At 40.4% G+C, this 72,089-nt stretch overlaps 1 protein-coding gene, 3 long non-coding RNA genes and 3 pseudogenes across 8 annotated transcripts; 5 read left to right on the top strand and 2 right to left on the bottom strand.

Annotated features, from left to right (window-relative positions):
* Positions 1-1,955: 1,955 nt before the first annotated feature.
* On the top strand, positions 1,956-7,602 carry LOC115661978 (uncharacterized; annotated as a pseudogene).
* A 14,705-nt stretch (positions 7,603-22,307) lies between these two features.
* LOC115663796 (uncharacterized) lies at positions 22,308-23,501 on the top strand (annotated as a pseudogene).
* A 1,661-nt stretch (positions 23,502-25,162) lies between these two features.
* LOC130138895 (uncharacterized) lies at positions 25,163-27,232 on the bottom strand. 2 transcript variants are annotated; one of them, XR_008817182.1, is made up of 3 exons: positions 26,253-27,232; positions 25,963-26,065; positions 25,163-25,742 (listed from the first exon to the last, which is right to left on the bottom strand). It is a non-coding gene; the product is annotated as an uncharacterized LOC130138895 (long non-coding RNA). The 2 variants fall into 2 exon arrangements; XR_008817181.1 differs by having other exon boundaries at positions 25,163-26,065.
* A 40-nt stretch (positions 27,233-27,272) lies between these two features.
* On the top strand, positions 27,273-29,055 carry LOC130138896 (uncharacterized). Its single transcript, XR_008817183.1, has 3 exons — positions 27,273-28,421; positions 28,751-28,877; positions 28,965-29,055. It is a non-coding gene; the product is annotated as an uncharacterized LOC130138896 (long non-coding RNA).
* Positions 29,056-29,243: 188 nt separating this feature from the next.
* Positions 29,244-38,770, top strand: LOC115663795 (kinesin-like protein KIN-7O). 4 transcript variants are annotated; one of them, XM_056314386.1, is made up of 20 exons: positions 29,244-29,357; positions 30,325-30,438; positions 30,528-30,609; positions 30,822-30,889; positions 31,009-31,068; positions 31,149-31,294; positions 31,390-31,492; positions 32,525-32,605; positions 32,795-32,863; positions 32,964-33,020; positions 33,109-33,270; positions 34,301-34,357; positions 35,779-35,848; positions 36,360-36,457; positions 36,566-36,622; positions 36,719-36,765; positions 36,845-36,866; positions 36,940-37,008; positions 37,090-37,128; positions 37,222-38,770. In XM_056314386.1, the coding sequence occupies exons 1-20, from the start codon at positions 29,286-29,288 to the stop codon at positions 37,246-37,248; spliced, it is 1,500 nt and encodes a 499-aa protein (XP_056170361.1). In that variant the 5' UTR covers positions 29,244-29,285; the 3' UTR covers positions 37,249-38,770. The 4 variants fall into 4 exon arrangements, with proteins under 4 accessions (XP_056170361.1, XP_056170360.1, XP_056170359.1 ...); XM_056314385.1 differs by lacking the exon at positions 37,090-37,128 and having other exon boundaries at positions 38,073-38,178; positions 38,343-38,770; XM_056314384.1 differs by having other exon boundaries at positions 29,244-29,371; positions 37,090-38,770.
* An 8,183-nt stretch (positions 38,771-46,953) lies between these two features.
* LOC115661643 (myosin-12-like) lies at positions 46,954-50,443 on the bottom strand (annotated as a pseudogene).
* Positions 50,444-52,110: 1,667 nt separating this feature from the next.
* LOC130138875 (uncharacterized) lies at positions 52,111-53,647 on the top strand. The gene is made up of 4 exons (XR_008817147.1): positions 52,111-52,246; positions 53,080-53,238; positions 53,362-53,431; positions 53,548-53,647. It is a non-coding gene; the product is annotated as an uncharacterized LOC130138875 (long non-coding RNA).
* Positions 53,648-72,089: the final 18,442 nt, after the last annotated feature.

The raw sequence follows: 72,089 nt of genomic DNA on the forward strand, positions 1-72,089 counted from the left end.
AAAAGATCACTTCAGTATCACTCGAATTGTGCGATATTGTTTTGGATGTCCACGTGAACTAAATTTTTTAATAAATATGCCCAAGTCATATTAATATTTTTCATTTCAAATGCCACGAAATCAATTTGGTTGGAATTGGCACTTAAATAATCATTTTTTCTCCGATTTTGGTACCTAAGTTATTTGGAAAAAAAATTTGGCACTAAAGTAAACACCGTACATAACATTTGACACTTCTAATGTTCTTTTCCCGAATCCAAAGATTCAGGTTCATCGCACGATAAAATTTTGGCACTAAAGTATGCGCCGTACGTAACTTTTGACACTTATAGTGTTTTTCTCCTGAATCCAAAGATTCAGATTCATTGCGCGATATTTGGAAACACTTTGGGGGAAAGTCTTTGAGAAAATGCAAAGGAGTTTAAGTTAAAGGAGTTTTTCAAAATGCAAATTGTGTTTGGTAAGTTGTAACTTAAAAGCCTCTTGCAAAGTAACTTTGGGTAAAATAGTGTACTTGCAAAGCAAATTTTTCATTTTTTATTAAAGGAAAGTTGAAACCCTTTGCCGGCCGGCAACGGATGGGCGGCTGCTGGCGACCTAGATCTGGCGCTGATGGCCGTCGTCTAAGGCCGAACGGCCTCGAGCAACCCCCGGCGACCGCCTACGAGGGCTGCACGGCGTTAGATCTGGGTCGCCGGTGGCCTCGCCTGGGTTTCGCGACCCTCGTCGGGGGTCGCTCGACTCCAGGCGGCCCTCGTTGGCGGTCGCCGGGGGTTGCCCGAGGCCATTCGGCCTCAGACGATGGCCGTGCGGCGTCAGATTTGGGTCGCCGATGGCCTCGCCTGGGTTTCGCGACCCTCATGGGGGGTCGCTTGACCCCAGGCGGCCCTCGTCGGTGGTCGCCGGAGGCTGCCTGAGGTCGTTCGGCCTCAGACGACCGCCGCGCGACGCCAGATCTAGGTCGCCGGTGGCCCTTGAGGGTCGTCTAGGTCGCGCGACCTCAGGTGGCCCTCGCCTGGGTCGCGTGGCCCCTCGTGGCGGTCGTACGAGCCCAAACGACGGTCGCCGAGTTGCGCGACCACGCTGGCCCCCCTCCGGCCGGTCGCCATCGCCTCACAGCCACGCTGCTGAGGTCTCAGTGAAGAAGAAGATGAACAGTACATACGAGGTCAAAACCGGAAAATCAAAAAAAAGATAAGGGTAGTTTCGGAAGAAATTTTTTTCACTTATTCCTGGGACTTGTATGCCGAGAAAGCTGAAAGCCCAAGGCAGCCTAGGACCTGCCTTAGGCTTTCAGCCATCTGAAGGCTCTCTTTTCCTCAAGGTGGGTTGTAAAATTTTTACCAAACACCCAATACTTGGCTCAATGAGCTTTGGACGGCCAAAGGCCCTTGGGAAAGCCATTCCCAAACGCAGCCGAAGTGTTCTTGCCACTGGCATTCACATAATTTCTCCACGTTGTTAGCCACATCGAGGGCAACAAGTAATACTCATGATAGGGAAGAAGTGGAATGCTTTTACCAGCGGCTAGCTTCTCATGAATTTCACGCTGCTTGTTCTTCACCACCGTGCAACCCATGATTAAAAAACTCGCCAAACATGCAAGTAATCAGCTCATATCTTCCAGACAGACGGATGCACACAAAGTGAAGATACAAGGTGAAGATATTGTTCATGGGTGTACGTGCTAGCGCTTGTATCAAACATATAAAAAAATAATGAAAGGATTGCATTGAACAAATTGCAGTGGCCAAAATTTAGATGATATTAGCGTCAATTTCCGTAAAAGAGTAATTCAAAGTTACCGCAACTTTGTATTTATGTGGGAAAAAGAAAAACAGAGTGAAGAAATATAAAATAGATTGATCAATGGTCCCAGGTGGGTCGACCCAAGGCCCTTTAACTCCCGGATGCAGGGTAAGGACCACAATCTGTCTGGCGTTGACCGGTGGACATGATCGAAATTGGACAGAGGAGGGGAGAAATTGCACCCATCATCCCAGTGACAACGTTGTACGAGAATGGCGACGCTTCTCCTTCGAGGCAAGTGTCCCGGCGTGACGGCGCTGGTGCTGCCACGCGTTGGTCTCTGTCTCTCCCTATTCTTGTGTTGCGGCGGTGCTGTCTCGGCCGTTCCCCACGATCACGACCTGTTTCAGAACCCCATGACTCCTCCCTGTCTCACCTGCTCAACTCCATCGCCATCCCTCCGACTTTTAGCTGCCCTGACGTCCTTGGACATGATATGCTACCCCCTTTTTCATTTGGAGGATTGATTGTTGATTTGCAAGCAACGATAAGGATGGTGGTACTGGACCTCTCTTTTATTAGCAAACTGATTCGCTTCTTGTCCGTTATGTTATGCCTTGTCTTGTCTATATGCATGTACCTGGGGTTGGTCAATCTTCTGAAGTCCTCACAACTTCCAAGTTGAATTACTTGCACCCTTTAATCTCGATTCTTTTATGCTTTCTTTCCACCCTGCAAGTACCCTCAAGTTCTTTGTCGTGAGTGCTTCTGTGTGCATTTTACACGCGTGAAATGAGAATGCCAGATAATAATACCTGTCTCAATGCCTTTTGACTATAGTTGCTCATTCATCAATCACACTTCACAATATGTATGGGTTTTGCACTTCAGACACATTGTTATTTACTAGCTATCCAGAACAGCGTACACTGATATCTTTAAAGCAGGTGAGAACCTATAAATTAATCTGGAAAATGTTTTGTCAGAAAGTTCGGATTCCTGTAACATTTTGCTTTCAGGTAACTCTCATTAAGGACCATGTATAAGCAGTTCATTCTATCGAATCCACTCAATTCTCGACTACAATGAGCTCCTTCTTATTTCCTTGATCAGGAGAGTAAAATAAGTCAACGTCCTCAACAGAACAGTGAAGTTTCATCGCTTAGGCATGCATTTAAATTATTGGATGCAGATTTCTTCACAGACAATAAGGTACTTCTTTATGGTAATTAGATTAATGCCTCTTCTTTGACTTTGAGGATTAACAATCTCTGGCCAAGCCACATTTGCATTCTACTTACCATACTCTCCATAAGATTCTGGAGCTCGCAAATGGTGCAGAAGAGTTCAATATTCCCATAATCAGGGTCAACAGAAAATTTGTGGCTTCTGTTGATGGAGGTTTGCAGAATCCCTCTTGTTTCATTTTTTATCCCAACTGGGGCTCTGAACAGCCGGATGGCATAAATAGAAGATTTACACATCCTGTGCCATCTGATATACAAAGACCAGGAAGCGACGAATATATTGCCTTCATGAGTGTAGGTTTTGTTGAGCAAACTCAATATTACGAATCAAGACAAAGTGTGTGATCGAATTTGGTGATAGCTTTCTTGGGTGCTATGCAGGTTCTTGAACTTGGGGAACTTATTAGGACAAAGACAAATTACTTCTGAGGAGCTTACTCGACTTTTCCTTGAGAGATTGAGAAGGTAATCCAGTATATATTATCTTGAGGATGCCCGCTGGAGTTATGTGATGTTTTCTTTTTAAAAATGACATCAGGTATAATGGCATTCTTGAAGCTGTGGTGTCTTACACTGAAGAATTAGCATATGCACAAGCAAAAAGGGCTGATGAGTTGCTTGCTCAGGGAGTATATCTGGGTATTTTTCTTGATGGGGTACCTACCATAACCTAACACTAACAATTTTCAAAATGCATTTGGTAGTTTATATTTGCTTCTCTACTTCAATATCTGAGAGATGGGACACAGTAGAACCTATTATTAACGATCAAAATCGTTCTTCTGTCACAGCATCAACTTCTATGTGATCATGTGCATTGTAGGTCCTCTCCATGGGATTCCTTATGGTTTGAAGGACATAATCGCCTTACCTAGATACCACACCACTTGGGGTTCAACGAGTTTTAAGGATCAGGTTCTTAACATCGATGCATGGGTCTATCAGAGGTACGTAAGCTGCTCTAGTTATTCGGTGCTGTTGTATGGTAAATCGTAATAGATGTTATGGGGTGAATCTGCTGAATATAGGTTGAAGTCAGCTGGGGCAGTTCTAGTTGCAAAGCTTGTTTCTGGCTCTCTGGCATATGATGATATTTGGTTTGGCGGAAGGACAAGAAATCCATGGAACATTGAAGAGTTTACAACTGGCTCATCAGCTGGTCCTGCTGCTTGCACTTCAGCAGGTTCATTTTTACTTCTCTCTTAGTTGTTCCTGTTCAGCAAGGATTTCCCATTTCCTTTTCTGCCACGGTACGACTATGTAGATCCCTGCACGTTATGTTCACTTGATTGTGTGCTAGTGGGCAAAAGCTAAATTTAACAAAGCTATAAAAAGTTTGGATGACATAAATGAAGATTCTTTTGACATTGACTGTCTTTTCTTCAACAGGTATGGTCCCTTTTGCTATTGGTTCCGAGACAGCTGGATCCATGACCTATCCAGCTGCCCGTTGTGGTGTGACGGCATTACGCCCAACATTTGGTACTATTGGACGAAGCGGTGTCATGAGCATATCTGAGAGCTTGGTAACTTCTTATTGTCCTCCTGGATTGTTCCTATGTGAGGTTAACAATGATGACAATCTAATTCATGGCAGGATAAGCTCGGTTCATTCTGTAGGAGTGCGGCAGACTGCACTATTATTCTTGATGCTATTCGAAGAAGGGATCCAGATGATCCCTCATCCAGAGACATTTTCCTTGATAATCCATTCACAGTAGATATAACAAAGCTTACTGTTGGATACCTAGATGATGCTGAGATGGAGGTAATTTTTTTCTTGGTTTCTTTAGGGACATGAACATGGAACTTGATATTTCTCAGTTAAAATGATGCCTGAGCTATAATCCACCCCACCAAACCACCCCCCCCCCCACCCTCCCACCCCCCCACCCCCCTTCCTTCTTCCCTCCTCATTTCTCTCTCATTTCAGGTCGTTCATGTTCTTTCCTCAAAGGGAGTTACTATGGTTCCCTTCAGATTAAATTACACTGCTGATTCTGTTCAAGGCAGCTTGAACTTCACAATGGACGTGGATATGTTGGCTCACTTTGATGAGTGGCAACGTTTGGGAAAGGATGATCAATATGAAGCTCAAGAACAATGGCCCGTTGAACTGCGCCGTGCACGCGTGGTTCCCGCTGTGGACTATGTGCAGGTTTGCCGCTTGTTTTTATTGCTGATTGTATTACTAATCTAAGCTCAAGCGTTTACTTTGTTCAAGAGTTTGGTTCCAAATAGAGCAAATACATACCCGAGTGAATAAACCGATTACTGTAATTAGTCTGATGATGGAATTTTTCAAGCTGAACTGTTCTAATTTCTGATTTGGTAGTTATTTTAAATCGTAATGATGCCTTGTCAGAGGTCCCAGTGGCCTATAGAGCAGGCTTTGTTTTGGAAAAATAGGTTATAACTGATGATCTTTTTGTGTGATATATTGGATAATGATCATGAAATGATCGGGTCAAGTATCCATGCTTGATTACTTGCATAATGCTCTACGATGCCAAGCATTTTTTCAATGGAAGATGATGTAGTGGGTTTTTTCTGTGGGATAAGCTTTAGGCAGACAAATGTAGAACACTTGAAAGCAGATAATTTATGTTTTCGGTCATATCAAGCACCATGCTTGAAGTATAATTGGGAGTCTTATTTTGCTAGACTTCAAATTGTGTTGGTTGGGTGGGGTTTGGTGGGTAATTTCCATTGGGTAAAGATATCTTGATCTATACACAATCAAAGCAAACCAGATTTACCCTTTCTGACTTGTTTTCTTGGACAAGTGAATGCTTAAAATATAACCATTTTTTGCTAGAAAATTAGATTCTGTATGTTTGATAGGATGGTTGGGAGTGTTCCTAGACACTGCCAAGATTCAGGCACGATACCACCAAATGTTTTGGTATCATGAGTGCAGCTCCCTTGAGTGTAGCCTGTGTAGGTGCAAATTATAAGCTGCATTATTAACTTGATCCAACTCAGAGCAAGAAACAACCCACTCACAGCAAATGAAAATGCCATACAATGAAGCCTCAATTTTTAGTGAGCAATATGTGGTTGTTCTATTCAATGTAAGGATTTACACGAACTACTTATGGTAAGGTAGCATCTCATGTCCTGTGTGGAATCATGTGCTTTTAGTGCCGTTTGACAAATTAAATTGATTATGCAGGCTTATGCCAGTTAAATAGCTTCCTACACGCTTAATATTTTTTGGTTTCAGGGTGAATGATGTTTGAACAAGGAAGTATATACAACCACGACAAAGTTAATGCACGGAGTATCATCCTCTTTCTTGAGTAGATGTTGCTGTAGTGTTCTTCATCTAGGACTCAGCGAACAACAGATAGTGCAGATGTTTTTCATTGTCCAGTATTGATTGATTGGGTGGTTGTCATGTTAGAATGAACTAAGCATTATGCTATGTTACCAAATTGAAATGACCCACTTTAATCACAGTAAATCTAAATTCATATTGTCCAATTCCTTCGTGGTTAAAAGTGAGCCAATCTCTCCCCAGGCACAAAGAGCTAGAGGAAAGTTGATTAGGGAAGTAAGAGAAAGCTTCAATGTTGATGCTTTCATTGGAAATGCAACGGACTGGGAAAAAGCTTGTCTGGGAAATCTGGTGGGAATGCCTGTAATTGTTGTTCCAACTGGGTATGCTAGCATATCTGCTTCACCTCCTAGTGGCATGAGACGACGAAAGACCGTCACGACTGGCATATATGCTCCTCCTCAAAAGGATCATATTGTAAGCTTTCTTTGGCTTGATTTTTCATTGGGGGTCATGAGAATGCTGCAGGTGGATATTCAGTTTTTTTTTTTTCCTCGATTTAGTGAGCTAGTAAAATTATCTCCTCAATGATGGTTTTGGTGCTCCTACGAGGACCATTTGAGGTGAAAGTTGCAAATCTCGTCAAGTATTTGATATGTTTATTTTTAAAAAAAAATTACTGTGCATCTATTCATGAGAATTAAAACTGGATGGCACTGAATTCAGTTTTATCAAGATACTGTTGAACATTCAGAGAAGTCGAGGATCATTGGCACAAAAACTAGAGTTGCATTGTTGCTGCCAGGTACTCACAATATGTTGAATTCTTTTGTAGGCTTTAGCATTGGCAATAGCTTATCAGGCAGTCACTGATCATCACAAGCAGCGACCACCTATAAACGATTTGGGACCAAATGATTGGACTCCGAATGCACAATCAAAAAGATACCCTCCAAGGCAGCTGCATTTGTGAGTTTCCTCATGCCTGCGAATTGAACATCTGTGTACATATGCCTGTCGTGACCATGGAGAAATGTGTTGTGTTCTTTCTCAGCTATTTCAATAAGAAAACTGATGGCGTCTCCTATGGGAAATGATTGTCTGGTAAATCTTTGGGGTGCGGGAACCTCTCCATTTGACTGAACATCATAAAGTTAAGTTTGTACGTTCTCAGGAATTGTGGTTCTCAAAGTATCTTGATCTCTTTCCTTTGTATAATATAGTTTTGTTATTCACGAGTGAACTACCAACTAGCCAAATTTAGTATGATTTTCCCCTGTTTAGACACTGTATAACAAGATTCAGCGCATGTCAAGTTGAGAGGACGGTAGTCTGGTCACTCTCTTTCTTTAAGATTGTGTTAGTAGTGTGGAATTTGCACTCTGTTTTCCTTCCTAAGTTTTTCTTTCATTATTTGCCCACTGGGGAGATTAGCCCCAGGCTTTGATTGAGGATAATATTTTATCCATCTCGAATCTTTGTATGTTGTTGGGATCTAGTTGAATGAGCATGGTCTATTTATGGTTAAAGTTCCACCTGTAATGGCTTGCACGCATGACTGAATGTCAGTGACTCGACACACTTCCTCCACAGTTTACTTCATGAGATGTAATCAAACTTCAGACGTGTTGTTTTGCAATATATAGAAGTGTGCAGACATTGTCAATTTGTTATGCAAAAATATGACCAATCACTACGCTGTCACCTCACCGTTGTGACACGGTCATCTTTCTCCCTTTGATCTCACGATTACACCATCATTTCCGATTTCACGGATCTCATCGGATTTAGATATCATTACTGTCCACCGTGTAAAAACCAGATCTGTCAATTGAGAGCCAGAACTAGGCAAAGGCAGAGAGAATCCACAGTATTTGGCCAATAGTAACCTTTTTTTCAGGAATAGGCAAAGGCAGAGAGAATTCTCAGCTCGCTTCGACGGTCCAGCTGTAGCTCATTGCACCTTCCTTCAGTATTTGGCCAATAGTAACCTTTTTTCAGGACCTCACCAGCCGTGATAACCAGCCCACAAGGCACACGAGTATTACCAACACTTCATCTATAAGTAATTTTCCTTCATATTTTGAAATATCAAGCGCAAGTTCTTCTCATGGTCGCCTATATACCACGATACCATCTAAGATGAACAACCACAAGGTAGTCATGAAAGACATCATTGACCAACGTGCAAAATGTGATTGGTGCATCGGCTAGACAAATTGGCATGAACTAGAACTTGAAGCCTTCGTAGGACGTCATGCACGCCGTCCTGGGCTCATTTACCTTAGCATATCGGATTCATAATAGTAAGCTAGCTAATTGAACAGGTAACTAATCAACGGAATTAGATAGTGATTCTTTACCATGAGCTTGTTAAGAGCATTGTAATCAATGCAAAACTCCCATGTCGCTTCCTCTTCCACTGATCAACGAGGCGAGAGCTCTTTGGAAGTTTTTGCAACATGCCAAATTTATATTCGAATAGCAAGTCCTTTATCTCTTTCGAAACGGTCCTAAGCACGTCCTCCTTTACAGCGAGGAAGGCAAAAGTGTCGACAGCATCAAGGGTTGTAACTCTTGCTTGGGCCGCTGTCATCTTTTGGCCTAGGCGCTTAGTCCAAAGAATTGATCCAAGAATCAATCAATCGCTCGCTCACCTGAATCGTCATCTTTTGGCCTATGCGCTTAATCCCAAGAATCGGCTTACTCACCTGAATCGTAGAGAGAAAAAAGGTGTTTAGAAAGAGAGGCTCTCTCGATGCAATAGAACGCATTCTCTCGAGATTCGAGAGAATGCGTTCTATTGCTTAAGCATTTGGATGGATTTAGGGGGATGACACCCCTATTTATATGAGAGTCCCTCTTATTAAAACCGTTAATTGTCTTCCAATCTAACGGAAAAGATTTTATCTCTCCATCTACAAACTATCAGCATTTATGCCAAGGTTGCTCTAGAACTCGGTACTTTTAACGTATCGCATGTTCCCGAAAATGTTCTAGAGGATTCCGGAAACCCTAGGCGACTTGGTCAATCTTCTTGGATCAAACACGGTCCTTTGTTCATGGAAAACCTTAAGACGGTGAAACTTACATGGCAGATCCCCATGGATATGAAGGGGCTTAAGAATGGCAAAGAATATCACCACATCAATCCTAAATTTATAATATTGATACAAACTTCCAATATAATCTTTCTAGCTAACTGACGTAACACGTGACACCGTTGGCATTTGTTGTAAAACTGTTCACATACTTTCTCGAAGTTTTTTGAACTTTTTTTCTTTTTTTTTCTTTATTCTTTTCTTTCTTTCTTTTTCTCCTTTGGTGGTTAATCTTGCTTTCGGGCCCTCATATTATACATCAAATGTCCAATTCGTATGATCTTCAATTCGTTGAAAACTCGTGTCGAGAACCTTCTTCTTTTTCTTTTTTTTTTTTATCGAGTGTCGAGAGACATCTTACAAGCACAGTTTTTATAGGGGAAAAGTGCCAAAAAAGTCCTAAACTTTTTGCATTAGTGCCAATTTAGTCCTAAATCTTTTTTTGATGCCAATTTAGTCCTAAACCTTTTGCATTGGTGCCAATTTAGTCCTAAACCTTTTTTTAGTGCCAATTAAGTCCTAAACCTTTTAAATTGGTGCCAATTCAGTCCTAAACCTTTTGTTTTTGTGCCAATTTAGTCATTTCGGTCAATTTTGACCGGAATTTGCCGACGTGGACACCTGCCGGCCGGCGGCCGGTCATCGGCGCCGACGTGGCGCTGACGTGGACAACTTTAATAATATTTTTTTGAATTTTTATTTTTTTTCCTTTTTTTCTTTTTTTTTGCACTTTTTTTTTTGGTCCCCCCCTCCTTACTCTGGTCGGTCGCTGGTCTGGCGACCGGCCAGAGGCCGGAGGCCGGCGAGCTCAACCTCGCCGGCCACTGGCGAGGGCGGCGGCCTCGCCCGGCGAGGGTTCGAGGCCAGACCTCGCCAGATCTGGCGAGGTCGAGCCTCGCCCGGCCCGACCTTGCCGAGATCCGGCGAGGTCGGGCCTCGCCCGACCATGGCGAGGCTCGCCCTCGCCGCGGCCTCTGGCGAGGGCTCGAGCCTCGCCGTGGTTTGGCGAGGCTCGACCTCGCCAGATCTGGGAAGGTCGGGCCTTGCCCGACCATGGCGAGGCTCGAGCCCTCGCCGGAGGCCGCGGCGAGGCCCGACCTCGCCGGATCTGGCGAGGTCGAACCTCGCCCGACCAAGGCGAGGCTCGCCCTCGCCAGTGGCCGGCGAGGTTGAGCTCGCCGGCCTCTGGCCTCTGGCCGGTCGCCGGTCCAGCAACCGGCCAGAGGAAGAGGGTGGACCAAAAAAAAAAGTGGAAAAAAAAATAAAAAAAGGAAAAAAAAATAAAAATTCAAAAAGAATATTAGAATATTATTAAAGTTGTCCACGTCGGCGCCGGTGACCGGCCGCCGGCCGGCAGGCGTCCACGTCGGCAAATTCCGGTCAAAATTGACCGGAATGACTAAATTGGTACAAAAACAAAAGGTTTAGGACTTAATTGGCACCAAAAAAGGTTTAGGACTAAATTGGCACAAATGCAAAATGTTTAGGACTGAATTGGCACCAAAAAAAAGTTTATGACTAAATTGGCACTAATGCAAAAGGTTTAGGACTTTTTTGGCACTTTTCCCGTTTTTATAGGGTTATTCAAACAAATTACAGACCCAAGATTTCGGCCGAAATTGGGCAATATACTTGGTGCTATAAATAGGTAAATTGGCGTTTCGACCAACAAAAATCATTATTTATCATAATTAAGAAATTTGTGAAGTTTCGTTGGATTGATTCTTGGGTTGCCAAGTACGTTTTTCAGATATTGGCTGATTAATTGGGTCTCGGGAAATTATAACACGATTTCTTCTCCCTGTTCAATCGACTTTGATTTGGGTTGCCTCTAATTTCGTTGGAACACGACCAGGACGTAGACGAAAGGATCTGAAGAGTAGAGGAGGAGACCATTCTTTAAGTCCAAGTTGTGTTTCGAGATCAATTGATCATATCATCGGTCAGCTCGTATCGGATTTATCGAAATTTTGTTGAAAATTCGAGAGTGGTGTCGACGTGCAAAGACAAGACAAGTGGAATGAATATCAGATTCGGAGGAAATAAGGACAATGGCAGTGGGATTGAGTTTAAATACGTGTCGAACGTTATTTATTGTGTCCGTAACGAGGGGGGAGGGGTTGTGCTTGATTGAGCATGCGATCTAAATCCGGAACTGAAGCTGGGGGTGGCACATTTTAGAATTTTTGTCGGAAAATGTGGGCATGTTATATCCGCGCCCACAGCACACACACATATAAATATGGAAGGTTGCTCCCATGTATATCTTCCTTATTTAAAGAGACCGTATTGCTCTCTCTCTCGCCTCTCTCGCTCTTCATTAGGTCTCTCTATCATTTTGCATCGCCATCGTCCCCGCCGTCCGAGTGGGAAGCAGCAGGAGGAGGATCATCCCGAGGGAGAGCCCTCTCCTCCTCCAGTTGTGTGGATCTACGAGCAGTAGGTATTCACCAGGAACACTTAGTTTCGCTTGATCTCTTTGCTTTGAATTGCGGATCTGATTTTAATTGCTTGCGAGCCGGCTTCATCGAGCACTTCTCTGAATTGTCTACCTCGATCCATAGACAGATCGCGGTGCGATTCGGTCTTGAATTGTTTATCTGGATCCAAAAGACAGATCTTCGCGCAATCTCCTGGTTGCATGTGATCGATTGGGATACAAGTCGTTTGTAGTTGAGTCACTATCGCCGATCTAGAGAATTCTTCGTCTGTGGGTTCATTAGATCCTCGGATTCCCCTCTTCCTTGATGTTGTTTGAATTAATAGAATGACAATATTGAACATTTTCATGCAGTTCAATGACTAAATTGAATATGTATCAAAAGTCCATGAATCAAATTGAACAAATCAAAGTTCAAGGACTGCATTACACGTTGGGTTAAAGTTTATGGACCACATTACACGTGGAGCTAAAGTTCAGGGACTAAATTGCACATTGAACCAAAGTTCAGGGATCATTTGTGTCATTATCCCATTAGGATTGTTGTTTTACATAATCATGTGATTTTTATATCATGCTATCTTGTACCCACATCATATTTTAATTACCACTTCGCACAAGTCTCTTTTGATAAGCACTTATCGTAATAACAAATGATCTCGTTAAAATTTGGTGTCATAATAAATCGTAAATACATAAGTTACAATGAAAACTAGGCAGCTCAGTTGATAGACCCTATGTATACCCGTAATATTGCTATTGACAAGTACATGAGATTCTATGTTATTAATAATAGACATTATTGTTCTTCAACTTAATGTAGTATTATTGCTAACTATCTTAAAGAGGTTTAACTATGAGAGGCGAGCCTCTGGAAGGTCAAAGAGAGTGCAAAATCGACAGTGTGGCAATAGCTCTGTGAAACAGAAAAGGAGAAGTTGGAGGAATTAGGTTAAAGACAATCTTGTACTCATCATATGTTCAAGTTCCGACCAACGCACATTCTCCCTCCGAAGCCAAATGGCAAAAATCCAATCTTGTGCTTGCACCTGCCAAAGACTACATCCTCCTTGAGCCGGTCTGGCTTGAATTGGTTCATGTAGTCCCCCCAAAAAGTGAGGGCATGGTTCATCTACACCACATCAATCCACACATTTGTTCTCTTAAGAATCACCACGTCGTATACTGTAGCATCCTCTAGTGCCTATCTTAGCACATCCGTTCCCAGACTATATAGTCACAAATTTCATTTATCACCCATCCCATCTACTATTAATCACAAGTCAAAATATAACATTACTAATCGAAAATACGTAAGTAGGTATAGAAAGATCTTTATTTGTTTGGAAAAATTTACACTCACTTGCATGCAATCAACTAGCATTGAGCATAATGTGAGAAATTCGAAAGCGGATTATCAGTGGGGTATGATGCACGAGTCTAACCATCGAGGGTTATGGCAAGTGTCCGAAAATGCTTGTGCAATTTTGGGTCATGCAAGGACCTATCAAGATCGACACCAATTGCTTCACTTGGCAATACCATGAAGTTCTGTTGTATGGTGGTCACACGCTATAATTCTAGATTCATGGAGGTTTGTTTTGGAGTGAGGAAAGACGGTGATTAAACAATTTATGTGGCAAGCTACACGTATAGACAAGAATAAACTGGCCATGTATATCTTTCCATGGGTTGTTTTAAGCAGAAAAATCTCGTCGGCGACTTAGTATGGGTTGCTTACGGGCAAATGGAGCCCAACTTCAGACTCCATTTGGAAAAATAGACGGCCAATGTGGTGAACATCTTTGCCAAAGCAGTTTGATCAAAATCAGTATAAACGAATGGAATTGTCAGCATCCTCAACTTTATTCGACACACCCATTTCAGTCAATGTTTTGACTTTCCCTCAAATTAGCTTCTTTCAGTTGCATATGCAGAAAGAAAGATAATCGGCCGTGGCATCAAGCCACATGGAACCAAATTTCGAACTTGTTAGAAATTGATGAAATATAAAACCCTTCACAATACTTGTCTTCGACTCTTGAGCTTTGGGAGTTTTTGGAAACATGGTAAGTGGTAACGTCCGATTATATTTATTTGGGTTAATATCACGACAAATCTCAAACTGATACACCCATGACAAATTTGCTCTAAATTAATTTTTTGACCACCAAAAACCCAAAACTAGTACACATATGATAAATTTACCTTCCGTTAATTTTCGTTAAATTTTACCATCAAATTACCGAGTTGGATGACACGAGGCAGTTGACTGGTACACTAGTTTGGGGTTTTAACGGTAGGTTTACCAATCTGTGATTTTATGTGGTATTAATCCAATTTAATAGAGGGTAAATTTGTCATAAGTGTACCAGTTTGGGATTTTTGGTGGTCAAAAAATTAGTTTAGAGTAAATTTGTCATAGATATATCGGTTTGTGATTTTTTGTGGTCTAAAAATTAATTTGAGATAAATTTGTCGCAGGTGTATTGTGACCTCTCCGAAGCAGCTAAGGGCCATTGGGGTTTGGCTAATGGCAAACTAAGTTTGGCCTTGGCTTAGTATAGTTAGACTTGACTGGGCTTGTTCTTTAGTGGGTTGGTCTTTTTTCTGACTAGAAGGGGCCTGATGTCATAAAGCCCATTTTCTCACCCATAGCCCAGACTAGAGCCTGAACCTTGGGACATATTTGGACCGGGCCCAAGGGCCCGACCCGAGTCCCTAATTTCGGAATTAAAAAAATTCAATTTAAAAGAAAATAGAAACAGGACTTTATTAGGGTTTCGAGTCTTAGCTCTAGACTTAGCTTAATTTTATTTGGTTAGCATGAGTCTAGTTTAGGGATTTTAGTGACACCTTTGATATGAGTTTAGTAGATTGATCTTTTAGGTAAGAAGTTGGACTCAATTTGAACTTGTCTCATGGGGATAGCTGTTCCGAGCTTAGAACAAAGCTATTTATATTCTTTACCCATGAATCCCTATTCAATATAGTTGCGTTTGATTTCTCAATCGAGTGTCTCCAAGGTGTTTGTTAATTTGGCTCAACCATGTTAGAATGCTTGCTGGATGTCCTACTGTTGTTGAATTTCTCTGTAGGCGTGTGTGATGATCAATCTCAATTGTATGTGGATTGCCGCCGAATACGGGTGATTTATAATAGTTCCCCTTTTGAAATCATGCCATATTCAAAATAGAAGTTCACTGGAATTTAATGCTACGCTTGCTGACGATGCACTCATATCTGTCGGTGATGACGTTTGTCTCGGTTTGTATTGTTCTGTGACAAATGTCAACTAACTCGACTTTTGTTTTTTCTTTTTCCTTTTTTTTTCTGTTTCAAGAAGAGGGTTGTTATGCTAGAAATGGCAAGTACAGAGGGTTCAGAGTATGTCACTGTTCACTTTACGGAAGAGGACGCACAAGCATTGTTGAATGACAAGCCAATAACCAAGAAGTCTGACCTCAAGGTTGTCTTCATTTTAATCTTTTTAAAAATTTCCTAATGAAAGTATTCATATTCATATTCTCTCCCTTGACAGGGTGAGTTAGAGCATCTGACCCAGCACAAAGGCTAAAGCTCTGTATCAAGTGGTTCCAAAGAGTTGATGAAACCCATCTCCTTGAGCAGGAGAGATTTCGAAATTCATTGGAATCTGCAGAGAAGAAATGCATGGATACCGGTAAAATTGTTCTCTCGTTGCAATATGATTCTAATTTCTTTTGAAGTAAGACTTTAACGTGGTTTTAAGTTTTCCAATCCACGGAAGTGGATTGGAAAATGGTGGATACAAGCATTTGTAATAGTAACATATTTAGGAGTTAAGATGGCATTAATTGACAAAAGAAACTTGTATAGGTCTGTTTGGTTTACTGTGTATGCAGGAGTAACACTCCATTTTAAGTATGCACATTTAGGACAAGATGGTTCACGTGCTTGTCAAAAGCACCAGGACCATTTTACAATTGTAACATCGAATAGAAGAAGACAGTTTGTCAAATGTAACAAGTCCTTGATCGGCTTGATGGGCAACAACTAATGATTCATGCTTAACTGATCAACTTACGGAGCCACTGCCTTAAGTTTGCATTTGAGTGTATAGACTGTTTGAGAATATAGCTTAGGCTGTGCATAGCAACGTTTCTGTTTTCAGAAACAATTTCTGATCAGAAATTGTTTTTTCTATTTCTATTTCCTGGAATAGTTTCTAAGCAAAAAAACGTGTTTAGTAGTTGCACAAAATTTCTATTCTTGAAATAGAAAAAGAATATAAACGCGTTTAGGGCGCGAATGATCTATTTCTATTCCACGGACGAGTTTCTCCCTTTCGGGCTGCCGGCGGAGGACGGCGAGTGGCGGTGGGGGGCGGAGGACGGTGGTCGGCGGTGGGAGGCGGCCGACCAGCTACGGCGGAGGATGGCGGCCGGCCGGCGGCGGCCAACGGCCGCCGTCAGGTGGTGGAGCACGACGGTTAGCGGCGGAGCACGGCGGCGGATCATGGTGGTGTCAAGCAGCAGTGACTGGCAGCGGGGGGAGGCGGTGGGAGGTGGCTGGCGGCGAAGGGTGGCCAGCATCGATCGATGGAGCACGGCGACCGGTGGCGAAGGATGAGGGCCGGTGGTGGGTGATCGCCGGCGTCGGGTGGCTGGGGGCGGGAGGTGGCTACCGGCGTCAGGCGGTGGAGCACGACGGCCAGCACCAGAGGATGGCGGTCGGTGGTGGGAGGATGGCGGCCGGTGGTGGGTGGCCGGCGGCGGCGGAGGACGGCGGCCGGTGGTGGGTGACCGTCGGCGGGAGGTGGCCGGCGCCGGGTGGCGGTCAGCGTCGGGCGGTGGAGCACGTCGGCCGGCGACGGAGGACGGCGGCCGGTGGCAGCAGGCGTCGGGCGGTGGAGGACAGTGGTCAACGGTAAGAGGCGGCCGGCTGTGGACGGCGGTCGGGAGGCAGCCGGTGGGCGGTTGCGGAAGGCGGCCAGTAGGTGGCGGCGAAGGACGGCGTGAGGCGGCGGTGGGCGGGTTGCGGCCGGTGGATTGTTTCTTGTTTTTGGAGGGTTCCAGAAAAAATCGTTTCTTGTTTTTGTTCCAGAAGCAAAGAAGTAGATTTTTTTTGCTTCTTGTTTCTGTTCCAAATCTATTTTAGGATCACTTTTTTGTTCCAGAAACAAATTTTTTTTAAAATAGATTTTTTTTACTAAATGGATGTCTGTTCTTTTTCTGTTTCGGGGAACAAAAGAATAGAAAAACAAAGAAACAGAAGCGTTACTAAACAGGCCCTAAACTACTCTTTTATAAGTACACTGACATGCTTTGATGATCTTGAAGTGTGTTTGAGCTTGTAATTAGATAATGGCCACCTAAATTTAAGCAATAGAGGAAGGGAACAATTCAAAACGCTATATATCTATTGGCTTGCTGTATTTTATCCTAGTCAAATCCCTTCATGGCTTTTGCATAACGGTAACCATGCCGGATAAATCTTAATCTTGTGTGATGCGTAGCTCCATCATCACATGCCAACAAATTTCATTGAATGATATACAAGTGTCCTGTTGATTTTGAAATGAGAAATGTTTTTGTAAGTTCTGTGGCATTGATATGGGATCAATTATTTTGTGGGAATCATTAGTGACAATTGCATGCTTATTGAAATAGACAATTTCGTTTGCATGTAGAGCCTGAGATGGAAAAGAAGCTGGGTGAGCTCGATGAAATTCTTGCTCAATCAAGAAAAAAATGCTCTGATTTGCTAAAGGAACTTGCAAAACAAAAAGTAATGGGAGGGGTAAAACTACTACTCATGTAGTTGCGTTTGACTTAAATTGCAATAGTTGTCTGCGACTTCTTTCCCTAACTATTTATGGTTTTGTCTACTAGGCTGCAGTTAATTGCCATACGATAGAAAAAGAAGCAATTAGAATTCTTGACAAAGCTAAACAAGAGAAATAAGCAATTGGAATCCTTGACAAAGCTAAACAAGAGAAATTGGCTTCTCATCCCCAGGAAAGATCAATTCTTCCATGGAAAAGGAGAAATTGCCAACGAGTCACTAAAAAATGGATAAGGAGACATTGCAAATTGTAAAAAGCCTTAGTATGTTAAGGGTCATTATAATACGCTCCAAGAGCAAATAAGTAGTTTAATATATTGATGCTATTTTACTATGTGAACACATTTTGAGCATATTAGTGTTCTATGGATCAGGCTTCAGTAAAATGCCTTCAAGAAGAACTGCTTAGAGTGAAGGAAGATCGTGATCACCAGATCAGACATGTGTAGGCCTTAACGACTAAATCGTGCTATCTTCGGGAAACTATGCAAGAATAGTTCATGCATTTAGACAACTTGAAGATAGAGGCCAAAGGATTTTTCACAGACCATTTTCCCTGTTTGGATGCACACATTTGTTTAAAAATAAATATATGTATGTTTTGCTTTATTTATAGGAAAAATGTTCATCTCAATTGGAGCAAATACAAATGTTGCAGCAACAGCTTGCTGCTGCAAATGAAAAATTAATGGTAATGTTTTCTATTTTGTGACCCATTGATGTTCTCTATCCTTATATCTTATAATGGTACTTGTTTTGTTTCCTTTAGATGGCTTATTTATTTGCTATAGAAACAAGGACGCAATTTGATGAGCCAAAGAGGAAAATATCTTAATTGCAAGTACGTTTTGTCAACTGCGGAGCTCCAACTGGTTGATGGAGAACAATTGAGGAAGAAACAACACAATACAATAGTGTTAAAAAGTCAATGTTGCCACTGATCCATAATTCCTGAGAACCGTCACTGGGCATTTGCGTGTGGGCACACTAACGTTATATAATTTTCCATGGACTAAAAACAAGCAGCTTAAATTTGGGAGAAACGACTTTCCTTTTTGGCAAGAACAAAATCACTTAGCCAACAAACAAATGAAAACAAATTATTTTCTTAAAAATAATTTTCATGAAAAATATTTCCTTTATTAATAGATTTCCTGTCACGGTTAGTTGATTTTGCGTTGCCTTATCATGTGGCCTTGTGAATTTCTTTCCAAGTCAGCTTTTCTCACCACACTCACAAGAATTCTAAAGAGAGAAACTCTTAGAGAGATAAGAATTTTGTTTTACTTGTGAGATTACCTATGAGATGATACAAGCGAGCAAGAGAGGACTCCTATATATACAAGTACTTTCCTAATTTCAACCGTACATCTCCCTTCAATCTAATGGTAGAGGTTTTATTTCTCCATCTACCAACTACTTGCATTAATTACAAGAATTGTACATTTCACATATTGCCTGGCCCAACTAATATTCTAGGATATGAAAAAAAAAAACCCTAGACTCTAGAAGCTTCAAGGCTCGCCCTATCTTTCCTTGGATCATCCACGGTCCATTGCGTGAGAAAACCTCTGAACGGTGACACTAGCAATGCATGCTTGCACACTAGTTAGCATATAAAGAGACAATTTTAACTTGCATTGTTTATTGGGTGAATACCACGAAGAACCCCAAACTGATATACTTGTGACAAATTTACCTCAAACTATTTTTTTGACTACGAAAAACCCCAAATTAGTGTACTTGTGACAAATTTACCCCCAAACTAATTTTTTAACCACGAAATACTCAAAATGGATACACTTGTGACAATTTACCAAAAACTATTTTTTTTTACCACAAAAAATCCAAAACTGATACACATGTAACAAATTTACCTTTCGCCAGTTTCCGTCAAATTTTACCGTTAAATTTGCTAACGTGGTATGATGACGTAGCAAGTTCACATGAAAATCTATATGGTTAATATCACGAAAAACTCCAAATTAATACAGTCAAATTGTCACAGGGGAAATGGTTTGGGGTTTTTTGTGATATGTACCCTATGTAATTCCACGTGGACTTGCCATGTCACCATACCATGTCATGATGTGTCATCTAGGTTAGCAAATTTAAGGGTAAAATTTGACGGGAACTAATGGAGGGTAAATTTGTTACAGGTGTACCAGTTTGGAATTTGGTAGGTCAAAAAGTTAGTTTTTGGTAAAGCATTGATTTCTCTATCACCGCGTAGGATTTGTTTGATCCACTGGCTAACTTTCTTACGATTACGAGGCTTATTTGAATATGAAATCTTATCACAGGTGTATTAGTTTGAGGTTTTTGATGATCAAAAAATTAGTTTGGCATATATTTATCATAAGTGTATTAGTTTAGGATTTTTCATGGTCAAAAATTAATTTTGGGTAAATTTGTCACCGTGTACCAATTTGGGAGTTTTTTGTGGTATTAACTCTTGTTTATTTTGGACATTATCCCTCGTAAAATAATTCGAGTTATAATTAATCATTTCACTTCCATGCTAGTATACATGTTCAAAATCAATCATAAAAAGCAAAAATCAGGTTATTCAAATTTGGATTACAAAATCACTTTTACTGATTGTAAATTCATGTTTTTTTCTGTTTCAATTGTACTTTTACGAATATTATTTCAGGATCAAGGATGATCTTCTATGGAGCTGCGAGGAGATTACTTTGATAGGTGACTGATTTTTAATTTAACGAATACAATGTTTTCAAATCATTTGGCTTGAAGCTCACACACTTAACGCATGAATTTGTGTACTATTCTGCTTTGGTGCTTAGAGCAAATCCCAACCGGAAGAGATCCTTTTATTGTTATATCTTTTGACGAGGTTATAATCTCTCACTTGATCATCTTTTCATTCGGGTGACTTGTCGTTGCTTGTCCTTTAATATCAAGTAATTCATCTGATACCTAACAACGATGGCTTGTGTTATAGGATATGCTGGATTCGTCACAACACGCGCTGGTGCTATTTCCGTGGTTAGTTTTACGGAGGAGTAAGTGTCCTAGTGCCAAAAAAGTCCTAAACCTTTTGCATTAGTGCCAATTCAGTCCTAAACCTTTTTTTAGTGCCAATTCAGTCCTAAACCTTTTGCATTGGTGCCAATTTAGTCCTAAACCTTTTTTTTGGTGCCAATTAAGTCCTAAACCTTTTAAATTGGTGCCAATTCAGTCCTAAACCTTTTGTTTTTGTGCCAATTTAGTCCTTCCGGTCAATTTTGACCGGAATTTGCTGACGTGGACGGCTGCCGGCCGGCGACCGGTCACCGGCGCCGACGTGGCGCTGACGTGGACAAATTAAATAATATTTTAATATTTTTTTGAATTTTTATTTTTTCCTTTTTTTTCTTTTTTTTTCCACTTTTTTTTTGGGTTTCTCCTTCCTCTGGCCGGTCGCCGGTCCGGCGACCGGCCAGAGGCCAGAGGCCGGCGAGCTCGACCTCGCCGGCCACTCGCCCGGCGAGGGCGAGCCTTGCCTTGGTCGGGCGAGGCTCGACCTCGCCAGATCCGGCGAGGTCGGGCCTCCCCGACCATGGCGAGGCTCGAGCCCTCGCCGGAGGCCGCGGCGAGGGCGAGCCTCGCCATGGTCGGGGGAGGCCCGACCTCGCCGGATCTGGCGAGGCCGGGCCTCGCCGGCGGCTGGGCGAGGTCGGGCGAAGTGGCGAGGCTCGAGCCCTCGCCGGAGGCCTCGGCGAGGGCGAGCCTCGCCATGGTCGGGGAGGCCCGACCTCGCCGGATCTGGCGAGGCCGGGCCTCGCCGGCGGCTGGGCGAGGCTCGACCTCGCCAGATCCGGCGAGGTCGGGCCTCGCCCGACCATGGCGAGGCTCGCCCTCGCCGGGCGAGGCCGCCCTCGCCAGTGGCCGGCGAGGTCGAGCTCGCCGGCCTCTGGCCTCTGGCCGGTCGCCGGACCGGCGACCGGCCAGAGGAAGGAGGGAAAGACCAAAAAAAAAGTGGAAAAAAAGAAAAAAAGGAAAAAAATAAAAATTCAAAAAATATTAAAATATTATTTAATTTGTCCACGTCAGCGCCACGTCGGCGTCGGTGACTGATCGCCGGCTGACGGCAGCCGTCCATGTCAGCAAATTCCGTCAAAATTGACCGGAAGCGACTAAATTGGCACAAAAACAAAAAGTTTAGGACGAATTGGCACCAATTTAAAAGGTTTAGGACTTAATGCACCAAAAAAGGCAGGACTAAATTGGCACCAATGCAAAGGTTTAGGACTGAATTGGACCAAAAAAGGTTTAGGACTAAATTGGCACTAATGCAAAAGGTTTAGGACTTTTTTGGCACTTTTCCCCCTTATAAGATATTTTTTCCATCCATGTTGTGAAGTTTGCGGAAAAATATTGTAATTTTTTAATCATACAATGGTAATGTGATTTCTATGCGTGTCTTGAAAGTAGTAGGCGTTCTGAAGGTCCTAATCGTAGTCCCCCAGAAGTACGTAGGGAGGGCATCCAGGATTCTCCTCCTGGATCAAGGGGAAAGATTGATTGTGACATTCCCATGCCAGATTTGCCAGAAATAGAAGTTATGCGCGATATAGTTCATGATGTTGGCTTTGACAACTTTCCTCCAATGACAAATCATGTAGATGATAGAAACTTTCCAACAAGATCTGAGCAAAATCATGACGGAGAAGGGAACTGTCACCCCTCCTGTGCCAGATACCTTGGCTTCTGGACGGTCATCTCTACCATTTCAACAGCATTCAGAAACAGCTGCTTCAGCTGATCTGCAGGATGCTGCCGTGTCTCCAGATGAGCATGTGTTTTTTGGTGGGACCTCCTACCACTGTACATGGAAGTTTTGTTATGTTCATGAACTAAGTTTATGCCTTTCAGATTTGCCATAGCCGGCGCTCTTTGCGTGTATTTGCACCTGAATTGGCGATTCAATCAAGCCCACCTGTCCGGCGGCCACCAGTGACGAAAAGGAAGCAATTGTTTGATAAAAGGTGTAGTGTTGAGGAATAGGGAATGTTATGAGTCAAGACTCATAAGCAGACTCATATGTGCTTGTTGCCTTTAAGTAACTCGAAAATGTTTATTTGCAGCTTTATGAAATGGGCTCTTGACAATCCCAGTAATATACTGCACAAGAGGAAGAACATTCCTAGCTCTGCTTTTGGTTTATGGAAGTTAAATAAACACCTCAGGAAGGAGTGGGGTTTTCAGGAACGCCTATTCAATGGTATTTGTCTCTCTAAAAGTTGTCTACTGCTTTTTGTTCGTGCTAGGTAGAGAAATCTCCACTAGAGGATGACACTATATGCGTTGACGCAGGCATATGCATTGATCTTCATAATGTATTCAAGAAGGATTATGTATCAATAAACCCACATTTTGTTGGCCAAGATGATGTTCTTCCAAAGCCTGTGGATTCAGAGACCCCAGGTCCCCCAACTGAAGCTTTGCCTGGTCTTGGGATTTCTCAATCTCCTGATAATGCGACTGCTTTTGATATGAAAATTGAACACTTCGGCATGACAAAGACCAGACTGGGAGCAACTTTCTGGATTTTGTTTCACTTCCGCCAAGAGACATTTGACTCCACTCCCCGAAGAGATACCTTTATCCCTATATCAGTAAGATTGGGATCAGCACCGGAGCTCCCTCAGGGAAGTATTGCAGGAACTGGAGTTCTGCCAACACCTGATGCTGCCATGTCCACTGGTCCTTTCAGGTCTGACACAGAAACACTACTGACATTGATAGAGGAAAATCAAGGCGAAGAGAGCACTTGGTTTTTGGATATTCCAGAGATGACTGCTGCAGAAGCAGGTCTTCGGTTGCTTTTCTGTGTTTTCTTCAAGTCTTTTTAATTCCTTTGCAAACTGGCTGATTACTTCGATAGAACATCTCATTAATTATATGATACCTGGAATTTCTTGGGAATGATTAATTCGAATTGGTTTTACTTGATCCTCATAAACTTTGTTATGACTGTTTTCAGGGCGACAAAAGGCCAATATTCACAGTTATGGTTTAACTATCTAAATATAGATAGTATTGCGTTTTCCCTAACCTAAACTTTGAATTGAGAGATGCATACAATTTCTACGCATCAAAGTTGCTTGTGTTCATTCATAAGTAGTCGTTTTGGCAGAGTCTTCTTCTTATTTTGCATTACCAACCACAATCCCTTATCCCTAGCTTAGAGTTTCTCTCCCTGGAGTAGTATTTATTTGGCCTTATCTACTTGGCATTACTACCTTGGAGTCTTTGACTCAATGCCTAGAGCATAATGCTTCCTTAGTTGTTTAATAATATCAAGAGAAGCACCCATTGATGCATTGACTCCTTTTACCTAGTAAGTTTGGGTAGTGGAGAGCTTTGACACGTTTTTAATTCTGTTGCCAATATATATGCAGGACTTTTAATTTTCTGGAAGCGTCGGAGACTTCACTGGTTGGTAATGTGATTTGCTCTACTACTGTTATCCGTTATATAAGGCTTAATGTGTGAGACGTCTATAACTGACCAAGAATGCTTGATTGTAGGATCCTGCAGATCGCGAGAAATTGACCCGTTGTCAATCAGAACAAGGTTTGACCATGAGTCCTTATTCATTCAGTGATGTAGGATCATTTTTAGAATCCCTTTTCTTAAGTGCTAGACTGTTAGGTTTAACTCTTCGATTGTAAGTGATTTACTTGTGCTTATTGTAATTTACTGCTTGGGATTATTGCAGGGCAGTCGCTCAGTTTTTAAGAAGACATTCTCCCACTGCCCCAGGACAAGAAGAAATTTCAGGTCCTAGCCTGACCAACATTTTAGAAGGAAAGAACAGAAGACTATGATCAAGAATGGTTTTTGAGACACTGGTACGTTCCTTGGAAATTTTATGGTAGATATATCGCTTAAGAGTCTAATCCCTTCATCTGCTCCACAAATCCCAATTTTCCCCATAAAAGAGCGTTAATGTTTGCACTTTCTACTATAACTATATGCAAAATTCATTACCTTGGAGCAGCAAAGAAAGAGAATAAGTCTGAGCCCTTGATCAGTGCTGCCATGCTCTAGTTCTTGCTTATGTGGACTCTCGTGACATAATGGTAACAGAGATGTTCGACAACATTCAAAGTTGAATGAATGAAGACAGTATATTTTGGGTCCTGTTATACCAGATTCATCTGCTGAAACAGAAGAGAACAGAGCATCCTCTGGACCAATAGACACTCCCTGTTGATAGAGTGATTTCAGGTGCCGTTTCCAACAAAATCACGACATAGAAGAGAATTCATACTGATGCTTTGCATATCACTGAGGCCCCTACCTGTTTTGCAAGCTTTCATGCAGCGATGTTGCAAATTTGCATTTGATATACCGGCTTCATTGAAACCTACATGATATAATATTCTGTATAAATGCTAAGAATCTTGTCCTACTTCAGTTAGGAAAGTGGATGTCACTACTGCAAATATAGCTAATTAATGAGCGACATGTAAGAGCGAACTAAACTAATATTTGGCCATCATCTGTGGGTCTCAAATGTAAGGACGTTTGCTTAATACAATTTCCTTTCTGGCAAGCTTTTGGTATTTAAGTATACGATACAAGTTTTACACCATTTGGATGTTCTAAACTGAAGCCATATCAAAAGTACTCCTAATTTTTTGGATTATTTTCTCAGTTGATGCCTTCTCACAGGAACACTTGATGACGCCCAAATCTATCAAGAACTCAACAAGCCACTTTCCACTGTCTATGCCCATGTCCAATGTCCAATGTGAGGTGAATGAGGAAGTGCGGTTTTCTTTTCAACTCCTCCTCTCCTTCCTCTCTTCCACTTCGACAATGTACAACTGGTTATAGTGGGTAAATCATTTTGAGCAGTCAAATGGGTCAAAAGCTATACCCCAGACATGACTGAATGGCAATATGTGCACTATAAGCCAACAAAATCTGTGTATGTACAAAGAAGCCGTGAGCTGATTTCCGTTCTATTGTGCAGGTTGGAGTATCAACTGCACCCTTGTGAATGTATCTAAAAAGAAGTGTGGCTAAAAGGAGAGTTACCAGACTAAAGGCTGTCGTTGCAAGGCGAAGAATATACATTTCCCCTGCATACCAGGAAATGTTTAGTTTAAAAACTGTAACTACGATGAAGGTTCTGCGAAAGATGCTTGCACACGGGACACTCAACAATGATGTGCATCTTTGCTTCCTATTCACTGTTGACAAAAGTACTAATGGTAAACCCGCAATAGAAAGGACAAGATAAACATAGAGAGCACAAAATAACGCTTTGTCAGCACAATGCACCATAAAGAAATGAATTACCCTCGTCAAGCAGAAGATTTGAGGCACGGCTGAGGAGAACACAGGCAAATCATGGGCGGCAGGATATTTAACCTATCCAGTATCCACTCGCATATTCGCTACCCTGAAAGATACACCAAAATTGATCACCTCCGCCATTAACCTTAAGCCAAAACTAGTTCTCACCTCCCTAATGAACAAGCTCATCAAAACAGAATGGCACGAAAATCGCGAGTGGGGCTCTCTCCATTCTCAGCTCAGGGACCAGAAAGACCCGATAATTAACCCGATAATATCACCGAGGTCCCTACCTGTTTTGCAAGCTTTCATGCAGCGATGTTGCAAATTTGCATTTGATATACCGGCTTCATTGAAACCTACATGATATAATATTCTTTATAAATGCTAAGAATCTTGTCCTACTTCCGTTAGGAAAGTGGATGTCACTACTGCAAATATAGCTAATTAATGAGCAACATGTAAGAGCGAACTAAACTAATATTTGGCCATCATCTGTGGGTCTCAAATGTAAGGATGTTTGCTTAATACAATTTCCTTTCTGACAAGCTTTTGGTATTTAAGTATACGATACAAGTTTTACACCATTTGGATGTACTAAACTGAAGCCATATCAAAAGTACTCCTAATTTTTTGGATTATTTTCTCGGTTGATGCCTCCTCACATGATCACTTGATGACGCCCAAAATCTATCAAGAACCCAACAAGCCACTTTCCACTGTCTATGCCCATGTCCAATGTCCATGTGAGGTGAATGAGTAAGTGCTGTTTTCTTTTCATCTCCTCCTATCCTTCCTCTCTTCCACTTCGACAATGTACAACTGATTATAGTGGGCAAATCATTTTAAGCAGTCAAATGGGTCAAAAGCCATTCCCCAGACATGACTGAGTGGGAATATGTACTCTATAAGCCAACAAAATCTCTGTGTATGTACAAAGAAGCTGTGAGCTGATTTCCGTTCTATTGTGCCGGTTGGAGTATCAACTGTACCCTTGTGAATGTATCTAAAAAGAAGTGTGGCCAAAAGTAGAGTTACCAGACTAAAGGCTGTCGTTGCAAGAAGAAGAAAATACATCTCCCCTGCATACCAGGAAATGTTTAATTTAAAAACTGTAACTACGATGAAGGTTCCGCGAAAGATGCTTGCACACGGGACACTCAACAATGATGTGCATCTTTGCTTCCTATTCACTGTTGACAAAAGTACTAATGGTAAACCCGCAATAGAAAGGACAAGATAAACATAGAGAGCACAAAATAACGCTTCGTCAGCACAATGATGTGCATCTTAGGCGGCAGGATATTTAACTACCCTGAAAGATACACCAAAATCGATCACCTCTGCCATTGGCCTTAAGCCAAAACTAGTTCTCACCTCCCTAACGAACAAGCTCATCAAAACAGAATGGCACGAAAATCGCGAGTGGGGCTCTCTCCATTCTCAGCTCAGAGACCAGAGTAAATCACAAGACCCGATAAGTCAAGCTGCTTTCTATAACACCCGGTACACCATGAAACCAGAAAACTCTAGAAACAACATTAAGAAAACATTATCACAGACAAACGAGCAAACTTGATCATCAAAGAGACTGCCGGAATCTGCACGAGAGGAGTATTACTGGGATCCCGGGATGGGAAACCTGCGAAACATTGAGAGAATTTAATCTAGAAATCGGTTTTGCAGAGACGGTCTGAGCTAAGAGGTTTTGCTAATGGGTTGTGCATGGGAAGCAAGATACAACCTTGTAACAAATGCACAATTCGTAGAGTTGCAGATGCGAAATCAGATGCCAAAGCAAGAAGGCAAAAACGAGAAATGGAATCGCTCTAGACGACCATCTGTTGATGAAATGGAAAACCAGAGATGGGAATTGACGGGGAACGTGCCTGAGATTGGAGAATCGTTCGATGTCGAGGCTAAAAGTGTTGGTTGTTTTCTCTTCTCTGTCTGGGGCGGTCACTTGAAATCGGAGTTGGGGCGACGGTTCGGGTCACCGGGACACGTCACACGGTCTATTTTGTTACCGTTTATCCGAACACCCGATCAGAATACACCCAAATTTTTCGGGTCGGAAAGCCCTAATACCGACGAACAGAAGTTGAGATCACGCGGATGATGAAGGGGTCGACGAACAGAATCTGATGATTTTTTCCCCCTCTCCGTCTCATCATCATCATCTAAGGTATTAAGCAGATTCTCATTCGTCACACAAGGAAGAGAGAACCATTTCTCCTCTTTGTTTCTTTTCCACCGGAGAACGCACAAAGACGCACCGGAGGAGAGCACCTGAGCGACAAGGCCAGAAGCTCGGTAGTCGGAATCCTTAGATAACTTTTCGGTCCATATCGCCGGTCAACGCCGTCGGCCGTCCCCGCGCCACCTCCTTTTTGGCCGAGAAGCTTGAAGCTTGACTTCACCCTCCTTTTTGGTCTAGGAAGCTACTAGCCATCTCTGTCGCTGTGAGCCACTCTCAACCCCCGCCCTTCGCTACCTGAGACTCCGTTCAATACATATTCCTTGTTTGTATATAACGGAAGGCACAATATATATTCCTTGTTTGTATATAACGGACGGCACGCGCCTGAACTGCCGCTCGGCCGCGTGGGTCACACGCTCCGGCGCGTGCCTTCGCGCGAGCATGAGCCTGGCTTTCCCATTGAACTGCAGCATGCATGCTGTTCATTGTCTCTTCCAAGTGCTACATTCACACATTCATACTCTATCTCTCCTTCCGTTGAACTGCTGTATTAACATTGATCATTGTCTCTGTCCTCCCATTGAACTGCAGTCAATGGAGAATATACACGTGAGCATCAGACCAAGACCACTCTCGCCGGAAGAAGCAAAGACCAGCCCCTGGAGGATCGCTGGCAACTCCATTTCCAATACCAATCTTCCTTACAAATTCATGTTTGGTATTGCTTACCGTTCACTCTGTCTTCTCTACCGTTTGAATTCGGATCGTCTCTAACTTGTTTTATTTTGTACTTTTGTCAATTTAGATCGAATATTTAGAGACGATTGTACGACGCAGGAGGTCTATGAATCTTGCATCAGAGAAATTATCGCGGCTGCCCTGCGTGGATATAATGGCAAGCTCTCTCGGCTTTCTTTTCTTTGGGTTGTGCTGTTCATTTTGTGTTGGCTCCATTTGTAGCATTTTCACAGGGATTCTTTCTGTTAGTTCAGTGAAAGTATTGAAGTTGCAGCTGCACGTAGCATAGAGTATTGAAATCTAAATGAGCTCTCGTTTTATACTATATTGTTGGGTTTTAGGAACTGTTTGTGCTTATGGACAAACAAACAGCGGAAAGACACATACCATGCGGGGATCAAGGAGAGAGCCTGGGATCATTTCTCTTTCAGTTTCCGATTTGTTTGATTCCATATGCAAGGTATACATTTGCAGGTTGGTTTTTATTTGACTTGATTTATGGCTAGGATCTTTGCTCCTAAAAAAATTTGACACATTACCAATAACCTAAGAAAATCATTCCACTAGAGCGCCACGCTTTTGATAGCGCCTCTATTACAGAAGCGAAAGCGACGTGCCCCTATTGACCAGCCGAAGAGCATCCAACTAAAAGAATGAATGGGAAGCAGGCCCGGTCTATATTGCTCTAGATATCTTTACTTCACCTCTCCTCTACCTATTCAACTAATTGAATTCCGGATATAAGCTTACCCTTTAGTGCCTGCTGATCCATCTTTTCTATTAGCTAAAACTACTATACGCCGTGAGGCTTTTTCGGGAAGAAGAAGGCCTCGCAGACTCGACCTGTCCTCAACACCCACTGCAGAGTACTTGCTGTTAAGACCAGCTATTTCGAAAACTATTGTGTATGCAGTTTAAGGATCGAAAAAAGCCAGTTCGTGCTCTGAGTATGCTGCATGTCATTATGCTGTAAACATTGTTGGCATTTGGTTCTATGTTAACCAAAAATTTATTGAGTGATAGGTAAACTGTTGACAGGCTCACTAGTATTTCTATTATCCTCTTCTTTATATATAAATAAAGAAAAGTTAGGTTAGAAGTTTTTTTAGTGAAAATGCAGTTTGTCTTTGATTTATCTTGGTGTATGTTCTTCAATCTTATCATCATAACTTTGGCTTGTGGAAGAATATTTGAAGAGGTAGGATCCTTTCAGTAAACTATAGGCGACTTCCCTTTTCTTGAGCATATTAAAAGCCTTATATGTTTACCTTCACCAATCTTTGAATTACTTTCTTTCATGCAACCCTCTTTCTCTTCCAATAAACTGTGTCGAAAGTTCTGAGAAAGAAAATAAAGAAAACATGCATGCTCCTTGAGGTTCTAATATGATCTTTCTACATTGCGCTTACGGTCCTCATAATACTCAGGAAGTGGACCTTGAATTTTCGCTGCGAATGTCTTATATGGAGATATATAACGAGGAGATACATGACTTGCTGGCTCCTGAGCATCGGAAATTGCAAATTCATGAAAATCCGGAGGTATGAATTTTGTATGTACTAGAGAGTTGTGTTTATTTCTTTTATTAGGTCTTAAAAGTTGATTGGGAGAATGACCTTTGCAAGCTTAGCGGGGAATATATGTTGCTGATCTACGTGAAGAAAAAGTTAAATCTTCTGATGAAGTCCTCAATCTTATGCAATTTGGAGAAGGTATCTCTCATACCATCATTACCTTTTGCTTTTGCACTTCTATAAATGAGTTTGTAGATATATTAAGTTGTCGAGATTCTTTTTATGCCTTCGAAACTATTTTCTCTGAAAGTGAAATGAGTAATTTCTATGGTGTGGATTTTATCAAAGCTTTTAAGGAAGGGTCCTAACCTATTTGACATCCTGGTAACTGTTATTTTTTTACTATTCAGCTCATCGGCACAATGGAAAGACAAATATGAACGTGTGCAGCAGTAGGTCTCACACCATATTTCGCATGGTAGGTTCATAATCTTTCTTTTCCATTTTTTTTTTTTGGTATCATAAGTTTTGCAAAATCCTTCCACTCCACTTGTTTTGCCATCTAATCTTCAAATTTCTCATCTTTAATAATGACAGCTTATTGAGATTCGGGATAAAACTGGCAAATCTAGTGATGCTGTCCGCATATCTGTTCTGGTGTGAAGTTTTACTTCTTTTATCAATATGTGCTATTTTATCTATCTTTCCCATTTTTTATTCATGATCTTCTATTTTAGAACTTGGTTGACCTTGCCGGTTGGGAACGTGCTGCAAAAACTGAAGTAGAGGGTATCCGTCTCAAAGAGGGGTGTCATATCAATAAAAGTCTAATGACCCTGAGAACTGTGATTAAGAAGCTGAGTGCAGGTGCCGAAAGTCAGGGGTAGGTGTCCAACTGTTTCAGTTAAAAGATTAGTCAGCGAGTACATTTTGTTATATATATAGCTCTTGATTTTGTATTTCTCACTTTTGATGCAGGGGGCATGTCCCATTTCGCGACAGCAAACTTACACGCATTTTGCAACCTGCTCTTGGTGGAAATTCAAACACAGCTATAATTTGCAATATCACGCTTGCACAGGTTATGGTTTACAAAGTCATTGACCTTGCGTTTTGTGTTCAAGTATGTTTTTATTCTAGCTCAATAAATATACATTCTGTTGGAGTGGGATGCAGTACCAAAGTTTTAGATGGTTGTGTTACTGGATTCAAAGTTGCCAATTTTATCTCTCTTATTGGCTTTGAAATATTCTTGAAGCCAATTTTTGGTATGACGGGGTCAAGTCAGCTGGCCTGAAGGCAATTGGGCCTTGTCTGGCTGGTTCGTGCATTGGTCTGATTTATTCATAATCTGGATTTAAATGTGTTTGAGCAAAGCTTAGATTAGCCATTAGGTGTTGTGTTATTGGGGGCTGCTAGCATCTGAGTCCCTTGATTACTTGAATGCTATATTCTTTCCTAAATAAAAATCTCATTTTGCAGTTGAGATCTTTGTATCACAAGACCTGGTCTTCACAATGCATGTTGGCTGCCAGTTAGCTTTTTGTTTGAATACAGGCAAATAGTTTACATGTTACATTTTGACCTGATCAAGTGCCAGCCGGTTCCTTGGTGGGCTTATTGTTCTACCGCATAAAACTCTAGTTCATCATCATATTGGATATTTTGAAAGGATGTCATGACTGTTCCTTAGGATGCAGTTTTTAAACCTCCTAATTGTAAATAAATCATTAAAGTCATGCAACTCATGCAATGCATGAGTTTTTTGTTATTAACTCCCTCAAGTTTCCTGCATGGGGACCTTTGTGGAGCCTTTCATGTTGAAGTACCTATGAACAGAAGTTTTCATGGCATGCATCGTCACTGTGTAAGCTGCCAAGGGTACTCATTGGATCCCTTAGACCACTATACATTATTGGTCTAATTCTACTTGCACCAATTGAAATAATATTAGTTGATACACAAGGTGATATTTTACTATGTGGCAGCTAAATCAACTCTTACATGAACACGAGTCTAATTTCTTAACAATACTTGCTGCATATAAATTTTTGTGGAAATAATTGCAGCTTGTACACGTCCGTCCTGTGTCATATCAATTTCTTTATTGCAGAGCCATGCAGATGAAACTAAAAGCAGTCTCAAGTTTGCAAGTAGAGCACTTCGTATTAAAAGTTGTGCCCACGTGAATGAGGTGGTGATCCTACTAAGCCATTGGTTTCCTTTCCACTTGTAGCCTTTTTTGCCTTCATTTAATGTGGTCTATTGAAGTTGGCATTGTTTCCCTTTTGATGTGCTGTATATAGCTTCTCTATAAACTGCTTAGTAAATAAACCAAAAGAATTGCCTTTGTTGCTTATTTTTGATCTTTTATATGTGGCAGATTTTGACAGATGCTGTTCTGCTAAAGCGGCAGCAGAAGGAAATTGAAGAGCTTAAAGCCAAATTGCAGGTTTACTTATTTGTCATAACTAAGATAGATCGTATGCACTTATTTGCAATGGCTTATTTAGAAATCCATCTTCTGATGCTACCATACCGATTTTCTTCAGGGTTCACATTCTGAGCATTCAGAAAAGATCTTAAACTTGCAAAATGCATTACATCAGGTTTAGTGTTGTGTTGCTGCTTATTTTGTATTATATGTCCTTGTAAACTGGGAGTGTATTTTGGAAATTGCTAAAATTTCTTTTATAGAGTGAGCTGGAGAGGGAGCGAATCACTCTGGAGTTGGAGGTGGAAAAGAAAGCCCAAGCTGAATGTGAGAGACATTTACAAGAGCAAGCCAAAAAAATTGAAAACTTGAGCTCCATCGTGTTGTACTCAAACAGGGAGGATAATCGACATAATTTCGAAAAGGTATTGTATAAGTGGCATTCTGGCATATTGCAAATCCTTTGAATTTTCCATGTCGCATATTTTATTTTGGTAGCTCGCTGGTACTTATAAAATTTTGTAGTTGTATTTGAGCTACTCCATGAAGGCTTTGAGTGATTTATTTAAATCAGCCTATAGTTGACTTGGCATGTTTTGCAAAATATATGCACTTCATAGAGAGTTATTGACACCCTTTTCATTGCTTCTTTAGCTCCGTCCACATTGGCAATCTGTCTCATAGTAGCTGAAAGGACATCCTCATAAAAATTATGCATATTGGCTCACAATTTTAATTACATAGCTATGTATGCCATGCCTATGTTGTTTCTGCTGCTCTGTGGTGAAGCAACAAGCTAGTCATGCATAGTGCTGTTCTTTCTCAAATAACCAAAAGAAGTTTTTGGTGATAATACAGATATAAATGCATACTTTAATGGCTTGTCCTCATTGTAGCTGGGCAGTGTTATGCTTGGCTTGTTATATGCTATATTAAGTGCCGATGAGGATTACAACTTCATTTTATTGATGTTCTATGGACCTACGTTTCCTTGTTAGCTTTGCTTTGGTGAATAATTTCCTCTTTACATCTTTCTATCACTTTGATAGTTAAGCTAGTGCTTCAGGCATGAATAGTGCAGTAATGGTGTGAAGACCACTTGCCTTTGGAAGATAGATTAGCACAATAAAACAGTCGCTAAGTATGAATTATGATATTGTTGTGGATGTAAATGTACCTGGCCTTTTAATATAGATTCCAACTCTCATCTGGCTTATTTTAGTCAGTTGAATTTGATATTTCTATAAGATAGGCGTCCACCGTTCATGTATTACTTAGTTGTGGACCTTTGAAGTTTAAAGTGAAACATGCTCCACACTCTTGTCTTGCCCAGCCAATAAAGTGGAGTACCTCCACGAAAATTGTAATAGCTCATTGCAACTTAAAAGTTCTTGTTGCAGTTCATTAACACTGTTTTTCTTGCTTTGATTGAGATTTTCCTTCTTGTGTAAGCAGTGTAGGAGGCGGCATACATGGTGCCCTGGTAATCTTTCGCGCGAGACACTTGTGGAGGTATTTCCTTTTGTATTGACTAGCCAATCCAATTTTCAATCAGTTAGCTTTTTGCTCTCTAGATACAGTAACTGACATTGTCTTCTACATTTTCTTACATATTCTGCACTACATCTAGCTGAAAGATAGAGGCATCTTGCATAGGAGGGAAACAGAGACTTAAAGTGACATGATTCTGGAAACCATTGTGAATGTCTACCTGAAGAAAATTCACATATAATCTTCTTTATATCAACTTTATGTGGCATATTCTTTACAATATTTCTAGATAATTCAAGGAAAATTCAATATTCAACAAGCTGCATTTTATGTTTTAAAGTTGGAAGATTTCTTGACTAGTCTTTGACCCTTGACTAGCAGTTAAGAGCCCGGGTCTTAGCTGTTCAGTGGCATCAGTAAATATTGAATAAGAAATAGCAACTTAAAAAACACTTTGAAAGGCTTCTCGACCATGTACTGACTGTAAATCTGAGCACAGTACCTTCATATGAGAGAGTGACTTCTTTTCTTGCATGTGGAGTCATCTTGAAAAAGTACAGGGATCTGGCCAAATGCTCAAACCTGGTGGCTATGGTGGGGTCTTTGTTATAGATTGTGTTGAAAGGCAGTGCTATCATAATCTTTACCAAACATGCCATTCATGGCTGTAGTCGTATTTTGAAGGTAAAGAAAGGATAGGCAGGATGTGTCATGTCTATGAATGATAGACAGACTCACAACAGTAGCTTTCAAAACAGCTGGACTAAAATTGAATCAAGCTATGCCATACTAGATAGGCTAATTTGATGCAAGTAAAATATGTGTGTCAGTTGCTCCACCAAATTATTTGGTATCTCATTGTCTAACCAGTAAATGACAATGATATCAACAAATAAAATCTGTTTTTGTCATTTAATGATGAACTATGGTGATTCCAAAAGAACGTTAAATGTATCCAAAGCTTTGGCCTTTATGTAAGTATACAGCAAATGCAATTTTTCTTACTAAGCAGAGTTGGCCCCCTTGATCCACGCCATCTCACGTTGTCTAACACCATGGTATTCATCTAATTTCATTATGAAAAGTGATTTGCTAGCTCACGCCTAATAGTGTGTAAGGGACTTGCCAACTCATGTACCTTTGCAATATCCTTCCTTCTTTGTTTGTTCCCCTTTTCTTTTCTTTTTTCCATTGGGAGTGGGGTTTGAAGTTCTCTGGATTTAGAAAGGTGGTAATGTTTAAGTGGAAGTGACTCTTAAGGTATGAAGATGATAAGGAGCCAACTTCCGTCATATGTAATTCTCAGATTTATTTCTTTTGTCAGCTCTTTTTAACATTTTTCTTACCTGATTTTATTGTCGCTTTTTGATTTTTTCTGGAAGCAAGTACAGTTTCCCTGACATGTCCTTGCTTTACTGAAAGTCACTTTCCTTCAATATTAGGCATATTCCCTGCCTAATATTCTGCGGCAGGAGAAAGAACAAGATGATGGCTTTGCAGCTTTTTCAGCTGGTAAGGTCCTTCCATCTGCAAATAGATATATTTCTTGCCATTTGTTGTGATTTATCTTCAGTGTCTAGGTTGGGGCATGAATGGCCTCTTTATAGAAGTCTTGCATTCAATATGGGGATTGGGATTTCATAGAAACACTGCAACTCACTGTACATTGACAAAGATACCTATTCGCATGAATTTACTTTAAAGTATTTCAGACACCTCTCAGACTGCTTGAACTTCTCATATTGTTTGGTTAGTGATTGATTGAGGGGCACTTCCAACCTGATAGAATGGCGTATTCCTGCAATTGGTGGATACTTTTTCAAGTTTGCTTGATTGACCAAAGGAATAAGAACAAGGTTAACAGTCTTCTTTTCTAAACCTCCTCTCCTAGGGCCGATAGTAATTTCTCAACATATGTGGAGAACAGGCTTATGACTGTTGCTCTTCCCAAAATCTTCTATTAGGGTCAAACATTTTCTTGTGCGCACTATGTAGCTCAGCTTTATTATTTTATGTCATATAGGTCGGAGAGGGTTGGATGCTTCTGGTGGTGCTGCAAAGAACACATTGGGTGCTGCAACAGCTGTGGCACCGGATGTTCTGTCCTTGCCTATGAAGGAGGTGATTGAATTCTTATTTTCTTTATATTTAGTTCGATTCCTTTATCATCAGCAAACTTCCATCGATGAAATTATTGCGAGATTTAAAGCATTATCAAAAAAATATCAGATGCTTCTGGAGAAGGATGAGAGAAGAGAAGTTGGGAAAACATACGGTGGATCAAAGGTCACATGCCAGTTCTCTCCAATACTGCAAAGTAAAGAGCTATTTAAATACTGGATTTTTGTTTTGCTGATTCACTTTTCACAATTTTTCTTGCAGTTTGCAGTCATTCGGGAATATTTGGAGATTTTTAACACTGGTAGCAGGTGAGTAACTATTAGGAACAAATTTGTTTTTCACCCATTTCAGACCCTTTTTGATCACCATTGTTTCAATCTTTGTCAGGGAGGAACTAATGGGAATAATGGTAAGGAGCTATTCTATGGAAAATGTTTGATCGAATAACAATTGCATGAACTGGACTTGTTAATCCATTGCAGAGAATTGGAGAGAAGAAGGCTACCGAGATTATTGAATACCGCGAACAAAATCACAAGCCATTTCGGGAGGTAAGTACCACGTCGCAAAAGTTCATTCTGAAATTTGTGCTTGCACATCGTCATATCTTTTTTTTTTATATTTAATTTCAGCTTAAGGATTTGGAGAGTTTGCATATTTCAACAAAACTGGTATGTCCTGTCTTTCCGAGTCCGTTTTGTCCCAAGATTGAACATATCGATAAAAAAGAAATTGATTGTACGAATTGGTTATTCACGTCGCAGATTAAGAAGTTGCTGGGGATAAGGTAGAAGGTCCAACAGCTCTCAGCTTAACTTGTTGGCCAAAGATTTTTGTATGTGATGGTCTCGGTGAAAACAGGTGAAATTTATCAATGAACAAATTAATGAAAACAGTGACAAGAATACGGTTCACATAATATAGGGTCTGATCTCTGTCTAGCAAGGTTTTTTTATGTAGACACAAGAAAGAAATGCAGAAAATAGAGTTGCAGTTATATATTCATATAATGACATTGTTTTGGCTGCTGCAAAAAATTTAACCAAATTCTTCTGTCTCTGCGCCCACTCAGAGGTTACTCATTCGTAGAAACACATAGAAAGAGGATAAGGGAGATGTATGATTTATTTGCGGGTGGCCTGAGAGAAGGAGGTGTCAAGTATATGGAGATTAGTGGTGGTTTGTATTGTTGGGTGGATATGAGCGGACTTATCTGCTCTCACAGGAGCTTGAGTTGTAGACAAGCTTCTGAATGTTGCAAAAGTCAACGTGACACCTGGTTCGGCATGCATTCCATAGAACCAGGCTGGTTTCGCTGTTGTTTTACTACATTATCTAAAGACAACACTCTTATTGTAATAGAAAGGATACTTAAAGTTGCTGAAATTCATAAACCTTCAAGATGATGAATCATATATCACTTCTACATATTGTTTTTCATAAATATGTGGTGACCATTCAGAGGTCAAGGGGAGTTAAGGAGACATGCACTGCTTCTTAGAGATTGAATGAGATTTGGTTTAGCTTTTGGGATAGCTTTCCAAGTAGAAATTGAATGAAAATGGAATAAAACTTATTTCCATCTTCATAACCTCTGAAGCAACTTCACTCTTAGCTGACTCCTGTAATTCAAACCTTTGAGCATTTTGCTGCTGGATCCAAACATGCAGCGTCTGAAAGCACTCTTGTCTTGCAAATTCCTGCATTAGCATGACAGAAAGGTAATTCACATTGATTTTGTTGAGAAAATTCTCAGAAACATCTTCAGTCTAGCCCTGTTAGTTTCACTAAGGAAGCACCATAAGTCCTGATTCCTTCGATACTCTTCTAAGGACTCTTTGTCTTGCACGATAGTAGAATGACACGTTATTTGTTTGTGGACTAGGATGCTACTGAGGGGATTGGAGTTGACCGACTTCATGTTTTACCTGCGCCATTTCCTGCCATTAGAGATGAGGATTACCTGCTCTCTGCTCTCTGATCTCTCTGCGCAAGAGATTAGCTTGACACTGATACCGTGCAAGAGAGTTTTAGGAAGATTCGTGTTTATGTTCTCCTAATATGTTAATCACCTTACTTTAATTGTTTCTCGAATTTTTGTTCAGAATTAGACGATGTCTTCCTCAAAGTTGTCTTACTGCAGCAGGGCTCATCAGTTCCTGTAAATTACTTGTTATCTCTTTTCATTGGCCGGGCACGTGGGCCGGCACAGCACATAATGGTGCTGGGCCTTCACGGGCCATGCCTGGGCCCGTGGCCATCGCTGGTAGTGACTGTGTAAAGGTTATTTGTGGTTTAATTACTTGGTTCTGGACTCAATGCGCACAATGTCAAATTGAGCCATTGATGCCTATTAAATTTAAAAAGGGATAAGTGCACTACAAGTCCTAAAACTTGTCACAAAAGTGCATTTGAGTTCTAAAATTTACAAAAAGTGTAATTGAGTCCTAAAACTTGTCAAATTGATTCAATCAAGTCATAAACTTAACACCGTTAAATTTACTAACGGAAAACACTGACATGGCGCTGACGTGTCATATTTTAATACTTTTATTGAGACACGTGGCGTCCAACAAGCGCCACATCAGAAAAAATAAATAAAATGTAAATTAAATTAGAAAAAGCTATAAAAAAAACAAAAAAAACAAAAAAAAGGAAAAAAAAACCCTAAACCAGCAGCTGCGGCGGTGGCCAAGCCCTCGCCCAGGTGGCCACCGCCCACCGCCGGGAAGGAGCGCGAAGGTCGCTGGGCCTTCCCGAAGCCCGGCGACCCTCGCCGGCCCCGGGCAAGTCCCCGGCGAGGGCCTACAGCCCCCAATCTGGGGGAGGGCGCGACCCTCGCCCCAGATTTGAGCGAGGGTTGCCGACCCTCGCCTGAGACCGGTGCGGACCGGTGAGGCCTTGCCCAGGGTGGGCGACCCCAGGCGAGGCCTCGCCGGGCCCAGGCGACCCTCGCTCAGATCTGAGGCGAGGGTCGCGCCCTCCCCCAGATCGAGGGCTTCATACCGTCGCCGGGGACCGATGGGGCCTCACTCAGGGCTGGCGAGGGTCGCCGGGCTTCGGGAAGGCCCGGGCGACCTCCGCCGGCCCTTCCCGGCAGCTGTGGCGGCGGCCACCGGCGAGGGCTTGGCCACCGCCGCAGCTGCCGGTTGGGGTATCTTTTTTTTTTATAGCTTTTTTCTAATTTAATTTTTATTTTTATTTTTGCTGACGTGGCGCTTATTGGACGCCACATCATTGCCACGTGTCCCCAATAAAAGTAATAAAATATGACACGTCAGCGCCACGTCAGCGTTTTCCGTTAGTAAATTTAACGATGTTAAGTTTAGGACTCGATTGAATCAATTTGACAAGTTTTAGGACTAAATTGCACTTTTTGTAAGTTTTAGGACTCAAATTGACTTTTGTGACAAGTTTTAGGACTTGTAGTGCACTTATCCCATTTAAAAATAATGAAAATTCCTTCTTCTTGGTCTGTCCGTGCATATGTTTAGTATTTTGTTTGACAATGGACTGACTATGTTTAGATAGTAAGGGGTGGTGGTTAATGATGGTTTTCAATTTTAAGTGCCAAATGGCTAAAATAGCCCATGAATTTACTTAAGTTCGATATTTTATAACTTGTAGGTAATTTAGGTTGAGAGTCCTTTAAAAGTAGTAAAAGTAGTAATATGAAAAGTTACAAATTTTGTTTGAGAGTTAATTAATTTCTTAGTGTTCAAGTTATTTGACTTCTTTGAAAATTGCTAATAAAATGAAAACCTTGCCTGCAATTGTTGTTCGGAACATACTTATATTACGAAAAGTAAAGTTACTAATCATGATAATTTTGTTTAATTGCTTGATATTTTAATACTAACTTTGCAGGATAAGTGTAAGAAAAATCCTAAACCTATTGCATTGGTGTCAATTTAGTTATAAACCCTTTGATATAATACCAATTTAGTCATTCCTGTTAAGGAAAATTCCCAATAGATTTTGAAGTTGACAAAACTGTCCATGAGTGTTTTGTAAGTCTGATAAATGCTTTGAAGTATTTTGATTCAGGAAGTTGTTTTTGGAAGAAAAGCATATGTCAATCTTGATCTAGTTCGTGTTCAGATTGTGAAAGAACTTCAAGCAAAAGAGATTCAGACTCAGAACGAGAAGTTCAGACTCAGAACGAGAAAGTTCAAACACAGAATTTCTTCGGACGCAGAAATTCTTCAGACGCAGGAGTTGAAATTATTCAGACGCAGACGTTAAAATTATTCAGACGCAGAATTCAGAACGAAACATAACAGCTAGTGATCCGGTATGGATTTCACAGAAGGAATGTTCTGATTGTCTCAATCTGAATCAAATTGATTGACAATCAAACATCACGACAAGAATGCATTACCACGGACAAAGCTCTACTTATGGAAACCAAGATTCTGATTGTATGGGCGACCAGAATCAGCGGGATTCAGATTTTATCAACCAACGGCTACTCAATCCATTTTATACAAATTTGTCCAAAGGTGAATATTGGAAGATGATCCTCTGAAGACTGTCCAACGGCTAGTTTGGAAGTGGAGGAGTATAAAAGGAGATCAACGAGGAGCAGAAGGTAGAGAACAAAATCAAGAATCAACAAGTCCAAAGTCTGAGCATACTCCGATTCAATCTCTTGTCTTTCGTGAGCTTAAACGTGTAATCATTTGAGAGGTGTAGACAGTGTTATAAGTGTGTGCTTAGGTGTGAGATAGTGTGATCTATCGGCTTGGTATAAGCAAGACACCGGCTTCGGGAGAAGTGCTTGGGTTTAAGCGACACAACTTGCTGTAACTTCTCATTGATTTGATTAGTGGAATCCAGCGGTAGAGGTACGTCGGCGTGGGAGAGTGGACGTAGGCTTGCTATAAAGTCGAACCACTATAAACTTGTGTGCAGTTTTTCTATCCCTTAACTCTTACTTTACATACTGCACATCAAGAGCACTGTCTATATAAATTGTCTTGAATCTGAATTTTATTCAGACTCAACTGTGATCTTTCATTTCCGCATAAATTGATAAAAATTGTTTAAGATCACCTATTCACCCCCCCTCTAGGTGATCCTTGCTAGCTACATCAATTCCGACTAATTTTAGCTAGATATTACTGATGTGGATGCCGGCCGGTTGATGTGACACGGCCGGCGTTGACATAGACAACTTTTAATAATATTTTAATTTTTTTTTGAATTTTGATTTATTTTTCTTTTGTTCCTCCCTTCCCTTCTTCCTCTGGCTAGCGAGGGTTGCCGCGAGGTCAGTCTTGCCCTCGCTAGAGGCCAGCAAGACCTCGCCGGCCCTGGCCTCTAGCCGGTCGTCGAGATCCGGCGACCGGCCGGAGGAAGAAAGGAGGGGACGAAAAAAAAAAGAAAGAAAAGAAAGAAATGAAAAAGAAAAGAAAAACAAAAAAGAAATAAAAATTTAAAAATTATTAAAATATTATTAAAAATTATCCACATTAGCGCTGACCATGCCACATAAGCTGGTCGGTGTCCACGTCAGCAATATCCGGCCAAAATTAGTCGGAAATACTGAATTTGTACTATATCAAAATGTTTAGGACTAAATAGGCACAGAAAAATGTTTAGGAGTAAATTGACACAAATAAATTAGGTTTAGGACTTTTTTTGACACATTTTACCTAACTTTGCTCTTTGAAAAGTTACTAAGTAGGTGGAAGATTTCCTTAGTAATAATCAATGTCCCACGTGGTTTATAACTTCTCATATCGAAAAGCAAGCATCGAATAATATAGAAGTATCTTATATAAGTTTCTAAACTTGAAAGAATTTCAAGTATGTGCTTATCTCTCTAATTTTACTTAAAAGCTGGCAATCCACGCTATCGTGGGAGTAAGAGGTTCCCTTAATGGGAAATAGAAATCGAACTCTCTTGGTCTTCATTTCCATTAATGACGAGCTTAGCTAGGAATAATTGATCCAAGCATTATGTCACGATGGTGCCAAGGGCATTAAGACCGCCCTTCAAAATTGTTGTACTAAGCACCACAAAAATAAATGAGCATTTAAGCTAGTGATTTAACAATTCAAATTTATAAATTGATTTGTTGTCTATTGTCATGATCCATCCGAAGGGGGAAAATTGTCCAAAAAGTCTTAAATTAAATTGCATTTTTGCCAATTCAGTCGTAAGTATTTTAATTTTGTCAATTGAGTTCTAAAATTTTTCATGTTTTGTCAATTGAGTCCATCCGGTCAATTTTGACATGAAATTGATGACATGGTCGCTGGCAGTCCTATGTGGCACGGCCGACATTGACGTGAACATTTTAATATGAGAAAATTTCAAATAAGGGCTTGAAGTGCTTTTATTTTCTCAAATAAGGGCATGAAGTAAACATTGTTTCAAATAAGGGTTTGACATGGCCATCTCAATCTCAAAGAAGGGTCTGACCTCACATTGTCAAGAGCATTTTTGTCTTTTAATTTTTTTGATTTTTTTTCTTTTTCCCTTTTATGTCCTTAAAAAAATAAAAAAAAAAAGTAAAAAAGGCTAAAGTTAAAAGAAAAAATGGAAGTCTAGGATCTGCCTGTGGCTGCCGCCCATTGCAAGTGTGGTGGCGACGATGGCAAGTGGGGTCGCTGGTGACCCTCGTTGGCACTAGGCAAGGGTGTCGCGGCCTCACCTAGATTGGGCAAGGGAGTTGCGACCTTCGCCCAGACCCCATGAGAGTTGCGACTTCCTTGCCTGGAGATGGCGAGGGCCACGGTGCCCTCGCTTGGCCAAGTTTGGCGAGGGAGTCGCAGCCCTCGTCGGATTTGGGCGAGGCCCGCAAGGGCCGCGAGGGCATCATTGCCCTTGCTGAGAGCCGGAGAGGGTCGCGACTCCTTCACCTAGTGCCGGTTGTCGCCGATTGTGCCATGTAGGACCACTGGAGACTACGTCATCAATTTTTGGTCAAAATTAGTCGGATGGAATCAATTGACAAAATGAGAAAATGTTTATGTCTCAATTGGTAAAATTGAAAGATTTAGTACTAAATTGGCAACAGTGTAATAGGTTTATGATTTTTTGGACAATTTTTCCTCCCAAGTGTGCACCACCTAGGGGTTGGCTAATGGATTGCTAAGCTTACACATAACTTGGGCTCTTCTAAGCCCATATCAATTCGCAACTTAGGTTTAATATCTAATATGCAAGTCATTTTCATTTTGGAGTCATTAGTAATATATTTTTTTGGTGAGTTTGATTAAAAAATCAAGTAATGTATTGGGAGCTTTACTTTTCTTGTATGAACCAGAAATTATGGATTCGGGGGACTTAGTTACGCTAGATTATTCTAACACTCTTTCGGTACCTTTCTTTTTTGTAAAAAAATTGTTTTGCAATCATCTTGAATAGGAAACCCTTATTAATATTTATCACTAATTTTCAGCCATAAAGATTTTCAATGGGTTTGGCCAAAATTAGGTGCTCTTATGGGCTCATTCTAATTAATTAAGTTCTGAACTTTTATTGAAATCCATCCACCGTCAGTCCAATTTTAATGCAATTTATGAACTTATCTATTAATGAAATATGCTTTTAATAGCTTTATGCAATTTAATTAAATTATTTTTGCTAAAGGTTGGGGTTGGTGCCTAATTTTTCTATGCAATAAATCCCTAAATAATTAGCCAAAATTTAGGTATTAATAGCTGCCCCTTGTTGAAGGGAAACCTGAAGATGTTCCATTCAAAGACAAATTGATGCCTAAATTTTGACTATGCAAATGTAACGATGAAATGATTTTTTTTTGTTGGTAATATGAATCTCCTGTTCTAATGCAACTAAATGTGAAAACATGCCTTTGATGGACTTTTACGGAATACTCGGATTGTATTTCGAGTAATGGAAAAAGATTTTCGTGAAATATCTAGATTACACATTAGATAATCGAGAAGAAGCTTTGACGAAATGTCTAGATTTTCTTCACAGACATTCCAAAAAACTTTTACAAGACACTTAGATTACACATCAAGTATTCAAGAAATTTTCATGAAACATCTTAATTAAACCCAAATAATTGAAGTGATGCTTTTACGAAGTACCTGGATTACACTTCAGGTACTCGGAAAAAGGTTTTAAGAAACATCCGGATTACACATTGAACAATTGAAAGGAGCATTTATGAGATACTCGATTTACACATCAAGTTCGCGATGGGGATTGATTTCAAAATACTCAATTTATACCTCGAGTATATGAAAGGAAGTTTAAATGAAATATTTGGATTAAACATCGAACATTCAAAAGGAGTTTTTATGGAATACTTGGATTTCGCCTCAGGTAGTTGAAAGAACTTTAACGAGATACTTGGATTTCGCCTTGGGCATGATAACTTCTGAATGGGGTACCTGGATTTCATTCCAAACAACTACGAGAGATGGGTACACCTAGATTTCACCTCATATGGTTCTTGAAATTCAAAAGTATTGGGATAATTCGAGTTGGCTGAGTATCCGGGAAACATAGATGAATACCCGAAGTTTTTCATCGCAGGGTTTTGGTGATCAACAAAAGTTACCTGGAGTTTCTCATCGCGGGATATTGATGACGACCTAGAGTTTTTCGTCTTAGGTGTCTGAATTATCTAAGGTTTTTCACTTAGATTATGAATTATCTAAAGTTTTGCACCTAGGGTAGCTTGGAAATTCAAGAATATCTGGACGAATCATGAGGCTTCATATAGCAACTCGAGCGTTGGGAACTTTTTGGTGTTCAAGGAAACATTACTTTTCAAACACAATTAGAGGAAACATATATAAGCACTCATCAAAATAGATAGTCAAGGCTATCTCAAAACGCACTTTTCAAAGTTCATTGAAGTTTTTATCAATTCAATTGAGATTTATGCATAATGGCTTTACATATTTGCATCACCAAATTTCCACTGGGGAGAATCATTAATCAAGACAATCTTCACTCATAACGTGGATATCTTGAAATTGCTAAATGAGAGACTTTTAATCTGAAAGAGCTTTCCCTCATTCTCATTTAGGAAGTTTGTTTTGCTTTGACCATTAATGCGGGAAAATAAGAATCTTGGCAAGCGGTACGGCTTACCAATCAAAGAGGTCTTTTATTGGGATCGTAATGTAGGCTTGATCAATAGCTTTGCAAAACGGACGTTTCAAGTCATGGTTATGAAAGAAATACTCTTCAATCATCATTTGCTTCGGGTTTATAAGTTAAGAATTTTGCAAAATGAGATAGAAATAATCTTACCCGCACTTCTTCGAGCTAAGCTTATAAACATTTGAAATCTACATCAATTAAAGTGCCATAATCTGAAGAGATATTATGAGGGGCGTAATTTAGGCTCAGCTTAGGAGTTGAGAAACGAAAGGATTCATTAAGCTCAAAGATTTTTCATTGAAGGGGTTTGAAATTCGGCATTGTCGCCAATCTTCTTCTTCACTAGGGATCTTCTTCTCATGCAGATACTCCATTAGCCACAAGAGTCTGACAATTGACTCCTTGAGACCTGTAGGACAACTAATGCTTTGCTGGGGGTATTATGTAGTAAATTTGGGCCTTCGGCCTAGACACACTTTTTTTTCCTCTACTTTTTTGGACTCATTTTTTTTTACTCTCACTCTTTTTTTCATTCTTTTTTCAAACAAGAAAGATCATTGAACATGCCGAAACCTTTGAATGTAAAAACGTCCAACTGGGGAAAATGGCTTTAGTGCAATCAATTAAGTTGTTGACAACCAAGAAAGCTCAAAGAGTTATCAACATAGACTCGAATTGAAGGAAAACGTTGGCATTCGACAAAAGAAGGAATGTGCTGATAAGGCATCGTCATGGACTCAAATGTAGGGTAAAGTTGACTCAATTTCCTTTCTCTTGATAGGAAGACATCAATCAAAGGATGGAAAATACAAGGGTAAAGTTGTGTTGTTCCGAGTTGTCATCTTTCAAAGGATATTTATTGACATGGTTTTCTTTGTATTCTTGTACAGTCAATTATCCAACGTGGAACAAGTACGCATCCTTTTCCTCAAAACCTTTCAAGAAAAATCGTTCGAATGATTTTCGAAAATGAACTTTAAAACCATTTGAAAACCTTTTGGATAAAAAATAGTTCCAAGATTGAAGCAAATTTGAAACCATTGTCTTCAAGTGTTTTGAATGACATTCGTTAGTTATAAAACCCTTAAGTCCTAGATGAGGAATCTTAGGCAATTATCAAGTCCTAGATGAGCAATCTTAGGCATTCGGTAAGTCCATTTTGGGGTTTGGGGTTTAGGGGTTAGGGTTAGGAGTTAGGGTTTCAGGGGGTTAGGGTTTAGGGTTAGGGGTTAGGGTTTGGAGTTGAGGGTTTAGGGTTTCGCGTTTAGGGGTAGGGTTTAGGGTTTGGGGTTTGAGGTTTTAGGGTTTTGGGGTTTGGGGTTTACACATTGGGATTAGCTATGTTACTGGATCTGGTATTTCAAGGATCAACTTCAGTAAGACAACAACAAATTCTTCACAATTAGTTCCTTTTCCTGTAATGTGAGATGCAAGAAGCAAACCCCTCTGAAAGGTCAGGCACAAGCATTCCGAAACGGTCTAGAAACTCATCAAATGTCCTTTTTGTGGGATATCCAGCACAACTTATCCGGATAGCCTCTAAAACGCCATGAAAAATTTGTGTCAAAAGAAATATCTCCATTCTTAGGATAAACTGAGCTTAAATGGCACAACCTATTTAGAGAGGTCCAGGCATATCAGAACCTACCCCGCATCTCAATTGATTTAAGACATTGAGATTCTCAAAGATTCCTGGCTTCAAAACTGCATTTGGTTTTACACATCTAATATAATGAGGTTCCGTTGTATTCAAGGTCTCCATCACAGCTTGTATTTGTTACTGGAAGTAGTCCGAAAGTAAGTTCAGTATGCAATTTTGTTGAAGTGCAGTGATATGCATCTATTATGTGGCTAGTCCAGTTACCTTACCTTGAAACGAGTACCGATGGAGGAGAACTTGGACTGCTTTAATGCCTCCTCATGTAATGGAGGAAAAAGATTCGAAACAAACAAACATTCGGAAGCATTTAGTAAAGCTTGGTGGTCTACTACCACATAATCCTTGTTTTTATCAAGGAATTGATCTGCTTGATACGTAACCTATTGAAAGCAAATATAAGTAACCAAAAATTTTAGCTTTTGAAGAGAGAGAGTTGAAAAAAAAACACAGGAGCTTGCTCACATCTCCAGCATATGATTTATCGTGAAATCTGTTCGAGCAAGTTTAGGCTTGCTGAAACGCTTGTTTCTTCATAAGTCTAATACATCTTCTGTGCAAATGTCTCGAGGGTCGATTTAGGGAACATACTGCAGAATGACTTGAAACTTAATTCCAGTTTATGTATAGACAGCCTTATTGTTGTATTTCTTGGAAATTCACAGGTAGAAGCAACATAAGAGTTAGGGAAGGATTTTGCTTCTACCAAAATGGAAAAAACACAGATTCTAATATTCTCTTGCTAACAAATTTTTAGGACTCATGTAGAAAAATCATCACAGTGACTTAGGAAAAACATACCAGGCTTCATCAAGAAGTGCAATTATACCCCCAGGTTTCTGCAGATGAGAAATTAAGGGCACAGTTTTAATTTGACAAGATTTTTCTTTAGTTGCAAAAAGCTGATTGAAATGGATACCTTCTCTATGAGATCTAGCACATCCTGGTTGTCAACAAACTCCACATAGCTCCAGTCAATCTCCTCTCTCGTGTATTCTTCTTGTTCCATCTTGAATACATGCTGTTAATAAAATTTCTATTTTTTCAGGGGAACTCAATTAGATAACATTGAACTTCAAATTACTAGTTTCGACTTTTACCTGGTTGAAATGCTGTTGCAACTTCTCATTTGTAAAGTGATACATAGCTGCTCAAAACTAAGAGATGTGTGATTTGTTACATCTTTATTCAGGGTATCGGAACTTCTATTTGCAGGTTTCAATATTTATCATGTTGCTATCTACCTGTTGATTTTTAAGTTCTCAAAGCCATAAATATCAAGCACTCCTGTCAAGCTAGCTGCATTTGGATCTTGACCAATCGACACGTTTATCTTATCCACAATCCTGCCAAGGTTTAATTAATTTGGTCAATATATTTGCCCCCACGAAATACAGGCACGACAAGAAACAGTAATTGAAAGCAGAGTTGCTTGACAATTAACTTATGAGATTCATTTTCTGGTCGAAAGTTTTTGCTTACCAATCGAATAATCTGGAGTACTGTCTTTGCCAATGCATCGCGACTTAAAGTAGCTAACTTGGGATTTAGTGGTTTTGTAATGTTTCCATCTGGAGTTACTATGACTCGCTTGCAGAGGGAGTCCTCTAAAGCCTTCTCATTGCACCTGAACGACACAATTGTCAAAGACCATGTGTTGCCATATTTAGAGGCTATGGTAAGGAAATCTACTATTGGTATTTCTACATGTAAAATAAGCTGACATTAGTAGCTCTGCTGCTGTTCGAAGATGATATGATGATTTTTCATCTTTCAGTCTGGACGAGTCTACTTCTTTTCCCTTTGTAAAATTAACATTTCCGAGATGGAGAATTGCAGCCACTACACGGAATATGGCATCCTAGAAAGAGGAAAACCTCTCATTGTTAAATTCAGTGTCTCAATTAGATCACGGTGATAATTTCAAATGCAGCAAACCTGTTCATCCTGGCTGATCCCTACAATATCCATAGCATTTCTTGTCTCCAAGTACTCTCTTGCATCATCCACATTTGCCACTTCATAACAATTGGGCTGATTTAGGTAGTGGAATGTTCTGGGGTCTCCCAGCTTAAATTTCACTAGATCCTGCTAAAACAAGAGCCAGCCAGATTCTCTTATGAAAAATCAGAGAGAAGATGATCAGAATTCTGGAGGAGTGTTTGAAAATAATGGCCAATAGCAGCATATTGTTTATATCACCTCCGTTGGTGCTGCACATGACATGTAGAAACGATGGTAGTTTCTTTCTGGATCAGATACTTGGCAAACCCGCGATCTTTCTAGAAGATATGTACAAATTGCAGCACCTGAGATCTTGCCATGCTTATCAAACTGAATTTCGAAAAATTTACCAAACCGACTGTAGAAACCGTTACATTTGATTTCCTAATGTTATAGTCTGAAGATAGGAACTAAAGAATGCCAGTAGAAGGAACATAAGGTGGAGAGCCTTCTAATGCGATCTTTCAGAAGATGTACCCGGAATTGTTGTTTTTAACTGTTTTGGCATTCCCAAATGCTTCCAAGACTGGATTGGACTGGAGAGGGAGAACATCAGATTAGTCTGTGGGATCATTGAGCAAGCGCTAGCCCACACCCATCAACTTGGGGAGGAGGAATGGATCAAGATGAACAGATACCCAGCGATATGGCAACAACAGAGCAGATTGGAACTCACCTCCAAAACCTGTTGTTCCACTGTTCTTCCTTCCGAGTTGGATCTACCTCCCATGAAGGCCAGGTACCTCATAAGCATTTTGGTTGTCTCGGTTTTTCCAGCTCCACTCTCTCCACTTACCAAAATGGATTGGCTTTGCTGCTCATATATCATTGCCCTGGTAATATCGAAAAGAGAAGGCTATGTGACAATAAGTTTCCAAATCATGCAACGTCATGTGAAAAGTTTTTTGAAGCTTCGGCCCTGCCAATATACCTATACGAAGTGTCTGCGACTGCAAAAAGATGGGGACTTAGCTCTCCGAAGGGCGCTCCTTTGTATTGTTCCATCATCTGAATGTCATACAAGCGTGGCAGTCTTCGGAAAGGGTTCACTGCTATAAGGATATTGCCCGTATATGTCTGCTCATTATCACTGACAGGTCGGTCACCCTCATCCAGATTGCCCTTCGGCATATGTTTATATTGTAATGGAGAATAAACTCACATAGATCTCATTGATAGCGAATCTGCATGCAAGGTTGTGGAGGACTCCTGGTTCATGGAGGTAAGCTAATTTAGTCATGTCATCGACCCTGGCAGGTGGCGCCTCCATGTCTTTTGGATGTATGTTTGAGATATCTTCAACCACCTGGGACCAACGTAAAAAGATAAGTTGGATGGATAACCGAGGATGGTGATAATGGTGATGATGGGGGAAGGCAAGCAGGCAAGTGCGTACAGTTTTCCCATGGGAGGTGAGAATGGTGGCTTGTCTGGCATCGAGGGTCTTGACTTCTCCATCAACCCAGGCGAGCTCTGCATCATCAATCCGCACCTGGGATCCAACGGCGATGTTCACGGAAGTCCCCTGGATGGTGAAAGCTAAGTCCATTAGAGAGAAGCAAATAGAGGGAAGATCAGAGGATGTTAACCAAGGATGCTTACCATGCTGAGAGTCGACGTAGGAATGCGATCATCAAACTTGTGCAAATCAAGAACAAGATAGAAGGTGGGGGGGAGTGTCCATTGAAAAAGAAGGTCGAAAAAGCGGAGTCGGCAAAAAGGGTGGGAAAAGCACAAAAGGAGAGATCACACCCCCACCACCCCCACCACCCCCACCACTTTACTTTGAGGACGCATACCTCAAGAACTAAGATTCAATTGCAAAATTGACGCACAAAAACGATGTTATAATTTTATTTAGCATTGGATACTATCGGTTTCTTAAAATATTCTCTTATTGATGAACAAATCGATTATATGTACCAATCTTAATATTCTTGATATTACTCTAAACTTATTAGGTCAATCACCCATTTCCCTAAGATGTTGAAATTGTAGTTAAATTTCACGTTCATATCACATGCTTCTTCGGTGCTTGCCTCATCATTACAGGTTACCAAACAACGTGAAGAGAGGGAATGGGAAACCTTGAGTTCATTCAATACCATCAAACAGGCCAGAGAGAAATAATAGAATATGGGGTTCACTCAAGAGGGCCCATCGGTTGAGATGAGATGAGATGACACTCGAATGGCTCTGTCACGTCCTCCCGATGGCCCTAACTCCTTCACCCATGGGGTCGGCCCAACCACCCATGGTGGTTGGGGCTTTGTCTATTCGGCCCAGTCCCCAGCAAGAGTGCTGGACGACGTAGGCCCCCGTCATCATCCAAAGTATCAAATGAGACAAGCTCATATAAAAGTAGTGTCATATACGGCCGAACAAGTCAGTTCAAAAAACAGACATGTCGATAAGTTTTTCATACGGAAAAAAAAATTCTTTGAAGTGATTTTTTTTTGCAATATTTATTTCTCCTAAATTTTGCCACGTCCTTTAATATTTTTATAATGAATTTTTTAATTTTTTAAGATATTTAAAGATTTTAAAATTTAAGCAATCTTTTAAATTTCCTGCATAAGATGTCATGGTGTGGCGTGGTATGTTCATCATATTTGCCCAAGAAAGAAAGCTGCCGTCTGGGCATTGCCTAGAATACTGCCAAGAGTGCCATATGCTAGTCCAAAAATCCATAAAATTGCGATCTAATTATTCCGGAGTCTGACTCTCTTAGTTTGATGGAAACGATGACGAAAATATTGTCTTTCTTTTGGTTCCTTTAGGATGTTATGTCATTGACAGATTTTCCAGACCCTGAATTCGTTTCATCAATTAGGAACCTAAACGACGAACTAAGCTTCGTACGACTCATTTTGATTAAAATTCCCAGCTCCTGAAGTGACACGGTATCCTTCCCTGCAATTAAACGAAGTCCTCCTCCGTGCCTCCTCCCAATAGCCTCTCTCTCTCTTTCTGCGCAAGCTCTCTTGTTCAGAAGGGACACATCAAGTCTGAAGCAGAGGGGAAAAGTGAATACGTGAGTATCTACCACTAATGCCTAATATGTTTTCTGTAGAGAATTTGTCAAGGAGAGACCCTGCAAGTCTTTGCTTAAGAGAAGATAACAAATCTAAGCATATTATATGTTCCAGTTTTTTTCTTGATTAAAACTTTCTTTGCAAAGTATGTTATGGTTGTGGTTAAGGAGCGGAGTTTTATCCTGAATTAGGCTCAAAACACACGTTCAATTCCCCCGCTGCCAAGTGCAAGCAATTCTGGGTTGGGGCTGCTTATCCGAGTTTTAGCTCACCTTTTACTTGGCACATGAATTTAAAGAAAGTATTAACAAGTGTTTTTAAGACACTCATTAGTCGTTAACATGGCTATTTCCAGATTTATCTTAGTAAAGGGCAACGCAATTACATTTACGGTGAGGCCACTAAGAACAATTGTGTTCAACTTAACCATGCTCGCTTTTGTTAGGCCATGTAGATGTATAATTGTTTAATGCACGAGGGAACTAAGAATACTCAATTTGATTACTGTAGGACAGTCTTGTATAACATGACCTAAACAAAGGTCATGTTAATAATTTCCCATGAATAAATACCTTCTTATTCGCATTCCGTAGAAGGAAAAGGTGTATGATTCTGCATGATTTTACACTGTGACCTGAAGAACGTGACAAATGGTCGATCTAGTCCCTCTAATCCCACAATGATCGGCATTCTGCCAACTAGAATAACCTTTTGGAGAGAAAATATAAGTTCTTGGATGAACTTGATTTAACTCAAGACTTTTGTTCACCTGAGTGCGCGCGCATTAGAGCTAGCACGAAAATAGGAAAGATTGAATGGGCTATTTTCGCAGCTGCAGAGAAGCAGAGAGAAATGGAGGCCATTACTGGAGAAGTGAGAAGAATTAAAGTCCTTTACTTCCTCGGGCATGGCCGTGGGTCTGGGGGCGGGGTTGAGCAGCCTCACCTGTTCTGTGCCAATCACAGCAGCAGCAATGACCTTCTTTTAAAACGTTCATCATGGCTTCCAATCCCTTTTTCGGGGTTGTCTACTACTACTAGCAATTGCACTACGTATTTAGCGTTCACATACTTGCAGTAACCTTCTTTTCCTTTTTTTTTTCTCCTCGACGAAGATATTAAGAGGTGGCTTGCGGATTTGAGAGGAAGCCACTTGACCGAGGCCTTCTCTTGGTCCTACAAAAGGTCCACATGCACTTACTGGCCAGACTGACTATCTATTTTCTTCGTGAAAAATTTGGGGGATAACCCGTCTGAAGAATCAAGACTGCTGACTATAATTGGTTTGGCTGAAAATGCAGGAGGTACAAGACGGGATATATTTGGCAAGAGGTAGTGGATGACGATCTTGTGATGCCTACCTCCGTAATGAGTATGTCCTCCAAGGATGTGAAAAAGTTGTTGGGATTTTGGAACCAAAATCCCATAGAATTGAATGAGAAGTGCGTGGGTGAAAGTGTCCCATATAGGGTAGAAGAGAGATGGGAGATGGGTTCAAATAGTTGAGCCTCACAAATGGGTTTGGGCCCCAAGGGGTACCCAACTTTTGTGGAAGAGAGAGGACCTACGTCAAGATAGGTCGGTCCCCCCACGCGCTGCCGTCCGGCCGGCTCGGTTCCGGGTCCACTCTTTATCGGTTTTTATTTTTTCCGAACAGACACGTTGTTTAGAATTTATTTATTTTTTTTATTTTTTGGACAAATAAACATGTCTGTTCGTGAGGTTCGGTTTGCCCGAACGGAAAACCGAAGCCCTTCGTGACTGTTCACGAACCGAACCGGTTCAAGTGGACCTTCTCTACTGTTCACGAAAATTCACAACTCTTCATTTTTCGCCACTTGAATAAGACCGAACAGTTTAGTTCGGAATACACATCACTTCGTGGCATTCATTTTTTCCCGACGCACTCTACGCATATTCACTTCATCATTGTCATTTAGTGCGATTGTTCTGCAAAATTGCGTTCGTTGGAGTCCTCCGAATACGTACCGCCGGAGGAACGAGATCCGTTCTATCCGGGAGACGATTGTCCAATATCCTCAGTGCGATTGAGGGGCCAAATTCGTCTTAAGGACACGGCGTTAATTCGTTGGGCTCGGATCAACATTCTGCTTATTTGGTTGTACTGCTTTCAGGTTAGTTTTTCTAACGTTTGATTTTAATCTCTGATATACGAACTTAGCCGAACAACAATCTTAAGACGAATTTTCTTCGGTTCTGTTCGTATACTCTTATGTGTTGTTCGTTGAGTTTTTTTGTCCAATATCGGTTTGCCGTTTCTTTAAGTCGAACCTTTGTTTTTTGTATGTTCGCTTAGTTTTTGCCGAATTTCTATCACATCGTTCAATTCTACTTGTGTCGAAATTCTATTACAATATTCGGAAATTTTCGTATTCAGAATACGATTCTGTTCATACAATTTTTCGTTACAATTTTTCGAGTCTATTCGTGAACAAATTTTTTCATTTCTGTTCGTATTGAAATTCTCAATTCTGTTCATGACCAATCGATTCTGTTCATAGTCATATATTTCCGATTCTGTTCGTGAATATGTTCTGTGTTTTTATTTCAGAAATGGCTTCGGCTTCGACTCCGGTTAATCCTATTCCGAATCACGGAGAAAAGCCAGAAAAGTTCAATGGCACGGATTTCAAGAGGTGGCAACAAAAGATGTTGTTCTATCTCACGACCTTGAACTTGGCTAGATTCCTCAATGAGGATGGTCCTAAATTGGACGTTGGAGAGACAAATAAAGAAAAGCTTGCTGCTGTGGATGCATGGAATCATTCTGACTTCCTGTGTCGCAACTATGTCCTCAACGGTCTGGACAATACTCTCTATAACGTCTATAGTCCGCTAAAAACGGCTAAGGAGTTATGGGATAGTCTGGACAAGAAATACAAAATCGAAGATGCCGGATTGAAGAAATTCATTGTCGGTAAATTTCTGGACTTCAAGATGGTTGATTCAAAGACCGTCTTAAGTCGGGTTCAACGACTTCAAGTGATTATGCATGATATTCATCTTTGAAGGAATGACTCTAAGTGAGACATTTCAAGTGGCTGCCTTCATTGAAAAGCGCCACCATCCTGGAGAGATTTCAAGAATTATCTCAAACACAAGAGAAAGGAGTTGTCACTTGAAGACTTGATTGTTCGGTTGAGGATAGAGGAAGACAATAGAAATTCCGAGAAGAAAGTTGGCAGCAATTTGGCGGTCTCAAGAGCCAATGTTGTTGAAGAAGGATCAAAACCCAACAAGAAGAGGAAAATGCCTAGCAAGTCTGGAGAGGGATTCACCCAAGGCCTGAAAAAGTTCATTGGTAAGTGCTTCAACTGTGGCAAGTCTGGACATCGAGCCAAAGACTGCAGAGCCAAGAAAAGACAGAAAACTCAAGCTAATGTGGTGGAAGAAATTTCCAATGGTGTTGATGATATCAATCTAACTGCCATGATATCCGAGTGTAATATGGTGGGAAACCCCAAGGAGTGGTGGATTGATACTAGAGCAACTCGTCATATCTGTGTAAACAGATCGATGTTCTCGTTCTATACAAGTGTTGGGGGTGATGAAAAACTTTATATGAGTGATTCATCAACCTCTAAGGTTGAAGGTGTTGGAAAGGTTGCTCTAAAGATGACATCTGGGAAAGTTGTGATACTAAATAATGTGCTACATGTGCCAGACATACGCAAGAATTTAGTGTTCGGATCTCTTCTTAGCAAGAATGGCTTCAAGCTGGTTTTTGTATCCGATAAGTTTGTACTCTCCAAGAATGAGATGTCTGTAGGAAATGGTTACCTTAGTGATGGTCTTTTCAAGTTGAATGTAATGACTGTTGTACCCAATGATGTTATGAATAAAGTTGTTTCTGCTTATGTGCTTGAGTCTCCTAATTTATGGCATGCTAGATTAGGACACGTTAACTATAAGTCGATAAAGAAATTAATGAATATGGGACTGTTGCCGAAATTTGATTGTTCAAGTGAGAAATGCCAAGTGTGTGTTGAATCTAAATTTTCTAAGCCTCCTTTTCATTCTGTAGACAATAGAGTCTTAGAACCTTTAGATTTGATACACACAGATATATGCGATATGAAATCAATACCGTCAAGAGGTGGTAATAAGTATTTTATCACATTTATAGATGACTGCTCGAGGTATTGTTATGTTTATTTGCTTAGTAGCAAAGATGAGGCTGTGAATGCTTTTAGAATTTATAAGTCCGAAGTTGAAACTCAGTTGAATAAGAAAGTTAAAATGATAAGAAGTGACAGAGGAGGTGAATATGAATTTCCTTTTGAGGAAATTTGTACTGAGTTTGGTATCGTTCACCAAATGACTCCTCCTTATATGCCGCAATCTAATGGAGTGGCGGAAAGGAAAAACCGGTCTTTAAAGGAAACAATGAATGCATTGTTGAATAGTTCCGGTTTACCACAGAATTTGTGGGGGGAAGCTGTTTTGACGGCGAATTTTATTTTAAATAGAGTACCCCACAGAAAGACACAACAAACTCCCTATGAGAAATGGAAAGGCAGAATGCCTAACTTGAATTATCTCAAAGTGTGGGGGTGTTTGGCTAAAGTTGCGGTTCCTAAGCCTAAAAGGGTTAAGATAGGACCAAAGACTGTTGACTGTGTCTTTATTGGATATGCTCAGATTAGTAATGCATATCGTTTTCTTGTTCACAAGTCAGAGATCCCTGATATACATGCTAATACGATCATTGAATCAAGGGACGCTTCGTTCTTTGAAAATATATTTCCGTATAATATAGTATATGAGCCAATTGATAATAACAAGAGGCCTCGAGATACTATATCTAGAAGTGATCCAATGGAGGATGAACCTAGACGTAGTAAAAGACAAAGGACTTCCACGTCTTTTGGACCTGATTTCTTAACGTATCTGTTAGAGAATGAGCCTCGGACATTCAAAGAAGCTGTGACTTCGCCAGAAGCCCCGTTCTGGAAAGAAGCTATCAATAGTGAAGTTGAATCCATATTGTCAAACCATACATGGGAATTGGTTGACGTTCCTCCTGGTAATAAACCACTACAATGTAAGCGGATTTTCAAGAGGAAAATGAAAGCGGATGGTGCTATTGATAAATATAAGGCTAGGCTTGTAGGAAAAGGATACAAGCAACGAGGAGGTCTTGATTATTTTGATACTTACTCACCTGTTACTAGAATTACATCTATAAGGATGCTAATTACCATAGCAGCGGTGTATAAGCTTGAAATCCATCAAATGGATGTTAAGACGGCCTTCTTAAACGGGGATTTGGAAGAAGAAATATATTTGGAACAACCCGAAGGGTTCATTGTTCCAAGTCAAGGGAAGAAAGTATGTTGGCTTATCAAGTCACTCTATGGATTGAAACAAGCACCGAAACAATGACATGCTAAATTCGACCAAGTCATGTTGTCAAATGGTTTCAAGATCAATGAGTGTGATAAATGTGTATATGTTAAGAACACTCATAATGGTTTTGCCATTTTGTGCTTATATGTAGACGACATGCTTATAATGGGCAGCGATAGTGAGGTTGTTAAGGCGACCAAACGCATGCTCACAAGTAGATTTGATATGAAAGATATGGGGGTTGCAGATGTTATTTTAGGAGTTAAAATCCATAAAACATATGGAGGATTAGCTCTATCACAATCCCATTATATTGAGACGATTCTTGGAAAGTGCAAGAATCTAGATATTGTACCAGTAAAGACTCCGATAGATGTTAATTTACATCTTTCGAAGAATACTTGTGAAAGTAAGGCTCAAAATGAGTATGCTAGTATACTAGGCAGTTTAATGTATGTCATGAACTGTACTAGGCCGGACATAGCTTGTGCGGTTAGCAAGCTAAGTCGATTTACTGATTAGTCCAAATGAAAATCATTGGAAAGCAATGAAACGTTTATTGGGCTACTTAAAGCATACTCAAGATTATGCTTTGCATTACACAGAATATCCAGCGGTACTTGAAGGATACTGTGATGCAAATTGGATAACCGGCACTAAAGACACAAAATCGACAAGTGGATATGTATTCACACTTGGGGGAGCGGCAGTGTCTTGGAAATCATCCAAACAAACTTGTATTGCTAGATCCACTATGGAATCAGAATTTATTGCTTTGGATAAAGCCGGTGAAGAAGCAGAGTGGCTTCGAAATTTCTTGGAAGATATTCCTAATTGGCCTAAACCAGTGCCCGCTATTTGTATACATTGTGACAGTCAAGCGGCAATAGGAAGGGCAAGGAATGTCATGTATAACGGTAAGTCTCGACACATACGTCGAAGACATGACACAGTAAGACAACTTCTTTCTAGTGGAATTATCACCGTTGACTTTGTGAAGTCAAAAGATAATATTGCGGATCCATTGACAAAAGGCCTAACTAGAGAGATGGTTGCAAAAACATCAAGGGGAATGGGTTTAAGGCCTATAAACAAGTCATCATAGCGGAAACCCTACCTAGTTGACTGGAGATCCCAAGATCTAGGTTCAAAGGGACAACTAAGTTATGAAGACAGTGTAAACTACTGTCAAATTTTTTTTTTTTACTCATTCCCGGATGAAGACAGTACTAATATGTGAAGGGCAAAATCTTTTAATGATTCTGAATTGAGTATGTGATATACTATATGTTCAGAAATCACCTATGTGAGTGTGAAGTGAGGGCCGCTTCTGTGAGAATTGAAAAGGCCGAATTCTCTAAAACACTCATGAGACCGAAGCGGTGTTCATGGCCAAAACGAACACAACAAGTGAGAACCAATTTTGTTCGAGAAACAGGTTGTGTGATTTCTATTGTCTAGGCTTACACCAAAGGTCGACGGTTCAAAGACATCAAGTCTATCGATTGACCGAGTAAGTCCGATAGGTTTCACTAAGGAAAGTTCAAGGTCTCAGACTACTTATTCTGATGCAACGTTTTCTCATGGAATAATCGCACATTGCATCTCATGCATACACGAAGAGTCATGATATCTGAACTTCTCATTCATGTGGGGGATTGTTGGGATTTTGGAACCAAAATCCCATAGAATTGAATGAGAAGTGTGTGGGTGAAAGTGTCCCACATAGGGTAGAAGAGGGATGGGAGATGGGTTCAAATAGTTGAGCCTCACAAATAGGTTTGGGCCCCAAGGGGTACCCCACTTTTGTGAAAGAGAGAGGACCTACGTCAAGCTAGGTCGGTCCACCCCCCGCGCGCGCGCTCGCCCGAACGGAAAACCGAAGCCCTTCGCGACTGTTCACGAACCGAACCGGTTCAAGTGAACTTTCGCTATTGTTCACGAAAATTCGCAACTCTTCATTTTTCGCCACTTGAATAAGACCGAACAGTTTAGTTCGGAATACACATCACTTCGTGACATTCATTTTTTCCCGATGCACTCTACGCATATTCACTTCATCATTGTCATTTGGTGCGATTGTTCTGCAAAATTGCGTTCGTTGGAGTCCTCCGAATACGTATCGCTTCGGAGGAACGAGATTCGTTCTATCCCGGGAGACGATTGTCCAATATCCTCGGGTACTGATTGAGGGGCCAAATTCGTCTTAAGGACACGACGTTAATTCGTTGGGCTCGGATCAACATTCTGCTTATTTGGTTGTACTGCTTTCAGGTTAGTTTTCCTAACGTTTGATTTTAATCTCTGATATACGAACTTAGCCGAACAACAAAAGTTTCCCTCCCTTCTTCTGGTACCCCACTCACTTTCATGTTCTTTCCAGTATCAGTTTATCATTCCTCGATCACTACTAGCAAGTGATATGTGGACATAATTAAAAAGAGCAATTTTTAGATCATTTTCAGTTTCTCCTTCCATTACTCTCTCTAAACATTCTATTCCGATGTTCCTTCTGTTTTATGTACTAAACGTTTTCCTTAAAACAGACTCTTGTTCACACAACGATGAAGCATCCGCTGTTAATAAGGTATCCAGTTCCAGAGAAGAAATCAGACACAAGTACCCGCATTCCTCGCAGACAGAATCACTCACATTCCTACAACATTATTCTATCCTCAGCTCAGACACATCAACGTTCACCATCAAATCAGGGCATCTCGAGGATGATGAGGAGCATTTTGGTATGAGTGAACCCGACAACCATAGTCACTGTCATACTTCTTTAAAAAATAATGGAGAAATGTGAGAGAATCAGAGGAGGGATGGCTAAAACACCTGTTTCTTCCGTTTCTACCTTGTCATTCGATCAACCTCCATTAACAGAGAGTAAAAGGTGTTTTAGTGGAGCATCCCACAAGTTCAGGAATCTAATTATTACATGTGGTGCTACGGATATGAATGACGCAGTCTTGGTGATGATTGATCGGGTTGAAAAGGAGCCTAGTTTAAGGCAGGATTTTAACATTGAAAGGTCATCTCAGTTATGTAGGGTAGATAGATTAGGAGGGTCTCGCAGGACCTCAAATACTTCTTGGAGCACAGGCAAAGGGCGACAGGAACCACATTGCCATCCAAGGTAATGTCTGTTGATATGTAAGTGTTCGTATGTGCAAAATAAAGTTGTTCGACAAACCTGAAATGAGTAATCCGAATTTGACGAATGATTCGAGCCCAACGAATTCACGTTGTGTCCTTAAGACAATTTGTCCCCTCTACCGGTACCCAAGGTTGTTGAACAATTGCCTCCCAGGATAGAACGGATCGCCTTTTCCAATGAAGCGGTACTTCTTCAAAAGAAAACTTCGAACGCAAGTTCGCGGAATAATCGCACGAACGACAATGATGAAGAACGATGATGCAGCGAAATGGCTCGCGGGACTGGAAAAAATAGAATGCCGAGAATGCGAAAATATATGTTCGAATGAATAGTCACAAAGAGCCCGTTCGGTTATAGATGGGATTGAACAGTCACCAAGAACCGAACAAATTCGTTCGGTTATACATGGTCACTCACGGACAGACGGTTATCGGTCAAACCCGAACCCACGAACAGACATGTCTCTCCGAAGAAAAAATAAAATTCCAAAAACAGAATAGACATCAAACATATTTGTTCGAAAAAATAAATAAAATTCCAAAACAAACATGTCTGTTCGGGAAAACAAAACCGATGGGCAGACCTGGGCCCGGCCCGATCCTAGCCAAGCCGGCCAGACTGCGGCGCGCGCGCGGGGGGAAACCGATCTAGCTAGGCGTAGGTCCTCTCCCTCCTACAAAAGTGGGGTACCCCTTGGGGCCCAAACCCATTTGAGAGGCTCCTCTAAATAAACGATCTCCCATCACTTCTTCTATCCAATGTGGGACTACTTCCATCCACACTTCTTATTCACATTTTATGGATTTTGGATACTAAAATCTCAACAATCCCCCACATGAATGAGAAGTTCAGATATCATGACTCTTCGTGTATGCATGAGATGCAATGTGCGATTATTCCATGAGAGAACGTTGCATTGGGATAAGTAGTCTAAGACTTTGAACTTTCCCTAGTGAGACCTATTAGACTTACTCGGTCAATCAGTAGACTTGATGTTTTTGAACTATTGACCTTCGGTGTAAGTCAAGACAATAGAAATCACACAACTATCTCTCAAACAAATTTGGTTCTCACTGTTGTGTTCGTTTTTTTGGCCACGAACACCGCCTGGTTTCATGAGTGCTTTAGAGAATTTGGCCTTTCAAATACTTCATAGAAGTGGCCCTTACTTCACACTCACATAGGTGATTTCTGATTGTGTGATATATCACATACCCGAATTAGAATCATTAAAAGCTTACACTTAACCTCCACATGTCAGTACTGTTTCCATACGGGAATGAGTAAGAGTTGACAGTACACTACTCCGCCTTCATAACTTGGTTGTCCCTTTGAACCTAGATTTTGAGATCTTCAGTTAACTCGGTAGGGTTTCCGGTATGATGACTTATTTTATAGGCCTTAAACCCATTCCCCTTGATGTTTTCACAACCATCTCTCTAGTTAGGCCTTTTGTTAATGGATCTGCAACATTATCTTTTGACTTCACATAGTCAATCGTGATAATTTCACTAGAGTATAGTTGTCTTACAGTATCGTGTCTTCGACGTATATGTCAGGGCTTTCCGTTATACGTGACATTCTTTGCCCTGCCTATTGCCGCTTGACTATCACAATGAATACACACAGCTGTCACTGGTTTATGCCAATTAGGAATGTCTTCTAAGAAATTTCGAAGCCACTCAGCTTCTTCACCGGCCTTATCCAAAGCAATAAATTCTGTTTCCATAGTAGACCTCGCAATACAAGTTTGTTTGGATGATTTCCAAGACACTGCTCCCCCACCAAGTATAAACACATACCCAATTGTGGATTTTGTGTCTCTTGTGCCGGTTATCCAATTTGTATCACAGTATCCTTCAAGTACCGCTGGATACTCGGTGTAGTGTAAAGCATAATTTTGGGTATGCTTCAGATAGCCCAATACACGTTTCATAGCTTTCCAATGATTTTCATTTGGACTAACTGTAAATTGACTTAGCTTGTTCATAGCATAAGCTATGTCCGACCTAGTACAGTTCATGACATATATTAGACTGCCTAGTACACTAGCATACTCATTTTGTGCTTTGCTTTCACCTGTATTCTTTGAAAGATGTAAATTAACATCTATCGGGGTCTTTACTGATACAATATCTAGATTTTTGCAATTTCCAAGAATCTTCTCAATATAATGAGATTGTGATAGAGCTAATCCTTCATATGTTTTATGGATTTTAATCCCTAAAATAACATCTGCAACCCCCATATCTTTCATATCAAATTTACTTGTGAGCATGCGTTTTGTCGCCTTGACAACCTCATTGTCGCTACCCATTATAAGCATGTCGTCTACATACAAGCACAAAATGGCAAAACCATTATGAGTGTTCTTAACATATACACATTTATCACACTCATTAATCTTAAAACCATTCAATAGCATGACTTGGTTGAATTTAGCATGCCATTGTTTTGGTGCTTGTTTCAATCCATAGAGTGACTTGATAAGCCGACATACTTTCTTCTCTTGTCTTGGAACAATGAACCCTTCGGGTTGTTCCAAATATATTCCTTTTTCCAAATCCCCGTTTAAGAAAGCCGTTTTAACATTCATTTGATGGATTTCAAGCGTATACATCGCTGCTATGGCAATTAGCATCCTTATAGATGTAATTCTAGTAACATGTGAGTAAGTATCAAAATAATCAAGGCCTTCTCGTTGCTTGTATCCTTTTACCACAAGTCTAGCCTTATATTTGTCAATAGTACCATCTGCTTTCATTTTCCTCTTGAAAATCTACTTACATTGTAGTAGTTTATTACCAGGAGGAAGATCAACCAATTCCCATGTATGGTTTGACAAGATGGATTCAACTTCACTATTGATAGTTTCTTTCTAGAACGGGGCTTCTAGGGATGTCATAGACTCTTTAAAGGTCCGAGGCTCATTCTCTTACAAATATGTTAGAAAACCATTTCCAAAGGACTTAGAAGTTCTTTGTCTTTTACTACATCTAGGTTCATCCTCTATAGGATCGCTGCTAGGTGTAGTATCCCGAGGCCTCTTATCATTGTTAATTGGCTTATATACTATGTTATACGGAAATATATTTTCAAAGAACGAAGTGTCCCTTGACTCAATGATCGTATTAACATGTATATCGGGGACCTTAGACTTATGAACAAGAAATCGATATGCATTACTATTAATATCATATCCAATAAAGACACAATCAACGGTTTTCAGTCCTATTTTAACCTTTTTAGGTTTAGGAATCGCAACCTTAGCTAAGCACCCCCACACTTTCAGATATTTCAAATTAGGCGTTCTGCCTTTCCACTTCTCATGTGAAGTTTGTTGTGTCTTTCTGTGGGGTACTCTATTCAAGATAAAATTCGCCGTCAAAATAGCTTCCCCCCACAAATTCTGTGGTAAACCGGAACTATTCAACAATGCATTCATTGTTTCCTTTAAAGATCGGTTTTTCCTTTCCGCCACTCCGTTAGCTTGTGGCGCATAAGGAGGAGTTATTTGGTGAATAATTCCAAACTCAGAACAAATTTCTTCAAAAGGAAATTCATATTCACCTCCTTTGTCACTTCTTATCATTTTAATTTTCTTATTTAACCGAGGTTCAACTTCAGACTTATAAGTTCTAAAAACATTCACATCCTCATCTTTACTACTAAGCAAATAAACATAACAATACCTCGAGCAGTCATCTATAAACGTTATAAAATACTTCTTACCACCCCTTGACGGTATTGTTTTCAAATCACAAATGTCTATGTGTATTAAATCTAAAGGTTCTGTGATTCTATTATCTATAGAATGAAAAGGAGGCTTAGAAAATGTAGATTCAACACACACTTGGCATTTTTCACTTGGACAGTCGAATTTTGGCAATAACCCCATGTTCATTAATTTCTTTATTGACTTATAATTTGACATGTCCTAGTCTAGCATACCATAAACTAGGAGACTCAAGCACATAAGCAAAAACAACTTTATTCATAACATCATTGGGTACAACAGTCATTACATTCAACTTGAATAGACTATCACTAAGGTAACCCTTTCCTACATACATCTCATTTTTGGAGAGTACAAACTTATCAGATACAAACACCAACTTGAAACCATTCTTGCTAAGAAGAGATCCGGACACTAAATTCTTGCGTATGTCTGGCACATGTAGCACATTGTTTAATGTCACAACTTTCCCATATGTCATCTTCAAAGCAACCTTTCCAACACCTTCAACCTTAGAGGTTGATGAATTACCCATGTAGAGTTTTTTATCACCTTCCATAGGCATGTATGATGAGAACATCGATTTATTAGCGCATATATGACGAATTGCTCCAGTATCAATCCACCATTCTTTGGGGTTTCCCACCATATTGCACTCGGATATCATAGCAGTAAGATTGATATCATCAACACCATTGGAAATCTGTTCCACCACATTCGCCTAAGTCATCTTTCTTTTCTTGGCTCTACAGTCTTTGCACGATGTCCAGACTTTCCACAATTGTAACATTTGCAAATAAATTTTTTCAAGCCTTGAGTGGATCCCTCTCCATAGTTTTTCCTCTTCTTTTTGGTTTTCGATCCTTCTTCAACAACGTTGGCCCTTGAGACCGCCAGATTGCTGCCAACTTTCTTCTCAGAATTCCTATTGTCTTCCTCTATCCTCAATCGAACAATTAAGTCTTCAAGTGATAATTCATTTCTCTTGTATTTGAGATAATTCTTGAAATCTTTCCAAGACGGCGGTAACTTTTCAATGAAAGCAGCCACTTGAAATGATTCACTAATCATCATACCTTTTACATGAATGTCATGCATGATCACTTGAAGTTCTTGAACTTGACTTAAGACGGTTTTAGAATATATCGTCTTGAAGTCTAGAAATTTTCCGACGATGAATTTCTTCAACCCAGCATTTTTCGTTTTGTATTTCTTGTCCAAACTTTCCCACAACTCCTTAGCCGTTTTCAGCGGACTATAAACGATGTAGAGAGAATTGTCCAGACCATTGAGGATATAGTTGCGACACAGGAAGTCGGAATGCTTCCATGCATCTACAACAACAACCTTTTCCTTGCTTGTCTCTCTTTCATCCAACTTAGGAGCATCCTCAATGAGGAATCTTGCCAAGTTCAAAGTGGTGAGGTAGAACAAAATATTCTGTTGCCATCTCTTGAAATCAGCCCCATTGAACTTTTCTGGCTTCTCTCCATGAGTCGGAATTGACGCAATAGACGTCATCGATATTGTAGCCATTTTTGACACGAAGACAGAAATGATTGAGAATGCAACTATACAAACACGATTAAAATTTGTCTTAAGATTGTTGATATGTAAGTGTTCGTATGTGCAAAATAAAGTTGTTCGACAAACCTGAAATGAGTAATCCGAATTTGACGAATGATTCGAGCCCAACGAATTTACGTTGTGTCCTTAAGATAATTTGTCCCCTCTACCGGTACCTAAGGTTGTTGAACAATTGCCTCCCAGGATAGAATGAATCGCCTTTTCCAATGAAGCGGTACTTCTTCAAAGGAAACCTTCATTGTCGTTCGCGGAATAATCGCACGAACGACAATGATGAAGAACGATGATGCAGTGAAATGGCTCGCGGGACTGGAAAAAATAGAATGTCGAGAATGCGAAAATATATGTTCGAATGAATAGTCACGAAGAGCCTGTTCGGTTATAGATGGGATTGAACAGTCACCAAGAACCGAACAAATTCGTTCGGTTATACATGGTCACTCACGGACATACGGTTATCGGTCAAACCCGAACCCACGAACAGACATGTCTGTCCGAAGAAAAAATAAACTTCCAAAAATAGAATAGACATCAAACATATTTGTACGAAAAATAAATAAAATTCCAAAACAAACATGTCTGTTCGGGAAAACAAAATTGATGGGCAGACCCGGCCGGTGGCAGCGGGGCGCGCGGGGGGAAACCGACCTAGCTAGGCATAGGTCCTCTCCCTTCCACAAAAGTGGGGTACCCCTTGGGGCCCAAACCCATTTGAGAGGCTCCTCTAAATAAACCATCTCCCATCACCTCTTCTATCCAACGTGGGACTACTTCTATCTACACTTCTCATTCACATTTTATAGATTTTGGATACTAAAATCCCAACAATGTCCGCATATCAACTCTCTCTGCCTGACTGCATGACATGCACTTATGCATGTCTTTGCTTGCAAATGCCCGTTTGTTCATGTAAAGGAAATCCGAAATAGCTGCACTGCTGCTGGAAAAGCTTTGATGGGGTCAAGGGCTGGAAAAGAAGCAAGAAGCAGAAGGATGCTTGTGAGGGAGATGCAATTGTGGATGCTTATAAGCCCACTTCAATGCCTAGTTGCTCGTAAGCGACTCATTCATTTCATCATCCCTTGTTATTTGGTACCAGATAAAATTAGTTTTCTCGGGAGATGGAGTCAGGTTACCTTTTTTGGTCTAGTTATTACGTTTCTTGAGGAGCAGAAATCCACAATTACTTCTATCTATTATTAAGAGTGCTCATCCTTTGATTCGCATTTGGTCTTATGGCTGATCACGGGGCAGCGTTCAATTTTACTATGAATCAAAGTCCTAAAGAGAAACCCTGCACTTTCATTCTTTGAACAAGTTTCTCTCCTGTCACCTTTTCCTCCTATCCAATTTGGTTGAAGTGCCAAAGAGGATCAGGGTTCTGCAAATCAACAGTAAGTCAATGCATTGCATGCCTAAATGGAGCAACTAGGCTCGAGTTTTACATGCTGATTTTCTCCTAGTTTGATTTTCTTGAAGAAGTTTAGAACATCGGTAAAAAGCGACGTGGAAATAGGACGGCAGTCACTGAACAATTTCTCATGTTTATATTTCTAATCATAACTCCGATTCACTTTTAATTGAGTTACTCACTCTCACAGACAGTTTGCTCTTATTTTTCCAACTCATCGGACATCATTCGTTGACATACAACTAAGGGACTCTCTTGCATTCACGCTACATACCCACACAGACTACTATGGTCACTCACGCTTGTGCCCACAAAAGTCTACACCTCAACCTATTCATAGGCCGTGGAGGTCGACATGATTACCTGACTTTGTGCAAATATCCAAGATTCTGGATGGCCGATAAGGCCGATAGATATTGAAGTAGAAAATTTTGAATGGTGCTCGAGAATTGTTGAGATAGGGGCAATGGTGATCGTTCAACATCCGACACAAAGATTAACGTCGGCAAAATGTAGGGGAATCATGTGGAAGTTTGTACTCATCCAGCTGTGTTTTGTTGATAGAGTCAGATGTGCTGAGTCTTGGATGAGGAACTTAGTGTTGAATACTTAATACATGACTTGGCAAATGCAGTCAATGTGGAAAGCCATTTAAGCCTGAGAAAATGCACAAGCATATGAAATCTTGCAGAGGAATGAGGGCTTTATCAAGAGAGAGCATTAGTTAAGGCGCCATGCTTGCGTTACGAAACTGCAACTCTCAGATAGAGGATCGATCTCCAAGCTGCTGCCTACATTGGCCTTCAGAAGATCAATCTATATTATGTTCAACTTGCGTACAAGTCAACTTCATAGGTGGATAATTCGTTGACTAAAATACTCTCACCTCTAAATTAATCCCTTATACATGTGAGTATGAATCATCTAAAATTTCATTTGGCCCAAACGAGACTTTTGACAGGAAAATAGAGAATAGTGCAAAGGTTCACAACCTTTTGCATAATCAATGCAATCTCGTGTCGGCCAAAAATATCCACGGCAGCACAACAACCGCTTCATTTTTATTTCAGCTTGATGTACGCCACATATTACTTCATGTACTTCTGCCATGGCCAACATTGATGTGTTTTCACTTAAGCACACGAGTTCCCATCAACAGTTCTTCAGTATAACTCGTCACCAAGTAGTAAGTATTTCGCTGCTTGTCTTTTCAAATTTTTATCTTTGGCAATTGGGTTCTTCAAATAATCAGCAAATGGTTTTGTCCAATCCCCTTGGTCTTTATCGACAACTTAATCCCCGACTGAATTGGCATGTAACATCATCACTCGGTTTTCCATCGATGGCAATATTTTTACTTTATTAACGATGAATTTTCCCAATTCTTTTGATATTCTATACTCATATGCCATTTGAGTTACCTCATTGGCTTTCGAACCTTCATCTATTTTGATAAGGACCAATTCGTAACCGGAGAAATTATTTAGTAGTTCTTTTGCCAATGTATGATGTAGAGTAATGTTCTCATTAAGACATTGATATTCTTTAGTTAATTGTTTAATCACTAACTGAGAATCTTCTTCTATTTTTGCCAATCACACATTCATGTTAGCGAAGATGTTTAGGCCGATTATCAATGCCTCATACTTTGCTTGATTGTTTGAGCAATCAAAATCAAGTTTGAACATGAATTTTGTCCTATGTCCCTATGGGGACACTATGAGTATTCCTATACCTGAGGCATTATTTGCACAGGATTCATCGAAATACAGAGTCAATGGCAACGCTTGTACTAAATTTTCATATTTTTCTTCTTCAGTGTGCACACATGGATAATTTTTTTTGGCCAATTCAGTCCTAAACCTATTAAAATTATACCAACTCAGTCCTAAATCTTTTTTCTTGCTATTTTAGTCTTAAACCTTTTGCATTTGTGTCAATTCAGCCCATCCGACCAATTTTGGTGGGCCGGCGCTGACGTGGGTTGACCAAAAATGGCCGGATGGGTTGAACTGGCACATATACAAAATGTTTAGGAATGAATTGACAAAAAAAAAGGGTTTAGGACTGAATTGATACAATTGAAATAGATTTATGACTTTTTTGGTAATTTTCCCCACCGACATGTTGGATCATCTGTAAGTTAGTTTAATACAGTGTAGTTACTGACATGCTAAAGGAAAACCAAGAAATCAAAGAATCAATTGCTAGAATAGTTGTTTGTTGTTAACATATGTACTAAGCTTGTATCCACGTCTTTCCCATCAAGTGCGTCGACTGAACTGTCATGTATGCTATCCCCACTGGAGATATGGTTCTGTAAACTATCATCCTTGGACTGAATACTGATGAATGTAATGGTTGCTATAAATGGCTATTACTCAGCTCAATTTTATTTGACACCATCTTTCAATTTTCTAGATGCTTCCTATCTCTTAATAGCAATCTCATGGTTTAAATGTCAATCAATGTGCTTTTCCGGGCACCCTATTGGTTTCTTTCTCAGGGTTGGGTGGATAACAATTCAGATCATCTGGAAGATACTGTTTAAGCAAATTAAGCCGTAAAGCATGGTGACTTACAGATAAGTCCATAAAATGGAATGAATGCTTCCAACCCCTAGGGGATAAAGCATCTGTTACTGCGTAATTAAATACTATTGCATATGGTCATAGCATAAGATGGTGAATTGAAGGAGGCACCTGTTATGCAGTTCGACTAAAGCATAATGGAAGTGTGGAAGCATCTTGTAAAAGCATTTGAATTGAACAAATTACATACTTTTAATAAGATCAGTCACTTTCTATACTCTTGTTGGCAATAAAAATAATCTGGTCATGGATAAGCACACGCCTAGCACGTGAATGAGAACAAACACGTGAATAGCACATGAATACGGACAATCACGTGCACGGCACATGAGCGTCACTGCACTTATGCCAACTTATCGACAAATTTAAAGATTAACATGTGTTAATCGACATTGGTATTTATCAATGCCATGTATTCGGTTATCAAAATACGATGACGGATAGTCGGTAGTCACTGATGTATCGGCGATGAATAATTATAAGAGGGATATTGAAACAATGTTTTGAAACATAAAATCGGTGAGACAGTTAGGATCAAGAACACATTTTGGAGAAAATAGTTATCATTTGAAAACAAGATCACGAGACAACCATCGTAACAAGGAAAAAGATCATGGAGCAATTCACATCCGACAAAGGCAATCATTGGAGAACATGGATGCCAAGCTTGTGGAGGTATAGGAACATGGAGGTCATTGATGTAAGTTACTCAAGGAAATGCAACCGCTGAAAACCGTTAGAGGATAGTTACTTCAGAACCAGTATAAATACCATCAATCACCCATCATATATCCACTCCCCACACAAATCAAACAAATGTTATCTTTCAATTATTTTTAGCTTTCTTGGATTGTACTTTAAATTCCCCTAGTTGTAATTTTCCGATTCGAGTCGTTGATTAAATTTTGACGTGTATCTTTATCTTGGGTATTGTGTTTAAATTTTGGCGTGGTATCTTTACATTTTCAAGTTGTGTCATTGATTAAATTCTCGTAGTGTTTGGTTACGTTTGGTTACTTAATCGAGTCTGTACCTTCCAGACCTTGTCGTCGATTAAATTCCGGCACGATTTGAATCTGTACGATTCCGTTCAAATTTGAAGGTGTAGATTTCTTTCACTTGTGCTTGTGATATTTTCTGCTCGAAGTTAGCGTAGAATCTTAGTTTCCTTAATTAAAAATTCAAAGAATGATTTTTGGTGAAATATATTTCGTCGCGGGAGAAATTGCGGCGAAACAACTCTGAATTTTGTCTGTTCTTAAGTTGGCCAGAAAAGGACAATAATAACATTGTGAAACTCCTAGATACCAAATGTTCAAGGTAATATATTGCGAAACACCAAGAAAATTTCCTCAAGCGACTTTACAAATTTAGGCAAACCAAGAAGCTACTTCTAGAAAGGACATGCATCAGCGCATAGTTCAACTACTCAACAGAATATGCAGGCTAAACAATGGAAAGAATCGTGAAACTCAATAAAGTAGGTCAATCGAACAGGTTCGACTTTACACTATCAGCACTATATTCAGCCCCTTCAGGAAAAATTAGACACCGCTACCTGTGTAAAAAACGTAGCAAACGAGGCAAAAGAAGATCAAGGAGCGACCTAGCAATTGATGGGTCTACCAGGACAAGCTATACAAGTCCAGAGTACATGACTCTTCTATTTTTGACTGAGCACAGCAATCCAATTTTAGTTAAAGGAATAGTCCAAGGACAAACGAACTGAGAAAAGAAAGTAACTAACTCTTGAAAAAACAGCGATGATTATTCCAAAAGCCAACACCTGCTGAAAGAGGCATCTCTGAAGCAAACCATTCAGCTCTTGCTAGATAGTTCCACCCATACAGCTAAATACCTCAGCTTGCTGGCTGCAACTAGCTTGGCTTGACAAATCTTGAAACGGAAGACTGTTATTAGATTGTTTAGGGTTTGGATTTGGGGTTTTAGGGTTTAAGACTTAGGGTCTTTTTTTTTTTTGGGCGAACTCA

This window comes from Syzygium oleosum, unplaced genomic scaffold, assembly GCF_021117445.2.
Source record: "Syzygium oleosum isolate NSW1041296 unplaced genomic scaffold, Sole_v2.1 Sole_v2.09, whole genome shotgun sequence".
NCBI classification, from domain to species: domain Eukaryota; kingdom Viridiplantae; phylum Streptophyta; class Magnoliopsida; order Myrtales; family Myrtaceae; genus Syzygium; species Syzygium oleosum.

Coding starts and splice junctions, on each gene's coding strand:
- LOC115663795 (XM_056314383.1), top strand. CDS start 29,286: ATGCGGGGATCAAGGAGAGAGCCTGGGATCATTTCTCTTTCAGTTTCC. Junction 29,358..30,324: donor TGTTTGATTCCATATGCAAG/GTATACATTTGC, acceptor CATAATACTCAG/GAAGTGGACCTTGAATTTTC. Junction 30,439..30,527: donor AAATTCATGAAAATCCGGAG/GTATGAATTTTG, acceptor TTGCAAGCTTAG/CGGGGAATATATGTTGCTGA.